Source organism: Centruroides sculpturatus, unplaced genomic scaffold (genome assembly GCF_000671375.1).
Source record: "Centruroides sculpturatus isolate CEXI.00-Female unplaced genomic scaffold, Cexi_2.0 scaffold1767, whole genome shotgun sequence".
Taxonomy (NCBI): domain Eukaryota; kingdom Metazoa; phylum Arthropoda; class Arachnida; order Scorpiones; family Buthidae; genus Centruroides; species Centruroides sculpturatus.
The window spans coordinates 1-69,397 of NW_019385973.1; the positions used below are offsets into that span (position 1 = coordinate 1).

The window sequence follows — 69,397 nt, forward strand, 5'->3', positions numbered from 1 at the left end:
GTACCAGTGTCTGATTCCATATTAAACCTTTTTTTGCAAAACCACAAGTACTTTCATAGTTTTACAGTCCATTAAAGATTGACAGACATCTGGTCCATTGAGGCAAATCAAGAAGAAAAGGGAGAGAACTTTGCAAGCAAATAAGATTGGGTTCAAACTCCATTAAGTCACCTATCCAAGGTAGGAGGAATTTATCTGTCCATTTGTGGTAGACAGTTTAATTTCTCGAGTTGATCCATTTTAAAGAAAAAAACACTTCAATAAGAGCTAGTGGGACTAAATTAATTAGTAGAGTTGATAGAAAGACAGAACTCATCTAGAAATACTGGATCACTTGAGTCGAAGGAAATAGTCATTGAGAACCTTAAATGGGGAAATTGAGAGTTTCATTATTAGCCCAACTGATTATGACGCTGAAATAATCAATAGTGAAGAATACAACTTATAATTACAAAATTATAAGTTGTAAATTTAAGACCCAGTCTTGTATTAGACACATCCATGGTCATGGTGACTCAGGGCCCCGTAGTTCAAAATAACTCCGCCAATATTAAATTGCCAGAGATTTCCGTAACAAAATTCTCTGGAATATATGAAGAATGGAGTAACTTTAAAATGCAATTTGATAATATTTCGTCAAGCGAGCAACTATCGGCAGAATAGAAACTACATTATTTGAAGGCTGCTCTCATAGGGGAAGCTAAGAATTTAGAAACATTAAACGATTCGTTTGCCTCATTGTTTCAAGCGCTGCAAGAAAGGTACGAAAACAAGAAATTAATAGTAGAAACCCATGTTAATGCAATTCTGGACTCATAAGCTAGTTTTACAGAGGTTTGAGGAATTTAATTGATAGCATCAATAGGAATATTAAGTTCTAAGAGTCCTAGGATATGAAAGAAATGAGCTTTCTGATATCTTAATTTTAAACATTGTACTTAGAGTTAAACCAAAAAACTTATTCATGAAATGTATCAATTCTATGTCTCATTGCATTTTATGTAAGCAACTTGGATAAAAGCCTGTTTACAATTGGAAACCTCCCAAAGAAACAATGTTGTGGCTAAAAGCAACCTCTGTTTCTATTGCTTAAGTTATTCAATTGCAACTCCAAGAGCTGCTGTAAGATATGCCAAAAGCAACATAATATATTACTGCACTGAAAGAAACAAGCTATGACTGGTTCAATGTGCCAGTGATTGACAGCAGACAGACTCCAATCAAGTAGGATCTTAATCCCGATGCAATAGAGTTGCGTGAAGGTTAACCTCACTCACTGTCATGCATTGACAAAGGAAATAAGGTAGTAATTCTCTCGACAGCCATGGTTTGGGTTTTAAAGCATACCACCGGAGCTGGCATTCAAGCAGGCACAGTATTGGACTCAGGCAGTATGTCAAATATCGTTACCAGAGATTTTGCAAGTCGTCTGGATACCCCACAAGAAAGAATCAATCTCACAGTTTCCAGTATAAGTGGAAATAAAACCTCGGTCAAGTTTAAGCTGCCTGCTACAAAATAAATGCCAATAGATCTTTTTCTAAGATGCTACAGTTCTTAGTGGTGCCAAGGATCACAGATTTACTCCCTGTTTCCTCTCTACACATTAGCAAAACAGAAATCCCATGTCAGTTGGCTGATCCAAGATATGCTACACCAGGCAAAATTGACATGGTTATTGGAGCTGAAGCATTCTTTGAAATAGTTAAAAATGATGAAATTCCTCCATCCTGCAACAATAACCTAACACTTCGCAACTCAGTTTTTGGATACATTGCAACTGGATCCATAGATTCTAAGAATCAAGATCAATATTGTGGACTAATATCAGAGTTGGACTCAGTCAATAAATGTTTACAAACGTTTTGGCAAACAGAGACTCCAAGTTTGACGAGTAAAGAGGAAGAGTATTGTGAAGATCATTACCAAAGAACTCGCAGACATAATGAGGACGGGAGATTGCCCCTTGATTGAATCAATTGTGGAATAGACTATCAATTAAGAGTTATATCATAAATTCATGAAGGAGTATTTGGACTTGGACCACATGAAAAAGGTGCAGGAGGCTCCTGCATCTTTTCCATGCTGATCAGGCAGCAAACACTATATGTTAATCATGATGTGTTTAGACCAGACAAAACCATTACAAAGTTAAGGCTAGTCTTCAACGCATCTGCTCCCACAAGTTCTGGACTGAGCCTAAATGATTACTTACAGCAGATGTTTCATCAAATTCTAATTGAGACCTCGCAATGAGATCTCTTAAGAATTGTTTGGAAGAATGAAGATGAAATGACAGTCACCTACAGACTGAAAACTGTGACTTACGGGATCACCAGTGCTCCCTTTCTTGCGGTGAGAACTCTTAAGCAGTTGGCTCATGATGAAGCAGCAAGATTTCCTCTGGCCTCTAAAACCATATTACGAGATGTCTACATGGATGACATGTCAAGTCAGCAAGATTTCAATACTGTCCTTGAACTACAATCTCAGTTGTGCAATGACACTACATAAATGGAACTCTAATTCAACAAAATTGATGAACAGTAGTTCACCAGAAAATAAGGATCATTACTTTTCCTCAAGTGCGAAACCAACAGTAAAAACCTTAGGCATTATTTGGAAGCTGGTTGAAGATCAGTTCATATTCAAGGTATTGATTCTAGAAAAACTGCTTTATATGAAATGAGAAGTATTGAGTGTCATCGCCAGACTTTATGACCCCTTGGGTCTTCTGGGACCAGTTATAACTCGAGCAAAGATCTTTCTAAGAAACTGTGGCTCGGAAAGCTCAACTGGGAGGATACCCTACCAGAAAACCTTAACTATGAATGGGTAAACTTTGTATCGTCCTTGAAAGCCCTGGACGATCTTAAGATTACTAGATATATTTTGACAGATCCCCCTTCAAAGGGCTGTCTTGCTAGGATATGCAGATGCCTCGGAGTCAGCCTAAGGAGCAGTAGTTTACATACAAAAAGGGAAACCATTGCATAAGGGAAAATGAATCTGGCAAGACACAACTTAATGCTAGTAAATCTCATGTTGCTCCTCTTAAGATCATTACAATCCCTTGATTAGAGCTATCAGCTTGTCTTGTATTGTCCCAACTGATCAAAAAGGTACGTTCATGTCTGCAAATGGATGTAGCTGAGGTGATCTTACACACAGATTCAACTATTGCTATCACTTGGATCAACACTCCCACATATTTTCTCCACATAAATTTGGGTCATATCAAAGTCAGGAAGATCAACGCACAAATTTCTTCCAATTAACAAGAACAGGCAAAAAACGGACTTTGTTCCAGAGTGTTTGTTGTCCCATCTAAGTTGCCATCTTTTCGTGGTGTGGTTTTTCAATTCAATATGAAGCCAGCAGCTAGGGAGCTCCCCAAAGGCTGCTTCTCTCTGTGACCGAGCAGCCTTCCTTGCAAGGAGGTCGGCCCTCTCATTACCGTTTATGCCCGAGTGGCTCCTTATCCACAAAAAAGGATAATGTAAGGCCTGCCGACTCAAGGCACTGAAGGTAGGTAAGGATACAGTTAATGATTGTGTACTTAGCAGGACTGCTCTCCTCCAAATTCATAAGTTAAATACTATCTCTATAGAGAACAATTGAAGTTTTGAAATTTTTGTGGTGAGCATCCACATACTGAAGTGCCTTTAGGATAGCCAGGTTCTCGGCTTGATTTATTGAGCAGTGGCTCTCCAGTTTCGAGTGCATTTGGTGGACATACCACCCATTTTTACCAATGATCACTGCCGAGCACCCTACGCCTTCAGGGGTTTTTGACCCATCAGTAAAAATTTTTATCCCTGGTTGAATGTCCTGAGAATTGTTGTGGATCCCATTTATGAAAGGCAGGGTGTGGGCTGGATGTGTCTGATGGTATCCTTGCATAAGATTCGTTTTATACTTCACGATGTTCTCTGCAATGCTATTGATTTTAGTTGGCAGATTTTTTTTCCAGAAGATCATCTGGATTTTTGTTGAGATGGAATTTCCAATATACCGCCAAGATCTTGATGTCAAGTGGAACTAAGTTCGCAATGACTTGGAAAGCACAGGTGGGAGCTGTTCTGTAAGCCCTTGCAATAGGCACCAGGCAACCCCATTGAATGGATAGAATGCTTCTTTTTCCATGCTATACAATCTATACTGAAGGCTGTCAATGGAAACAGCCTCCCACTCCAATCTTGCAGATGCAGTTTCTCGGGGTTTAAATCCACAAGATCTACTATCCATGGAATTATGGTGGAGTGGGCTGTATTCTCAACTAGCACCACCCATTGAACATCAGGATGAATATACCATTGACACTTCCTCTGATAAACAATATTTACCTGAGCTTAAAAAACAATTGGATGGTAATTTGATATCAGTGTTAAGCTCTGACTTTGACAATACCTTGTTTGAACTTAATAATTATTATGTCAAATTAATTCATATACTCAGTTATATTTTCCGGTTTCCACATAACATAAGACATGTAACTTGTCGATCCGGCCCTTTATCAAGGGAAGAACTTCAGGAGTTGAAAATTTATTTGTTTGGTAAAGTACAAGGAGAGGCCTTTGCCAAAGAAATGAAAACACTGCAAATGGGAATGGATCTAATGAAGGGTCAGTTAAGCAGATTACATCCCTTTCTAGATAAACAAAACCTAATGAAGTCGGCTGTAGATTGAGCAATTCAAATTTATCATTTGATAAAAAGTTTGCTATTCTGCTAACTAACAATCACAAGTTAACCCACTTCATCTGAAAAAGTTGCATGTTGGTGCACAGACTTGACTTCACCTTGTTAGACAAGAATTCTGGCCTTTAAGTGGAAGAAACCTGGCTAGAAGGGTGTACATGAGTGCATCATTTGCTTTAGAAATAAACCCAAAGGCATGGAGCAAATCACTCCAAGCCCCCTTAAACATATAGGGATTGATTTTTGTGGCTCTTTCTTTAAATATAAGGGACAAAGAAAGGGCACCTATTACAAGTGCTACATTGCAATCTTCGTTTGCTTTGTGACTAGGGCAATTCACCTTGAAGTAGTTACCGACTTAACAACCGAGGCAATGATAGCAAGCTTAAAAAAATTTTTTAGCAGAAGGGATAAAAATGCATCAATTTGGACAGATAATGCCACAAAGTTTGTGGGTGCTAGTACAGAGTTGAAACGCCTACACATCTATGTAAGAGCACCCCTGACACTTTAGCTGATTATCTCACCAGCGAGGAAGTCACCTGGAAGTTCATGCCACCCAGATCACCAAATTTCGGTGGCCTTTGGGAAGCGAGAGTCAAGTCCTTTAAACATCACCTAAAAAGAACCATGGGTAACGCGCATGTAACTATAGAACAGTTCATAATCATCATCACACAAATAGAGGGAGTTTTGAACAGCAGACCATTCACTCCTATGTCCTCCGATCCAGGACACTTTCTCATCGGAAGACCTCTGAATAGCCTACCTGAATCAATCTCACCAGTGAACCAGATAATTATTTGTCTCAATGGCAAATTTTAACTATATTTGTTCAAGTTGTATGGTGTAAATGGAAATTGGACTACTTAATCAACTTACAGGCCTGACATAAGTGACAATTTGAGAAAGACAATATAACACCAAACTCAAAGGATGAAAATCTACCATCTGGTAGTTGGTTGATGGGCCGAGTACAAGAAGTGATCAAGGGATCTGACGGGAAGGAGAGAGTGGTTCTGGTGAAAACTCCTTGAGGTGTTTTTAAGAGAAGAAAACCAAATTGTGCTTGCTACCATCCATCTAGAAAGAAATTGCAGTTCATCTTGGTGACCTACACTTGTCATTTCTGTTGTAATTGTTAAATTTAAATTTATGTTTAACATTGTTTATTGAAGTGTTACTTCAACATGGACTAGGATGTTGGTGCCTCAAGCACCACGAAATTATTTTTTTTACTACAAAGATTCAAAAATTTTGAAGACAAGAGTATCCTAGTAACAGCCATTTTTTTTTTGTACCAGTGCCTCATTCTGCATTAAACCTTTTCTTGCAAAACCGCAAGTAAATTACTTTCATATCTTTACAGTCCATTAAAGATCGATATACACTAGCCATATAAACATAATGGAAATAGAGCATGGCCTGTGGGAATGGAAATTTCATTCAACCCAGTAAATTTTTTCCCCTACAAAATTATGCTTATATATATGTTTTTCTTGCACAAAGAATGTGAATAAGTACAATTGCATGAAAATACAAATATTCAAGAAAATTATTTTCTTTCAGCAAACATAAACACTAAAATAATACATTTCCTTTTGAACTGTATCGGTCCATTTATGCAACCTTAATTATAGTAGAAGTTCTATTGAATTCAAAACTTAATGACCATACAAGATGGGTTAACAGAATTGGGGAAAAAAATCACCTGGGCTACATGCAATTCTGCAACATGCCTAAAAATTAAGAAGAAAAAAAAATGTTTGTGTTTGAGGAATCCTAATGTAAATTTGTGGCGATAACATATGTGAAGACTTATCACACTATTAGGAACATCAAAGCATCATTGTTAATGGTAATAAAACATCATACCAAACATCATAAATGTTGCTTTGTCTGCATTATTAATAAAATGTTTTTTAAATTAATAACACAGACAAAGTTACATTAAATGGTCATCACAGTTGTGCTAAATTGATTGCAAAGAATTTTTTACTCCTTTTCTTCCTACAGAGAGAAAGTGGAATTTGAGACAAAATAGAGAAAAGAGGGTATTCCTGATGCATGATGAACAAGTGGCCAAACAGGACATTCCAATTTTCAATGCTGACTCAGCGCTGATCTCAACGTTCGTTAAAAATCATTCCTTTTTTCAATTTTGAAGTGTCGCCATCTCAACACAATCAGCACTCAACAGACATGTTGACTGCTACTTTCCAATGAATTGTGGGTAATTGGTGCAACATTTGAATGGAATCCTGAGAATGGAATTATGGGAACTAAGCACTTTGTACTCGAGTTGGAACGTCATTGATGACGTCAAACTGTTGACTTCAACATTCAACACTCGTGTTGAAAATCGGAATGTCCCGATAACTAGAAAGTTTGTTCCTATTGTACTTTGGTGTAGAACAGGGCTTCTTAAACTATGGGTCGTGACCCCATTTGGGGTCGCTTAGCGAAATCTTGGGGTCGTGAGATCTTAATGCAAAATATTGAAAATAATTTGTGAGAGTTTGAAAATAACATGCTTTGTGTCATAGGTTTCGTGAGTTGCGCTTTGTGTCACTTCTGGTGCAGCAAGACAACGATTCAGCAACACTGATTGTAGCGTGAACTAGTATAGTGTTGTTGCTTTTCAGTGTATTCAGTTGTCTCTGTTTTATTGTAACACAAGAGTGAACTGTGGTAGTACACCATTATTGTTTTTGCAAATTTGTATATATCTTTATTTTATTGGGGGGGGGTCGCGAAAAAAAATCACAATCATAAATGGGGTCGTGAATAAAAAAAGTTTAAGAAGCCCTGGTGTAGAAAAACCCATACGAAAAGGTCAGGGATAGCACAATTTTTATTTGAAGTAGTGCAAATTAAATTTCTGGAAGAAAAAAAAAAGCATTTTAAATTCAAATTATGGCAGGAATTATGGCTTTCAAAATGATACCAAACTGTAACTTTAATATTGTATGGTTTGAGAATATGGATGAATGAGCACATTACACTTTTTACATATAAAAGTTATTCATTGACCACATTGTTTGCAACTAGAGTTTGATTTGTGATGATCGAGTGGTCAGTTCTGTCAATCTGTCGAACTGATATCATTAGCCGATCTGTTGATCTACAGATTTGAAGATTGCACAATATGGGAAAGGAGAAAACCCAGGGCCGAGTGTGTTTGCTTTTTTCCTCATTCTGCAAGTAATTGCTGGGGCACGCTTCTGAAAGACAAGCAAAGAAATAGGAGTATTATTACCCAGAGTGCAACAAATCTCCAGGTATTTGCCACTGCAGCATTCCATTCCCGTGCAAATAGTGGCCACCACCACTTGGATCTTATGCAAATTCTATAGGTAACTACATATTGATCATATGCACCGATATCATCAATGACACAAATGTATACAGAAATTACATTTAGCTGAAAAGTGAGAAATAGCAATGTATCGCCAAAATAGTTGAAAAAGAGTGACTAATTTAATAGTAGTGAGAAATAGTGATCCATGCCAAGGCCTGAATTAGTAAAACTGAAGACATCATTATTGTACAGTACTGAAAAACATACAAAGTGAAGAAAGAGATGTATTGACAAAAATGGATTATGTTAACCTTTTTCTATCAAAATAGAGGTTTAACCAGAAATTTAATTTGCCAAAAAATAAACATTAATATCAGACTGTTATAAGAAAATTATGGATTTTCTAGACTTAATATTGACAAACTCTTATTTTGTTCGGGATAACACATTCTACAAACAAGTAGTAAGAGTACCGATAGGCTCACCAGTATCTAGTGATATGGCAGAAATATTGGTAACTTGGGTGGAAGAGTCGATAGTTAAAGAATATAACAGTGGTATAAAACTTATTTACAGGTATGTAGATAACATCTTTATAATATGGAATGATAGAAAAAAAGTACAAAACTTTATAGGGGAAATTAATAACAATTCTGTAGGAATACAACTTAATTTGGACAAAATTAGCAAAAGAGGAGTTAACTTCCTTGACCCGTACAAGTTGGGAAATGAATATGCCACAAAAGTATATAAAAAACCTTCTAATTATGACTCGTACATACATTGGAGATCGAATGACACAATGGCCCTTAAACTGGAAGCTTTTAGTGCTTTAATAAAAAGAGCTATAATATACTCTTCTTTAATAATACATAGAAAGCAAGAGTTCAACTGTATTATGCAAATGGCAATTGTACATGGCTTTCATCAAAGCAGCAATAGAAAAGTACAAATTTGGTCCCTATAAAGAAAATAAGAAAGATAATCAAGCCACTAATAAGAAGATATGTGTAATTACAGGAGTAAAGATGGCCTGTTTAATTAATAGTTATGCTAATAGGCATGTTATTTCTTTAGCTATTAGACGTCTCCCTTCTATTATGCAACTACTTCGTACAGATAAGGAAAAGATAGAACAAATGTATAGGGCAGGAATATCTATGGTAAACCTTAAAAAAACAAGTGATAGCTTCTACTATATAGGATGGACATGTAGAATGCTATGGCAATGCCTAACAGCATTATGAATCTGTATTAAATGATTTTAAAAAAAATGTAATACAGCATTAACAAAATGGGCACTTACTAATAATGAGTTTCTTGGAAAAATCCTATTATAAGAAGCTGGGCAGATAACATTGTTCCATAATCCTTAAAGTATGTTTAAGTATGTTTATCTTATAATGTAATCGAGATGGGTCGATGATAATAATAATAAGTGCAGAGCCCAATGATTAGGAGTTGAAATTTGGTACACAGTTTGGGTACATCATGAGAATGTACACTAAGAAGGGATTTTCCAAAATTCCCTTCCATGAGGGAGAGGGTTAATAATCATTGCAATCTTTCGGGTAACCCAAAAACAATAAATCCAAAATAAACGAATTTGAACAAATATTTCAATTCATCCCAAATTCGAAATATAATGTTCCAAACAAGTTTTTTTACATTTTAGAATTTAAAATTAATCATTTAATTCAAGTAAGGTTATCATCAAGTAAGTTAATTCTCCATTATAATGAAAATTTTTTTAATTTTTAAAAATATTTTATAGGTTATTTAAATAAAAAATCTTTTTAAATACTAAAATCATTATTGAATTTTAACTGAATAAATCTTTAATCTTTTTTTTTTTTGAGTTTTTGACTGCACTTTAGTAGGGTATGTCACGAGAATGTACAGTAAGGAGGAATTTTTGGAAGTTACCTGGCGGAGAGAGGGAGAGGGATAAGATACCCTGAAGAACTCAGCTATTGTACTGTACTATTTTAGACGTAATTTTTTGCATTTTTGCAGGAAATCGAACATATTTTTAGACCCATCTAGAAATTCTCTAAGAGATGTGTATCATATGTACCTTGCTGGGGACAGCGATAGCTGGCTGAGTGCCATAGAGGGTATGTGTATTGGCTGTTGACATAAGAGTCGTCTCCAGCCAGTGCCGTATGTAACCGTGGAAGGGTATATCAGAATTTAAATACTTCTGAAAGCAAAGGCTGGCTTGGGGTCTAGGTGGTGCAATTGGTAGCGCACCACATGGCAACAAGTAGAGGCTGCGGGTTCAATCCCCATCCTGGGTCAGTTATTTTCTTCCAGAAGATTCTAAATTATGTATTAAATTATTAAAATTATAATTATTAATTTAGATAAGAGATGGCGCCTAATGCTTACCTCTAGTACCAAATTTATTTGATCATAGCACAAATATTTAGGTGATAGATTATTATTAATTCTCTAATTAAACAGTCTCGGAAGAAGGTGAAGATTATAGCCCATCTTACCCATCTTTACTTTTTGCCTGAGCAATGCTGAGCTCATCTACTAGTACATACATATTTTTTCAGGCAAAAGTAATGTAATTAATGCAAATGACTCCATAATTTTAGATGGTAGATGGATTGATGTTTTAAACTCTCAAAATTACAACTCTATCACTTTTTGCACAAAAAAAAGAGATTTAGCTAAAAAAAAAAAAAGGTAAGTAAGATGACGGGATGTTGTTCAAAGTCAAAAATAGGGGTAGCAGGCAGCTTACATCTTTGTGTTATACCATTATTTTGGATACTATTTTCATTATTCAATCTTTGAATGTACTATTTATGTTATAGAACTTTGAATTAAATAAATTATAGATTTTTTAAACTGTATTCTGTAAATGTATTTGTTTCATTGCAATTTAAAAAAAGTTTCTGCTGAGGATGTTTGTATAAAAAAACAAAAATGTTTCTGATTAAAAACAATTTGTCTGGTTCCTGAAAATAGCATTTATTCTTTAAGTATTTTCCAGAAATTTTATTCTATGAGATTCTATATCAACCTTTTATTTGACAATGAAACAAAAGGACTTCTCAACTTCCAAACCAAGATCATAGTCAAATTAAATTTAAACCCTTTATCCACTAAGGATTTTGTTATTAATGATTGTTCATATAAGTTATTATATATGACAACTAACACTTCTGCTATAGGCAATTACATTATTGAATTTGTCTCATTTTACATTTTATAATTTATATAAAAAGTCAGGACTCTAACAAGGATCAATTATCATTTCAAATCTTTCCTTAAACCTTTTCAATTTACAGAAGACAAGAGGAATTTGTTATATACAGAAATGTTTGAAGAAATGGATTTAATTTTATTTCTGAGTTCAACAAAGAAATAGAACAAAATAAGCCAGATTATAATTGGATCTCAAAAGCTAAGTGGGGCATTACAAAAACAATATCCCACTACCAAGAACTCCTTTACAAACGAAGGAAGAAATTACAATCGACTTAATTAAAAGCTACATCACCTATGTGTCCAATCTTTCTAAAATGTGAAAGATAAATATAATAATATTGAACTTCAATATTAAAATATATGTTTGTGTTTCAATCCATTTCTATTTGCACAATATTAAAAACGATCCCAGTTAGTGCTGTTTTATTTAATGCCATAAGAGTTGAACAAGGTTTTGTTATATGTCAGTCTTTTATAACTGACTAATTTTATAAATACACGCACAAATTAATTCTCAAGTTAAATGATAGTAATTTAATACATCATAATACGTACTTTAATGCCGTTGAAGTTCTCGACTGCCAAAATGGTACTCTTATTATTTTCGTAACACAGAAAGCCATATCCTTTCGATTTTCCAGTCTTCTTGTCTCTGATTAAGTTTATTTCTTTGACTTCACCATACCTTTGTAAGTAAAAAAAAAAAGAGTTCAAGCTAAAGTATAAAAACAAGATTCATAAAGATTTATATTTTATATACAGTATACTTTTAATAATTATCATCTCTTGTATTCATAATGTTTTTCTTGCAGCAAATATAATTAAATATTTCTGTTTTTCTTAAATCTTCACATCTTCAATATAAAAAAATCAAGATTATTTACCAGGCGAGACCATTTACCAGCAATCTCTTGAACTTTCACACGTCTGTTTGGCTTCAAATCCATGTTCAAGAATNGAGTTCAAGCTAAAGTATAAAAACAAGATTCATAAAGATTTATATTTTATATACAGTATACTTTTAATAATTATCATCTCTTGTATTCATAATGTTTTTCTTGCAGCAAATATAATTAAATATTTCTGTTTTTCTTAAATCCTCACATCTTCAATATAAAGAAATCAAGATTATTTACCAGGCGAGACCATTTACCAGCAATCTCTTGAACTTTCGCATGTCTGTTTGGCTTCAAATCCATGTCCAAGAATCAAAGCAATCAGTTGGAAAGAAATTATAAATGTTTCCAACTAAAATTGCAGAATATCTGCAATTGAAAATTAAGGAAATACCAATAAAATTATTAGTTTCCTGCCGTTTTCTTTATCATCCACATAAGGACGAGATTACGGAGAAGTGAAAAGGGAAAATTCCTCTTCACTTCTCCATAATACATAACCCGTGATTGGAGGGATATCACTTGATGGATCTCATTAGTAGCAGAGTTATCCCAAAAACATAATAGCCTAGACAATTCTTATTGTAATTTACAGACATTGAAAGAATGTTACATTATTCAAGAGAACATTTTGAAATCTACTGATTAAAAAACATTGATGTGCATTAACGAAAGAACTGAAATTTAAATTATATTTGTCACATGCAAATAATTACTTGGTCTCAATTAGAGTAAAGCATAAACTTAGAATTATAATAGATTAAAAATAACAATAAATCTTTTAAAAATAGCCATTTAAATTAAAATCTACATTAATTATTTTTAAGAAATAAAAATTGGTTAAATTTTGGTAATGGTAAAGTGGCAACTTTCGAATGGGCACAAAAGTTAGCACAAATTTTGGTATTATTTCAACTTGTAGGATGTTTCCTAGAATAAGTGTGCAAAGAACCAGAGTGATTCCAAAACATTGAACGTACCCTACTCGATAAAGTATGTAAACAGATTTTAGCTTTTCTTAGAATTAAATAAATAAAATTTAAATGTTGCACGGTGTTTTTAAATCTTGCTTACCGACGTCTCCTGCCGCACCGAGAGATCCGCATGGGATATGCTTACATATAACAACTTTTTTCTTTTCCCTCATTAGATATCAAAAGTTTAATTTAAAAATAATTTAAGATATTGAATAAAATTCAGTTCTGAACATCAAACCAAAAAAATGTATTATTGTATTTCAATCTATATATATATGTAATTGAGATGGGTTGATAATGATAATTGCAAAGCCCAAACAGTTAGGAGTTGAAAGTTGAAATTTGGTACACGGTACATCATGAGAATGCACACTAAGGAATTTTCCGAATTTTCCCTCTGCAGATGACAGGGAGAGGGTTAAGGCTTAACCTGAAGAGCTTGACTTCTATTGTACTATTTTAGATGAGATTTTTTTCTGTTTTTAACTGTGTTTTAGTAGGGTACACCACACGAATACACACTAATAAGAAATTTTTGGAATCCCCTGCGGGGAGAGGAAGAGGGTTAAAGATTACCTTGAAGAACTCTGCTTCTACTGTACTATTTTAGATGTGGTTTTTTGTGTTTCTAATTGCATTAAAATGTAGGGTATGTCATGAGAATGCACACTAAGAAGGGATTTTTGGAAATTCCACCCCCTACCCCAGAGGGAAGAGGATGAGAGAGTTAAGGTGGCCACATATGTTAATTAAGGAAATCCTTTGAGGAATAACCGTGCAGGCCTGGCCTCATCTAATCAACTCTAAGTTGTAACCCCTGCTCCGCCAAATGGCACTACAGAGAAACTAGGAGACGATGTCTTAATCATCGGCTGGTCCATCGCCCGGTGGTCACTGAGCGCCCAGACTCAAAAGCTGGCCCGAGAGTAGTGCTTGGGCTCTGGCTCAGGCTCGGGTCAAGATAGTCTGAGGATTATTGACCTTCATCGTGTCTCAAGCTTAGCCCTCTTACAGACATGTGTTTTTGTACAGTATAGCTGTACTTGAGAGAGCTCTACCATAGAGAGGTACTCGGATGAACGGGCAGCGGGGCCTCCCTTCCCTGTAAGGGGAGGCCCTGTCCAGTATTACTGGACTATAGGTCAAAGTGACCTAGAACAATTTCCATCATATTCCTTAAAGTCTCTAAGTCTCCTTTACTTGCTGCAAGTGTTCTAAGTACTTGGTCATTGGGCTGGGTCCAATCGATGTGACTGGCCCCCTTTCGGATATGCCCCGTCAGGGAGCACTCAAGCACGTAGTGCCTCGCATCACCATGTGGGCACCAACAGGAGCAGCAACCGTTACTATGACCGAATATGGCCATGTAACGGGGAAACTTCCCGTGTCCCATAAGGATTTGGGTCAGTCTCCAATTACAACTGATCGGAGTTAGGCCAACTTCAGGCACAAAGGCGTAGGTTGACCTACCTACTGTACTGAGGTTCCAGCACTCTTGCCAGTGTGTCATTGATCGATGCAGTAGAGTACCATTTAAGTAACTTGCTGGAGGTTCTACCTTCTCCGTTACAAATGGGCCCTTGGCCGCCTCCTTGGCCAAGTGATCGGCACATTTGTTGCCCGGGATACTGATGTGTCCGTGTACCCATCTAAGGTCAACTTGTCGCATGTGCCTCGTCCTCAGTACCCTACCTCTGATCTCGTGTACCAAAAGGTCTCGGTGGTACCCGTCACTCAACGCCTGAAGTGACGACTGGCTATCAGAGTATACCGTGACTGCCTCCGGACCCGGATCCACTGGGACGCTCCCAAAAGAGCCACCAGTTCGGCTTGGAACACGATCGCTTCCTCGTTCAGTCTGACAGACGAACTGTACACTAATACTCCGTCAAGGTAAATGCAGTAAGCTGCGCCCACTTGGCTGTTGTCTTTGGATCCATCGGTATATATTTCAATACCGCATAGTGTCGGTTCACAGACATCCCAGTCGATGCCCATCCTAAGGCTTGGGTGGGTACTCCATATGTCTGCCTGACATAAGAGTTTCATCGCCGGGTACATCTGATTGCAGTGCTTTGCCTGTATGCCCTCCACCGCGGTCCTGAAGAAGACCTTGAGGAAATTCAGAATTTCCTATTGCCCACACACGAGGAGGAAAATCTCTGTCAGTCAGTCAGTCGGCCATGCATCTGATGACGACGCACTGGCTGTTCTTGGATGTTTATTGAAAACAAATTGTATTAAAACTTGCGGGAAAAAACACGTGCATAAAAGTCTATGGTATAAATAATAGTAGTAGTGGTATGGGTAGCACTAATCACAAAATTAATTTTTCAAGAGAAATCTTGGGCCATAGATTCTATTAAAAAGCATCAATTATCAGTGAAAGATCAATGGCAAGTCGATTTTACTACCAAAAAAATTCATGGATTAAATTTTATAGATGAAAAACCATTGGATATAACTGGCTGGATCGAAAGTAGTAATTTACAAAACTTATTAAATTATTTCTCAATGATCTCAAACTGTCAGAAATTTCTTGTACAATTTGGAAAAAATCATATTTTCTGTAAATTATGGCAAAACAGATCTATACAAATGTGACCATAGGGTCGGCACCTCTTCGGCGCCCTGTCAGGATGACACCACCGAGTCTCTAAGGGACTCGGAAAACGCGACTTTATGTCACGAGATTCGCGAGCGGTAGCGTGGGAGCGCTTGGATTCGGAGTAGAGGTGAGGAGAGAGACGCGGAAGTAACTTACTCGGACTCCATAGTAACAAATAAACAACAATTTTAATTAAGTCGAACTAAATACTATACAGAGATACTAAATACTATCGGCATATTATTGTTCTTAACGATACTAGGCCGCGGAGAGAGAGAGTTTACAACCGAATCGCGGGTTGATAAATACCTTGTCGATGGACAGTTCCTTGAATCTTGAATGGACAGTTCTTTGAATCTTGTCGTTGAATCTTGAATCTTGTCCGTTCACTGGGGTGGAGGCACGGGAGGAGTGAAGAGGCTTAATCCAGCACGAATGTTGTTTTTCGGGTTTAATCCTGACCGCGGTTTTAATTCGGTGTTTCGGTTTTAATCCTGGGGCACGGTTTTAACGGGTTGGAGGACGACTTGGTTGGGCGGACTTTGAATGACGACTTCTGTAGAGGGACTTCGGATGACGACTGACCTCGGGATCGTTTTCTTTTCTCTTTTTTTTTCCTCTTGGGTTTTTTCCATGAGGTCAGGTGATGGCCTTTAACGGTCGCACGTCCAATATGTCTTCTCCATCAAAAGTTCCTGGTGACACATCCCTGACTAACTTGATCTGATTCAACAAGGAACAAACTCCGTGGGAAATAAGTTTTATGGCTTTTAGCCTAACGTTCGATTTTACTTGATTAAAGTTCCAATAAATAAAATTGAAAATAACACTTTACTGAGGGTTAGTTCGGCCCTCACATCACCCCGGCCTTTCCAAAATCGGGCTTGTTCTGAGTGAGCAAGATCGATTTTAATGAGATGAAGTTTAAATGGAAGGTAGAGGAGGTAGGGTGTTTCTGGGAGGGGTTTGCGAATTTCGCTGAAATTTGATTTTATAAGGATAAGGACCCGTCTTGTGAACACAATATAGTTAAGAGTCTCTCTCTCTCTTTGAGTGAATAATACTAACATGAATTATTTCCGACATTGATATGATTATTTTATGATATGGTTATCATTTTAATCAATTATTTCCGACAATATATTTTTTTCTCGCGATATACAGAGGTTTAATGGATTTATAATCTACCCTCTCTCTCGGTGTGGTTACGCGGTGAATAAATCATAACGACGCAGAATTGTACTGAGTAAATAAAATTATTTATTGATAAAAAGTTTGAAATTGACTACAAAAGTATGAATACAAGGACTTAGTTAGAGCTTACAATAAACAAGGTTATATGATGTTATATAGTTATACAAGGTTATATGATGTTATATAGTTATACAAGGTTATATGATGTTATATAGTTATACAAGGTTATATGATGTTATATGAAGTTATATACTAATTATATAAATTGAATATATATACGAGGATTATCTTAGGTTGTGTCTGGAAAAGGGTGTTTAAGATCGGCGAGGTTGGTTGTGGGGTGGATGGGAGGGTTGTGTTGATTGTGAGTTGGGTTGTGTGAGAAGGGGGGATGTAAATAAGGGCGTTCGTGATGCGTGAGGTTGGACTTCAGCTATCCCTTGTAAGGTTGAATGTTGATTTAATTCTTGGAGTTCTTGTTCAAGCTGAGGGGGACTTCTGTAGTTAATGGGTAATATAAGGGTCATTGGAGTTTGCGGTCTTTGTAGTTGCGATCTTGCTAGTTGGATGAGGGCGTTAGAGCTTCTGAATTCACTTCATTACGAACAGGTTGTGGAGTTGGCGGAGGATTGTCAGGTACAGGGGAGGCTGGATTTCCCCATTCTTCTTCTTGCCATTCTCTATCGTCGGACATCTGGAAGGGGGGAAATATTTAACATGAATTTAAAATTTCGGTGATGCCCAAAAAGTTGAATGAGATTCTGTGGTATTTCGAAGCAGGGAGTGGATGTTAGTGAAGGTTCTCCGTACGTTATTTGGACTGTGGAAATCCACCGAAGGCTGTGGTCGCCTCTCTTGAATTTAATACTGTAACAAAAGGAAGTGTCAAGAAGGGGTTTTTCTAAAAACATAACTTTTATGGAAAAAAAAGGATGAGCGGATCGATGCTTTTTAACTATGATGAGGAAATTTTGGGATTGGTAGTCTAAGATGGCAGCCCAGGTACCTTCTTCAATGTGGGTATCTATTCCTCCGAAATATATACTATTCCGGGTTACGGTAATGACCTGGGGATGGTTAGAGATTATGTGAGTGTAGATTTGAGGTCGAGGTCCTTCCCAGGGACACGCTGCCTCGTGGAAGGGGCAGGGAATGGGTTTAAAGGAACAATTTTCTTCGTGCGCTCTTCGATTACTTTCGAGTAACATTTCGGGACATCCAAAGGTTTGAAAAGTACATGGAATTGGAATGGTTTGGAGAAGTTGTTCTGCCATTAAATTGCGAATATATCCCAATGGTTCTCGACAGGTATGACACTGAGTAATACGGGGGCGGCATTCCGAACAAACCACATGGCCATTGGTACATTGATATACCGGTGGTTTCATAGGCGAATAGCAGATGGGACAATGGAGAAGAGTGGCCAAGGCAGGATCCATATGAGAAGTTGTAAGTGTGTTCTGTAAAGAAGAAGAAAATAATAGGTACTACGGATTGGAAGAAGAGTTACCTACTTATATAGATTTAGTTGTGTGTGGAATCTAGAGAAAAAGTATGATGTAGTTATGGATTTTATTAATTATTAGGATTACATAAGAATGGGGGTTCGAGGTTCTATTGGCGTTGGGGCCCGTCTGGAGTCTCGCGTAGAAATCTCAAGGTCCTGTTCCCGTACTTTTGGAGGGAGAGAGTGGGATCTTAATTGGATGTTCTGATAACACAAATACAGAGTTATAAGGAGATTTACTACTCCCAAAATGGTGATGACAGATGTCCAGATGAGGAGAGAAGGTGTCTGCAGGATATGAGGAGAATAAGTGGGATTATGCTGGGCGGTAAGAAGTTGGTCTAAATCGAATTCCATTTTGTGTAAGGATTGGTCAGCTTGCATGATATCAGCATCCGGATGCACGTGGGGAGTAGAGATGGGAAGTTTGTTCTGGGTGAGGCGAGATTGAATTAATTTCAGCTCGGTTTGATTGATGATATTATTGATAGAGGGAATAATAAAATGTCGTAGATTCTTGACCTTAAGGACGGTCTGTCGTTGGAAATGAGATGTTAAAATAATTCCCGGAAGGTATCCCACACAAGTTTCGGGAAGGGTTATAATACCAGTGGTATTTATCTTGGTGATCGTGACCGATGTTCTTTTTTCTTGGTCGAAGGGACATCTAACTGTGAGGATCATCGATGTGGATATAGAATAGGCCCAGGTTCCTTGATTGTCAATTCGACGGAAAATGGGTGAGTACGATCGTATCAGTCGTCTAGGACATAGAAGATTGATAGTTTTTTCATTTCCAAGGAATAGTGAATATTCACAGCTTTGTCGCACTGATTGCCAGATTGGAACATTTGGGGTACAGATGGCAATAGGTTTTGTTTGACATCTTGTTAAGTCATAGTATGATAATAACATATAGGATTGTCGATCCCTGGATAAGGCGATGATTGGATATGAGTTGTTGTAGTAGACGAAAGAATTGATCATTGGGTAATATATGGGAAGTCGAATGATTTCGTATACGTCAAAGTATCCGGTAGGAGTAATGAGAGGTATCTTGGCAAAAATACGTAACACCTTGGGTAACGCTACGGCGGTGATAGAGGTCCATTGATAAAATTTAAAAATAGAATCTCGGCTGGGGTTTTCCAAGAAAGCATATCCCTCAGGTAATTGGAGTTGGATTTCCCGTAGGGTGTTTAATAACGTTTCTTTGGGTAGGAAGTAAGTGCTAAGTCGACCCTGTTCTAATGTTTCGATGGCGTTCCGTATTTCCAGTAAGGAGGTTCGAAATTCTCTAACAGAGAATTCGGTAGAGCGTACGGCGGTTTCAAGGGTAAGATAATGTTGTTGCTGTATGAGGGTTTCTTCTAGTAGAGCTTGTTTTTTCATTAATGAATAAATTTGTTGGCGATTGGCTTTGGTAATACGGAGGGTGTCATTTAATAAGGTAGCTTGCGATTGAAGAAGATGAATAAATTCATTGGTGGATTCTGATAACTGAGCTATCTTATCATTCAGAATCTCAATATCTTCGGAGGTGGCTGTTCCAAATAAATATTTTAAAAGTTTGCCTCCGGCATTGATTAAACCTCGTTTTCCTCTCATGGAGGGTTTGTTGAGGGTAACTAAGGTTTTTAGTTCCCTATATTCGGCTTCGTATTCATTTAAGGTGGTTTTTATCAAGGTGAGTTCATTGGCTGATAATGTCCATCGCGGGGCCGCGATATTCTCTTGTTCTGGGATTTGCGCTTGTCGTTGCACTAGAGTGTTTAAAGTTGTAAGTGTCGTTTTAAAAGATGTAGTTGTTCCTCATATGGTTCGAATGAGATATCAGTGATAAGAATCCAATAATTGGTTGTCATGAAAAAATTTCCTTGATGCACAAAGATAACCCCCTTTTGTAGATTATAAGCTTCTTCTCTCAATCCAGTTGAAGGCGTACAGAGTATGGAGATAAGGAGGATAGGTTGAAGGAAGAAACTGGAACGAGTTATGGACATAATGGAGCTCGTGGATTGCTTGTTGNATTGGAACATTTGGGGTACAGATGGCAATAGGTTTTGTTTGACATCTTGTTAAGTCATAGTATGATAATAACATATAGGATTGTCGATCCCTGGACAAGGCGATGATTGGATATGAGTTGTTGTAGTAGACGAAAGAATTGATCATTGGGTAGTATACGGGAAGTCGAATGATTTCGAATACGTCAAAGTATCCGGTAGGGGTAATGAGAGGTATCTTGGCAAAAATACGTAACACTTTGGGTAACGCTACGGCGGTGATAGAGGTCCATTGATAAAATTTAAAAATAGAATCTCGGCTGGGGTTTTCCAAGGAAGCATATCCCTCCGGTAATTGGAGTTGGATTTCCCGTAGGGTGTTTAATAACGTTTCTTTGGGTAGGAAGTAAGTGCTAAGTCGACCCTGTTCTAATGTTTCGATGGCATTCCTTATTTCCAATAATGCGGTTCGAAATTCTCTAACGGAGAATTCGGTTGATCGTACGGCGGTTTCAAGGGTAAGATAATGTTGTTGCTGTATGAGGGTTTCTTCTAGTAGAGCTTGTTTTTTCATTAATGAATAAATTTGTTGGCGATTGGTTTTGGTAATACGGAGGGTGTCATTTAATAAGGTAGCTTGCGATTGAAGAAGATGAATAAATTCAGTGGTGGATTCTGATAACTGAGCTATCTTATCATTAAGAATCTCAATATCTTCTGAGGTGGCTGTTCCAAATAAATATTTTAAAAGGTTGCCTCCGGCATTGATTAAACCTCGTTTTCCTCTCATGGAGGGTTTGTTGAGGGTAACTAAAGTTTTTAGTTCCCTATACTCGGCTTCGTATTCATTTAAGGTGGTTTTTATCAAGATGAGTTCATTGGCTGATAATGTCCATCGCGGGGCCGCGATATTCTCTTGTTCTGGGATTTGCACTTGTCGTTGCACTAGAGTGATTAAAAGTTGTAAGTGTCGTTGTAAAAGATGTAGTTGTTCCTCATATGGTTCGAATGAGATATCAGTGATAAGAATCCAATAATTGGTTGTCATGAAAAAATTTCCTTGATGCACAAAGATAACCCCCTTTTGTAGATTATAAGCTTCTTCTCTCAATCCAGTTGAAGGCGTACAGAGTATGGAGATAAGGAGGATAGGTTGAAGGAAGAAACTGGAACGAGTTATGGACATAATGGAGCTCGTGGATTGCTTGTTGAGACTCTGGATAAAAAAAGGAAGGGCGATTAACAATCCTATTGAGCTTATCCAGAATTTAATGTTAGGATTAGTTATTAGTCAAAGGTAAACGGGTTTTTTCTTTTCTTGTTAATTTTGGTTATTGTGTTAATTAACTCTGCCTTGTTAATTTTGGTTGACCGCTATTTCCTTCCTTTGGTGGGCTAGCCTTTCGTTTGGGAATTCGACTTCGTCTAGGTGTCGGGAGAATCCAGGGACGTTCTTCCACCGGTCCCCGGCTGCGTAACGCATACGAATGAGAGGAAGTAGGTTCTCTTGATTCTTCTCTAGGGGTAGATTCTATTATTCTTTCTTCACTTTCGGAATCGCCTTTCTCGGATTCTAAATCTGTTTCTGGTTGTGGTTGAATTTCGGTGAGGATAAATTCGTCCCAGGGGTCTGCACTTAGGGAAGGTTGGCGGGATAATACCTTAGGTTGTGTAGATGTTGGTGTAGGAGATCGGTCTAAACTTTCAGACCTTTTAAATTCTTGTCTAGCGGTGCAATGTTTTAATCTATTAGCATGAACTTGGAGTTGTTTCTTCGTTTGAATATTTTCAATAAGGAACGTGACAGGACTTAATTTGGATATGATACGAAATGGGCCGGACCATCGGGGTGCTAATTTCCTTTTTAACCCTTGAGGTAGGACAACTTCATTAAGGAAGACTCGATCGCCTACCTGATATGTAGGAATTTTATGAGTTCGGCGATGTATTTTTTGACGTTCTCTGGCTGCTGCTTCGGCATATTCTTGTGCTAATTGATGGGCACTGGCCATTCGAAGGTGGAGTTCCGATGCGAAGTTATCTTCTACATCGTATCTAGTTCTGGTCAGACGGGTGATAAGGTCAAAGGGGTAAATTGGATCTCGTCCATACAACAGAAAGAATGGACTATCATTCATAGAAGCGTGGACGGTAGTGTTATATGCAAATAAGGCGTAGGGAATCCATTCATCCCAGTCCTTTTGGTCTTTGGCTACATAGTGTGNATAACAACTTAAATTTGATGAATTTACTTTTTCATTAGAAAAAGCAAAAACTATAGATATAATTTCAATTAAAAATTTTAAAATTTAAACAGATCTTATCGTAAACAATAAGGTATTGGAACTCATCCCAGTCCACGTTCGTTTATCACACACGTTCAATAATAACATATGAATAAATATCGAATATCAAACACAATTCTACGCACTTTATTTTCACCTTGGATTGGTAAGTATCACACGATTTATTATTTCAAGCTAGTAAATCGAGTCAGCCTTTTGAGTATTATTTCGTGATACTAGAATCGAATTATTATCTGTTTATAATATAATTTATATAATTTTTACATTGAGATTTATTTCTATTAATTTCCTTTAATATTACAAACAGATCAATATAATTATTTTAGTGATGTGAGCATAAAACAAGCGGACAATGCGATTTAACACGGTTTATCAGAACGCATATTGGTAATACAGATTCATGTTTGTAGTTTCCTTTGTTTGTTAACGATTTGTGTTTGTAGTTTTTTTAATACGTAGTTTTTTCATTCAGTTCGAATTTCTTAAAATGCGTAGCAAAAAATTACTAAGAAGAAGTAAGGGTTCAATTTCTCGTGAGAGATAAGACAAAACAAAGAGCAAAATGTGTTCAGGATAAACCGAGAAAGATACCTCAACTTAGTGTGTTATATCGTCACGAAATCCTTGTTAGGAATTGTCTGTATTTAGAAAAGCTGGCTGACATTACTGTTTTTTTGTAGGATTTAGAAAATATAACATAAAGTTTAGTTATACTGTAAAGTAGTTCGGTTCACTTTGCTTTTATCGCCTGTTTCCTGTTTAGACTATTTACAACGAGAATTTCGTGACCATCATAATGAGGAACTTTCTGATTACGTGTTTTGCTAAATATACTCGAATACACAAAGCGAAGTTTAGTTACTGTTCATATTTTAAGTCACAGAAGTGTCAACTTTGGTGTAAATCAGGGGTGTCCAAAACGTGGCGCATTGGACGATTACAAGTGGCGCTTTAGTCAGTTCTGAGCAACATTGCCAGATTTGGCTTCTTTGCAATTAAGAATATTACATAGAAAAATTAATTTTCTATAGTCTTAGCAAGTACATTTGTTGCACAATTCGTTGCAATCTACTTTCCAGATAAAATTAATGTTCTCCGCACAGTAAATTACAGTGTATGCATGCATTTTGAGTCTTGCAATCTGTATTTCCGATCAGTTTACAGGCATGTAAATGGCAGAAAACATTTATTGTGATTAAAGTTATCGCCGAAAAATCACGAATGGTTTTTTTAATTTTATCATCAAATCTTGGGTTATTAAAAGATTTTTAGGGGTTGGCTTCTTTTGGGCTACATTTTAAAAAATATTTGGTTACAAACACTAAAAACATCAGGCAACACTAGTTCTGAGTGAGTGAGCCTTGGAGTAAGACAGTATAAAAAGTGTTGGAGTTATGTGGCGCATCTGAACTCGTCTGTCAAAAAATTGATGCATGGTTTGCAAAAGGTTGGCCACCCCTGGTCTAAATAAATACATGTAAATTCAGAAGAGATTGGCCCTATAATAATGTTTAGAATAAAAAAACTGTTTGTAATAAAAATTTTATAATTTTATACGTTATATAAAGAAAATTCTGTGATTGTTGTTATAGTCTTCAGATTTTCATTGATATTTTACCCTCAGCTTATAATTTTTAAATTACAATTTGTTTGCGTAATTAATAATAATTTTTCTTTTTTGGACAGAACACGTCGTTTCAAGATCCAGGTGATATTATCTACTGAGGAACTATTTACCATCAAATAATAATAAATAAGACTTTTGTGCAGCACTTTATTTGGTGAGTATTATAGAAATTAATTTTAACGATTATTTACAGTTAGTTGTAATTAAATTCACTTTAACGTAGATAATTATTATGTCATATTTTGATATTTGTTAAAATTCTGAATACAAAGAAGTGAAATTTCAGAATTTAACTGTATAGTCTAGTAAACAATAGATTTTTAGGGTATTGACGTGAGTAGTGTAAATTTGATACGATGGGGTATAAAAATTAATTAGTATTAATTAGTATATAAATTATATAACAAACTTTGAAAATTTTTTTTTTAATTATATTGAAATAAAGACCGATACAGTATAGATTATATTTATTTTGTATAAGAATTTAATATAAATTAATAATACAAAACGATAACAACTTTTAAAAACTTGATTCCCCTCTGTCATACCCTGAGCCTACTCGTGTGGACCTGCGCTACGCTATTCGTTGAAATGAATAGCAACATGGGCAGTGAGTATTTTTTTTTATCTGCAGATAATATACGATTTGAGTTAAAAAAACGATTTGTTCTTAAAGAAAAATATGATTGGCTGTTAGTTTTTAACGAAGATGTGATTGATATCGCGAATATTACCATATTCGCGATATCAATCACATCTTCGCACAATAAGCAAACTATGGTAATATATATCTTAAATAACGGAATTATTGGACCGCATTTTTTAATCTATTTCGTTAATTTTACTAATCTCTGTAGATAATATACGACTGGTTGCTAGTTTTTAAAGAAAATATGATTGGTTCTTATAATATTTAACTAATTTAAAATTGATATAATTTTCTTCTTCATCGAATTTTATTTCAGTTTTCTTTTATTATATCATGAATGATGTTACTAATATCGTGAATATAGAAAAACAAACTGTGAACATTTTTGGTAATATATTTTTTAACGGAATTATTGGAGAGAAATCTTTCTCTACTACACCTAAAAGCGGTCCTCTGAAGTAAGCTGTGGGACTGCATTCTTTAATTAATCTGTGACCGTAGGGTCGGTGTCTCTTTGACATTACGTCAGGAGACCTGAATCTGACACCACCGAGTCTCTGGGGGACTCGGAAATTGCGACGTTACGTCTGAAGATTCGCGAGCGGTAGCGTGTGAGCGCTTGGATTCGGAGTAGAGGTGAGAAGAGAGACAAGGAAGTGACTTACTCGGACTCCATATTTTCTAACAAATAACAATTTTAATAAAAACTAAAGGAAATACAGATATATTCTATCCCTAATCATGCTATTTTCTTTGAGAGAGAGAGTTTACACACGAATCGCGGGTTGATAAATACCTTGATTCTGGGTCGAAAGATCGGTAGTTACGCCGATGATGATACGCCGATGGAAAGTTCTTTCCACTAGTTTTTGTCCGTTAACTGAAACTCGGAGGTGTGGAAGCACGGAAGTGGGGTGAGATTCTTAAAGAGACACGGTGTTACTTCTGGATTCTGGTGCACGGGTTTTATCCTGATCGAGGATTTTAATCCTGGAAGATGATTTTTATTCGGGAGGACGACTTTTGTTGAGCTGACTGTGTGAAGACGACTGTTGTAGAAGGACTTCGGATGACGACTAGCCTCGGGGTCCTTTTTCCTTTTCCGTTCTTATTCCTCTTGGGTTTTTCCATGAGGTCAGGTGGTTGCCGTTAAGGGTCTCGAGTCCAATATGAATTCTCCATCAAAAGTTCCTGGTGACACATCCCTGACTAACGTGATCCGACTCAACAAGGAACAAACTCCGTGGAAAATAATTTTTATGGCTTTTAGCCTAACTCGATAAAACGCTCGAATTTAACCTATTAAATTTTCCAATAATTATAATTTAAAATAACACTTTATTGTGGGTCTGCTCGTCCCTCACATCACCCCGGCCTTTCCAAAATCGGGCTTGTTCTGAGTGAGCACGATCGATTTTAATGAGCTGAAGTTTCAATGGAAGGTAGAGGATGTAGGATATTTCCTTGAGGTTCTTGATATTTTCGATGAAATTTGACTTGACAATGAGAAGGACCTGTCTTGTAAACACATTATATTTAAGAGTCTCTCTCTCTCTCTTTGAGTGAATAATACTAACATGAATTATTTCCGACATTGATATAATTATTTTTATGATATGGTTATCATTCTAATTAATTATTTTCGACAATATGATTTTTTTTGCGATATACAGAGGTTTAATGGATTTATAATCTACTCTCTCTCTCTCTCTCTTGTTAATTTTGTCTGTTGTCTTAATTAACTCTGTCTTGTTAATTTTGGTTGACCGCTATTTCCTTCCTTTGACGGGCTAGCCTTTCGTTTGGGAATTCGACTTCGTCTAGGTGTCGGGAGAATCCAGGGATGTTCGTCCACTGGTCCCCAGCTGCATAATGCATGCGAATGAGAGGAAGTAGGTTCTCTTGGTTCTTCTCTAGGGATAGATTCTATTATTCTTTCTTCACTTTCGGAATCGTCTTCCTCGGATTCTAAATCCGTTTCTGGTTGTGGTTGAATTTCGGTGAGAATAAATTCGTCCCATGGGTTCGCACTTAGGGAAGGTTGGCTGGATAATACCTTAGGTTGTGTAGATGTTGGTGTAGGAGAGCGGTCTAAACTTTCTGACCTTTCGAATTCTTGTCTAGCGGTGCAATGTTTCAATCTATTAGCATGAACTTGGAGTTGTTTCTTCGTTTGAATATTTTTAATAAGGAACGTGACAGGACTTAATTTGGATATGATACGAAATGGCCGGGGTCCATTAAATGACCATCGGGGTGCTAATTTCCTTTTCACCCTTGAGGAAGGACAACCTCATTAAGGAAGACTCGATCGCCTTCCTGAAATGTAGGAATTTTATGAGTTTGGCGATGTATTTTTTGACGTTCTCTGGCTGCTGCTTCAGCGTATTCTTGTGTCAATAGATGGGCACTGGCCATTCGAAGGTGGAGTTCCGACGCGAAGTTATCTTCTACATCGTATTTAGTTCTGGTCAGACGGGTGATAAGGTCAAATGGGTAAATTGGGTCTCGTCCATACAACAGAAAAAATGTGACTGTCATTCGTAGAAGAGTGGACGGTAGTGTTATATGCAAATAAGGCGTAGGAAATTCATTCATCCCAGTCTTTTTGGTCTTTGGCTACGTAGTGTGAGATAATATCAACAAGAGTTTTATTGAATCTTTCAACTATCACATTACAGGCAGGGTGATAAGCGGTTGTAAGAAGTCGCTTAATATAAAGCAATTCGCATACTTCCTTGAGCATCTTTGAGATTAAATTTAAGGCTCGATCTGTAAGAAGTTGTACAGGAGTTGAATGGCGTAAAACAATGTTGGTAACGAAGGCTTTGGCGATAGTTTTGCTATGAATATCGGGTAAAGGAATCGCTTATGCATATCGGCTGAAATGGTCCACAAAAACTAAAATGCATTTATTTCCGTTGGTTGTAATAGGCAAAGGACCGATAATGTCCATAGCCGTCCGTTCAAATAAATGGGTGAGGGGAGCGAATAACTGTAGTTCAGCTTCTGTTCGTTTGTCTTTTCGCTTATATATAGCACATCGTTGACATTCTTTGCAATGAGTTTTTATATCTTTATTCATGGTCTGCCAATAAAATAAAGTCTGGAGTTTTTGTTGCATTCTTCGTGCTCCCATATGTCCTCTCTGACAGGAGTATCATGATAAGTATGTAGTATATATAAAATCAATACGGATGGAATAACTAATTGTTCTAGGAAGTCTCTTTGATTGCTAGGTTGTAAATCATAAAGAGCTCCTTCCTCATCTAGGAAGAATTGGTTCTTAAGATTTGAATCTTGTGTGGTTCTATCTTCCAGTTGCTGAATTATAGGATTCCATTTTGGATCTCGTCTCTGTAAATCTCGGATTTGGGCTTTGGAGTATATTGAGTCAAGGTTTTCTTCAGCCTCTACGATCTGTCTGATAGGAATGCGACTTAAAGCATCGGCGTTTCTATGACATTCTCCCGCTTTATGCCTTACTTCGAACTTAAATTCTTGCAAAAATATAATCCAACGAGCTATTCGAGAGTTTGTGCTAGAGTCTTTATTGCTCATAAGCCATTTCAAGGGTCTGTGGTCAGTGAGAATAATGAATTTCCTCCCATATAAATAAGGTTTGAAATATTTGGTAGCCCAAACAACCACTAGGCACTCCTTCTCAGTAGTACTATAATTTTTCTCGGATTTCCGCAATATGCGACTGGCATAAGCGATTGGCATTTCTCCTCGTTCATCTTCTTGTGATAATACTGCTCCTATAGCCTCATTAGAAGCATCTGTAGCCAGTATAAAAGGTTTGGTAAAATCAGGAGATTTTAACAGTGGGGCGGATGTAATGATTTCTTTTAATCTCTCGAAACTCCGCTCTTGCTCTTCTCTCCATTGGAATTGAGAGTCATTCTTTAAGAGATCGGTCAGGGGCTTTGCGATATCTGCGTAAGATTTTATGTGGCGCCGGTAATATCCAGTTAAACCTAGAAACGACATTATATCATTAATATGTAAATTGTCGACTATAAATTCGTATCTTCTATTATCAGGACTTATTATACTGGTTTTACAGATAATATTACAAAGATTAACAGAAAACAATTTTTATTTTATTTCGTATACCTGGACACACACAGTTTTGCGTTTCGGACATATTCGTCCCTCCTCAGCAGGTATTTATATATGTTCTATAAAACAATAAAATTTTTATTAAAATTTACATTTTAAAATTTTCCGACAAAAATATTTAATGATAAATAATAAAAATAATAACCTCGCTCAGACCTTCTACCCATTTCGCGCGTTAATCAATAGGTGGACTCATTTTCACGGTGAAATGAGACTGCTTATTTTCGGAAAATAACTTAATGCTGGTGTTGCTTATCAGAGTCACGAAAAAGTTTGACTGCACCATTTTGTTACTTTCTGTAATTCTTCTGTATAAAATCTTCTCTTCAAAATTTCATTATTCAAATCATTCAATATATATGTCAGAAAATGAGACGAAAAACGTTCGTGAATAATAAATATTTCTTCTGTCCAACCAGGTAGGTATACTCGACTAAATGTTTTACGTATTTTCGAAATTCGAACGAGGTCGCCAATATTAAATTTAAACGTATTCCGTCCTTTTATACCGTACAACTTTTCGAAAATAGAGCTATGATGTAAGGGAGTAACTTCCGACGGAGACATACCGATACTTCTATGAAAACTATTATTATAACTTTTCACAATATCCGATAATTTATCGATATATTTATAAGAATTACGATAAGTAAATAATCTATATATTTTATTTCGCAAAGTTTTATTTAATCTTTCAACGACAGCGGCTTTTGTATCGGAATGAGTCGAATAATGATTAATTTTAAATTTTTTAAAAAGATTTTTTACTAATCTATTATAAAATTCTTTTCCTTTATCAGTTTGTAAATTTTTCGGAATGTTTCTTTTTTTAAAAATCGTTTGAAAAGCTTTAAAAACCGATTGGGGTTTTTTATCTTTTATCGGTACAACATAACAATACTTAGTAAATACATCGATTACAGTTAGTAAATACTTTATTCCATTATTAAATCTAGAAAATTGTTTTAATACAACTAAATCAGCCTGCCATAAGTCGTTAGGATAAAAACTTATAGTTTTTCGTCGCGAATATTTAATTCTTACAGGTTTATGAAGCGTATAAGTTACTTGAAAAGACAGCCATTTTTTAACAACTGATCGCGGCAAATTTAATTTTTTAACTAATTTACTCAAACCACTAAAAGATGCTGGAGATTTAAGATTATAGTAAATCGATTTCAAAAGTTTTTCCATTCGAGATTTTCTCTCTCTTCCTCTTAAATTTTTTTACTGATGAAATAATGACAGAGTGAAAATTTCTTTGGGAGTTTCTACGACGTTGGTTGATAGAATATTTATTCCAGTGATGTTGCCCAACTTTTGTTTCCGATCCACTCTTTAGGAATATTTATTTTTTTAAGTCATTCAAAAAGTCTTTAAAACCAATAGAGGTAATGCAGTTCTTGTATTTCTCATTACATATGCAACTAAATCTACTATATGACTTAGGATAACAGGTTTTCCATCGATTGTTAACTCACTTTTAGTACTCCATCCGTAATGACTTAGCAATTAAATGAGGTATATATTTTTGATATAATTGAGGTACCGATAAAATTATTTGTTTCATAAATCCGTCATCATCATCATCAGTTTTTTCTGTTGGTTGAGATTCTGTTTCTTCATTTTGGTTAGAAATACGACTGATACTCTGACAGGTTCTTAAGGTCCGTGAACTGTTCTCTGATATCTAGAAGTCAACTGATTTAATAACTTGGATTTATTGTCATCAGGTAAATTTGTACTATCGAGTAATTCTTTGATATTCGAACCAATTCTTATTTCAGGCTTTTGATAACTCTTCAGTAATTTTAGAGGAACTAAGTTCATCTGTTTCGCTATTAGATTCTTTTTCGTATTAATTTACCGATTAACTATCATGCCATAAACAATAACAGCACTAGTAGAAGAGGAAGGAATCCATCAGATTGATTAACCAAATTTTTTTTTCTGGTATTTAAAGAAATGCGTTTTTCGTTTAATTACCAAATAATTTTTTTATATTTTCTTAATTTACAAAAATCGGCAGGTATATTTCGTTTCTGCAAATTATCACATATTAGGAAGGAGTAATCTTCACGAAAAGCGCTAGCATATGACAATTTTTCTTTACGTTTATCATTTTATTGGTAAGTAAATCCAAAATATACCTAGTTCATTTAAAAAACAAGAATCTTTCACAGAAAATTTCTTATCTGTTTTAAGATAAAAATCTAATAACAAATAACCAAATTTATTTTCTGTCGCTCTTTTATATGCATCCATGAAAAAATGAAATAAATTTTTTCATGAAAAATTAAATTTTTTCATTAATACTTTGATCAAAGAAAGTAGCGCGGGGTCCCACGAGTTACTTCAGGGTACGAACTTGTATACAGGGGTCGCAAATTTTTAAAAGTTGTGTTATCGTTTTAATTCGATTTATATTAAACTAGCAGACCTCGCCACGCGTTGTTGTGGCTCAAAATGTATCTATTATAAATGTATAGCACTTCCCCCTTGTGGGGGGGGGAATTTTTCGAAAAATTTGTTTTTAGTGTACATTCTTTCGGCGTACCTTATTAAAACGCAATCAAAAACGCAAAAAACTGCATTTAAAATAGTAGAAATAGAAGCAGAGTTCTTTACGGTAAGCCTTAATCCTGTTCATCCTGCCAGTGGATGGAATTTCGACATGTATATTATATAAAAACTCGTGCATATTCGAATTGTGTGAAAAGTTCAAAGGAATTTATAGGAACAAACGAACATTACATTTTTATTTCTACAGATAGATAGAAGATGATCTGATTTAGTTCATCCTTACAGAAAAGCAAACTTAGGGCATCATACTCGTAGCGCTATCTGTTGGACATAAAAGTCTTAACCATAGATGATATCTTTTAATTAATATGAATGTTTAACAAAAAATCTGCAGGTTTGATTAGTGGTAAACATTCCGGGGGGGTCATAAAGATGCTACAGTTAAAATTTGGTAACAATTGGTTCAGTACTTTTCACAGTTAGTGGTCACAAACAAAAAATACGTTGTCTTTTTATATAGTAGTATAGATTCTTATACAAATTAAATATAATCTATACTGGATCGGTTTTATTTCGATATAATTCAAAACAATTTTTTTTTTTTAAAAAAGTTGTTATATAATTTATATACTAATTAATACTAATTAATTTTTATACCCCAGAATGTATCAAATCCATACTACTACCATTCAAACGCCAAGTTTTTCTATTTTTAAAACCAAATCCCAGTTTTTGTATTAAGTTGATGTCTCCTATAACGCCATTTTCCTCAATGCGGTATTTTCAAGGAACGTATCTACCGCCTTGTAGGAGGTTTACCTGTATTCTAATTTAATCCAGAGAAAAAATGATATTAAATCTTACAACAGATTCAACATCTATAGCAAGTAAATAGATAGTAAAAATTCCATTTTATTTGTGTTTATACCACAGATTAGTTGATAAAAGATGAGCTAGGTAGAAGTGTCTATAACAATATCTGTACACTCCATCTCTATTCCTGTCTCCTATCTTCAAAAGCGTTAAGCTACATTAATACAACAGCCTTTAATACAAAACTTCTGTTAATTAATGTAATATTTTAAAATTATCAACTGCATTGAGATGTAAATTTTCCAATTTTTATTTAAAAGTTTACATTTTTATTACGTTGTATTGATTTCCAGAATATAATTCTTTGTTAAGTCGTGAAATTATATGAGCCGATTATTTTGAAAATGGGGCAAGTCCAATTTTTGTTATTGCGAGATATTTAAAGGTTTGCATTTCAATATATTTAAAAATATTGGTAAGTATTATTAGATATATTTTTAATATTTTGAGGTACCAGATAATGTAAGTTTATAATTCAATAGTGTTTACAGTGCTGACTAAAAAAAGTAAGAGTTTCATTATAAGTAAATGGATTTGCCTCACTTTCAAAATTAATGAATTATTGTAATCGTTCATTTAATTGAGAATTTTTTCAGTTGCATCAGCCTATTTTTAATAATAAAAACAAAATACTATTCAAATTTTTATAAATATTTATTCATTTGATAAAGAGTGAAACAAAACAAAGAATATTCTAGTAGAAAATATAACAAAAAAAATTTAGTTTTATTAAGAATTTCGATCAAATTATACATTTTCAGTTTATACGTAGGTATAACTAAATGAATTTTATTCAGGATTTAACATTTTACAATATTCATGATGAACGGGAAATATATATGATGATAAATCCATCGTGTCCTTGTATTTTTCAGATGTAATAGATCTCCTTTTTTCATACAGAAAAGATAACTTTATATTTCTGAAATTACTTGGTCTTCCTCGTTGTGGTGACAAATCAATAATTTTAAATTCAGCATCTCGGTCTATCGAAGTTTTGTAGAATATTTTGTATGGTGCAGCCCTTGTAAATCTGATCCAGCATATATTTAACCAATTCACGGTTTCTCCATCGGTATTTTTGTTTTTTTTTTAACTGCTTTCCCCCAGAGGTTGGGTTGAAAAAAATTTCGCGTTGCATTTCATGTACTAAAAATTTATTATGTTTTTCGACAATTTCGTATTAGTTTATAGTAATCCTGGGGAATATACAAGGAACTGGTTTTCCGGATTGTCATTTCTACCACTCCAAAATCACGATCGTTCGGTAAAAATGTATGTTCTGGAAATAAAAATTTGTGATCAATGATATTTATTTCATTGTCACTGGCCTGAACAATTTTCATCAACATTAAGGCCAACTTTATGTTCCCATTTTGGCCAGTGCACATGTAAGCTGTAATGTGTTTTTGGGTTGTCACAGTCTGTAAGTGCTTCAAACAGCAAGAAGCCACTTCTTGTGCTCTTCAGGATAGCAAGATGCTACTTCTTGCGTTTTTATAGTTTCATCCCAAACATACATTCTAACTTCATCATTATGAAAATTGTGGAAGCCTTGATTCAATACATACATATTCCGCTTATATTTCTCGGTGTTGGAAGTAAACATATTATCATCGAAACACAAAATTAAGATATACTTTTCGTTATTTATGAAATATTGTACAACCACCGACTTTCAATATCAAAGATAGATAGATAGAAACACCCTAGATTTCAGACATGATGTCAAACGGCCACATTGCTTCACCATACAGCAACTGGAGCTAAATTTTGCCGTAATATATTCAGTCAGAAATAACTTCAATCTAAGATGGACTTGCACCACTTTCAAAATAAACATATTTTTAATACTGTTAAGAGCTAAAACTTCCATTTCCCAAATATTAAAATCTGAATTTTTTTTTACTATAAATTGTTTACACATAAAAAGATCATAACAAGTTTTATCTATAACTACCATTATCTCAATTTTTTTCAAAAATGGACTTGCCCCACTTTCAAAATAAACGGCTCATATATCCAATCTATTATGTGATAATATATAATAAACCAAACTACTATATTTACAAAACTGTACTCTCCTGAACATAAATTACTACAATTTTAATAACTTGTTTTAAATAGTGTTGGTTGTAAACCTGATGATAAAAGATCAGCAACTTTGAAACACATTAATATTGTGTAAAATGTGTACAGGTCAAAAATAAAGAATGTTTTTTTTTTTATTATTTTTATTAATGTTGCAGAACCAGTTAACAACTATAATAAGTTCTATTCATAAAATAAGTCGTAGTAGACATTTTAAGTACTGGACTATTCGAAAAAAACAAAAAAAACATATGATTTAAAACTTTTAAGAAATTCTCTGAAATCATGACAATAACAATATATTATACTTCACAGAATATGTTTTAAATAAACTTTTAATTTTCACATAATGAAAATTTACTGTTAATTTATATACACTGTAAATATAATTCCTTGACAGTTGTAAAAGTCTACATACACATAATATATATATGCATCTATTTGGAATATGTAAACGTTAAAAACAAAAGTTTTACCTAATACTTTTAAACGTTCAATTATTGCAAAAAACTTATATAAATCAATTAAATATTTTCATACCTAACGTTTTATAATAAATCCTATATAACTTTTATAATCTACGTAAGTATTTATTAACAAAATTTAGCCCAATTACAAATTAATTTTTTTTCAACTGCTTGACTTATTTTTAGCATTACGACGGTTTCAAGAATGAAAAATTACAACAGAACGATTCCAATCGAACCACTGTTTTTCGAAACAGTTTTTACTTCTGATGTTATGAGAAATTTCTTTCGCACTTACTGGCATTATTCCATTTACATATCTATCCTCTATGTACTGGCCATCAAGATCCTTCAGCGTTACATGAAAGATCGACCTCCTTATAACTTCAATCGTGCATTCACAATATGGAACGGGATTTTGGCTGTTTACAGTATTTGCAGCTCAATTAGATTAATTCCAATTTTCTTCGAACAATTTAAACACTTTACTTTTTACGAAATAGTTTGTGATAGAAGTATTGTACAAAATACACCGCCGCTTCTGTTTTGGGTAATGCTGTTTGCGTTTTCGAAAGTTTGGGAATTGGGAGATACAATTATGATAATACTTCATAAAAGAAAATTGATGTTTCTTCACTGTTATCATCATGCTACTATGTTGATTATGTCATGGTATGCTTCTTACAAAGAATCGAGCTATCTAGTGATGATTGCCTACGTTAATCTCTATGTACATTCATTCATGTATACCTATTTTACTGTAAAATGCATGGGGATTAAAATTTCTTCAATAATTGCAATGTTTATTACGGGAATTCAAGTTGCTCAAATGTTGTTTGCCTTAGTGCTTACATGTTGGATTTATTGGTTGCTCTTCAATGAACATTCATGTGACACTCCTTTTGAAGTTTTAAAATTTTTCTTTGTTGCAGCTCTGTCATATTTGTATTTGTTTATCCAATTGTTTTATAAATCTTATATTTGCAGAGCTAGGGTAAATGAAGAAAAAGAGAAAACACAATAGTACGTTGTTTTCTTTTATTGCTACAAAATTGAATTATTTAAAAAATTTTTAATATAATACATAAATAATAACGTTATTATATACGAAAAGTGATAATCATACTTGTAATTTATCCTTTCTAATATTATAAATATTGAAAATTTACTTCACGAATATTTTATAATTCTTAATGTTTGATATTGATGATTTATTGTTATCTAATCAAATTTTTTAAATGTTTGTTACTAGCTTTTTTACATTTTTATTATCGTATACTTTATTTTTATGTATTTAAGTTATACTGTTCAATGGGAGTGGAAATCTTGTGTCATACATTCACAATTGTAAAAATTAAATGAATAAATATGATTGATTGTGTCGTTTTCTTATCTATAAATTAGTTTTGTTTAGAGATGATTAAATTTTAATGAATTTTTTATTCTAACTCTTTTTGGTAACTTTCTGCAGCAAATTGAATTACTCTAAATTTTTTAATCAATAATTTTAAATCGTTTGAAAAGTTATTGTGTAACAGAAACGTTACAAATATTATGACTTTCATTGAATAATAAACTACATGAATTATTAGCAATATATTTTCATTTACTATTTGATATTTCAAAATATAACACTAAGAAAAGTAATTTTTAAAATTATAAATTAAATAAATACTAAAATATTGTGGCTTGATAAAGCCACAATTTTTACTACTTAATTTGCAACTAGCAACTTCTGCCTGCCAGTTGCACCACCACCAGCAGCGGGTTTCAGTCCCGTCCCGGGTCAGTTCATTTATTCCAGAAAGTTCTAAATTTATTTAAATTATAATTATTAATTTAGTTAAGTGCTAGAGCCTAACGTCTACCACTTGTGACAAATTACTTTATGTCAATGATTTAATTAGCCAGATTTTAGCCCGATATTTAAGGCGATCATTGGTTAGTTTTGTATATTCATCAAGCTTTGAGTTCTTTATTATTGAAATGAACATTGTTCACAAACAATGTTCATTCCAATAAAAAAACATTACATTGTTGTTACAAACATGTCATGGTAGACATTGTTTACAAACAATGTCTACCATGACATGATCACTTGCACCACTAACAAAAAAAAAATATCGTCATGAAAATCCATCTAGTATTAACAACTGACAACGCAAATAGAGCTTTCACTGCTATCAAAAGTCACAATTTGTGATTAATTAACTAAATATCTAAACAGTACGTGTAAAATCACCAAGCATGTAACGAACAAGCAACCAAATACTAGGCAAAACAAAAATGAAATAGATCTTAATACGTATCATTATCATGCATGTAATATTGCATTACTTAAATCATTTCCTTTGTATTTTATATTTTCATTTAAATGGAGAAATAAGCATATACAGTAGTTTGACTGTAACTTACGATTATAAAGAATGACACGAACCTTAAAATATATCTGCTATTGTGAACAGTTTAATTAATGGATGAAGAATCAGAGACAGACTTTACAACACAGTGTTTTTCTTGTTCGATAACACCAGTTATTTCTAGTGTTGAAAATAATGAATATAACGTCTCCATTACCTAAAATGAATAAAACTCAGCCGTATTAATTAATGTATTTTAACCACAAATAGAATTGCGGTTTAAAAATACGGAAATGCCTTAAAAATATTGGTATAATGTACTCATTTTAATGAAGAATGACAGAAAAATACCACATTTTTTTGAGTAAGGTAAACAGTAACAAAGATGGTATAAAACTAAAAAATTTGAGCAATAATGTAAGAGTCAAATTGTCCCTGTGTTTAATTATCAATTTAATTAAATGGTTAAATTCTTGTCAAAAATATTCTATGATTTAGGTAAGAAAATTATATATTCTAAAAAAAGGAAACTAAAAAAATTCACTTCCTTCAACAGAAGTTAAAACATCCTTTTGTTTCCCTTATCTGCTTAAAATCTTAGTCACCCTGGGAATTGTCAACCCCTCGATAAACCCTATTTCTTCTGTTCACGTGGAAAAATACCAAATGCTGAATGGAGAAAATTCATGAGAAAAAGAAAGAATTTTACATGATTCAGGAAGTACGCCACAAAATTCGAGAGAAGGAAGATGTATTCCATATCATGTTTTGAAGGCCAACGCCTAAACTCAAATCCAGAAGTTTTTATAAAATGAGTTTAAGTCAGTAAACAGGGAAGAAAATATTTACATATGTTCCACTAAAGAACTGAGAAGAAAGAATAGTCATATTTATCTAAAAAACAGAATAAGACAAAGATACATAGAGGTAGTATGATTTATAATAAAAATTGTGAGATCTTTCTCGAACAGCTTTATTCAAAGATCTTGAAATCGTTTTATTTGCATATTTAATTTTGTATTCTTTTGTTCATTAAATTTTTGGTTTTACGTGTTAAAGAAATGTCTCTTCGATATCTGAATGAAACACATTTCATCATCTCCTCGAATCAATACGGGTGTTAATCCGCGTAATATAAAAGTGATTAACTGATGTCGAGAATCCTGATTAAAGGAAGAGGGTGTTTACACGATAGTTTCATTCCAATAAAGATAACGCTCCGCTAGAAAATGTTTAGAGATCGAATCTTGCGATTTTGTGCTAATTAAGTGGTACACCTTCTACAGATACCCCGGCTTTTTTCACAATAGAAGTGCATTTTCTTAACATTGACATTTCAATAAATAACGGTTCCTTATGCATCAAGGTATACATTCTCAATACCATCGACCCATTATTCATTCCTTTCTACTCCAATGATTCACATACTCATAAGCTTTTAGCATTTAAACTTTTATTAGAAGGGCATTCTGTTATTGCTGCAACTTGTACGACAGGTTGCAAGAATTTGATTAAATCAGAACCGTTGCTAGATTGTTGGGATTTGGAGGAAATGTAATTGAAGAATTAACCTTTCAACATTGTAGTAGTCAGACGTGGCGCTACCACTTAGTTGTGGAGAAGAAACGTGGGAAAATTTTTAAGCAATTTTTCACGCGTTTTTCTCGTTCTCCTTGCTGAAAAATTTTTTCAAATAGTTACATCAAGTAAAAAACAATTCTTCTTTATTGTCACATAACTCTTTTTTTATGTGAATTTTTTTTCGTAGTAATTTTTTTCTAAAATTTTAAAGTGAAATTTATATTAAATTGTCTTATAATTTTCTATCCATTACGATTTTTTCAGAAGTTTTCAATTCATTTTCAATTTTATATAATTTTTTAAAGTTTCATGCATTAAGTCATGACGATTTTTTCTAACCTGCGAATCAAATTAAAGAAAATGTAATTCACAGTTAACGAATTTCATCAACGATTGTATGACGTAACTGTTGTTATGTTTACAACTACGATGCCCGGCGGTTTTACCTCAGCCGGACTGTAAAGTGGGTGAAGGTCGTTTCGTGTTTTACTTTCTGTAGAAGTGACATAATCATTGTAAATAAAAGAAAATTTTAGTATATCTTTTATTTAATTTTAAATTTTGTTGTTCAAATTTACACTCAAATATTAAAGCGGTTTAAGATATTAGCATTCGGTAAATATACAGTAGACACCCTATAACGCGGGTTCATATAATGTGGTTTCCTATATCGCCTCGAAAAAATTGCGACCGTATTCTTATAAAGACACTAACTGACACTCGTAAAATGCGGTAGAACATCATCGCCGACTCATGTCGCGAAAGGATTGTTCGAATCTTGACCATTAGTAGACGAGCAGCCAAACTATTTACACACTACAGAGAGTTTAGGCACGTAAGTTGAGTTTACTGTCGTCTGTACAGTATATATACCTAAATTAGGTACTGTATGTCTAATACAGTACAGTAATACCCCGAACTTACGCGAGAGATGGGACCGAGCGATAACTGCGTAAGTCGAATTCGCGTAAGTCGGGGTATAATTTCGCAATTTGTGTAAAATCCAAGTCGGATGTATGTAAGCTAATGAATGTTCTCGTTAATCTTATCTCGTCTTTTGATTCGTTTACGGTTACAAAAAATCACCACATAGTCCCCGTAGATATAACAAACACAGAAATAAATAACACAATAAATTGTGGCTTTGTGTCGATTCCGCGCGATATGTCCGAACATGTAAGCTGAATAATAGTGTGGGGGGAATGAGTATTCAAGAGTTGCGTGGAGCTCAAACAAAAGACGAATCGACGAGATTTGAAAATCGCGTAACCCCGGGTTCGCGTAAGTTGGGGTAACGTAAATCGAAGTATTACTGCACTGTAAATTTATAAATTTCTTCTGAAAATAAACATTTCTTATTCAATGGCCATAAAAATTATTTCTATTAATGATGTCTTCAAAGTTCATCGAATTTTTCGCAGGAAAATAACTTATCAGAAAATGCGCCTGGCGTTTGGTGTGCAATGCTATGCGACAAAAACAAGTTTAAGCAATGGCGTGCTTGAACGGTACACACTCGGTAAGTAATTCTTTAATTTTTTGTATACAGCGTAGTTTATACGGATTATTTCCAAAAAATTATATGTGTTTTGGAAATGTTGAGTGAAATTAGTCCAGAAATAATTAATTTTATGGAAGAAAACCTTTCAAACAGCCGTAGTCATAAACTGCACACGTGCCAGGCTGTGATTGACTCATGTATATAAGGATTCCTACAACGCAAAATTTTTATAAAGTGGAACGTATCTACTGTGGTTTAGCAGGGTTGACTGTAAGTAATTTACGTATAACAAATATAAAATTTTTAGAAAGAACAAAAAAATGAAATATGTAGAAATATTTTTATATATTCACCTTCAGATTTATTACATACGTTAAATAATTTCACCGTTATTTAATTTTAAAACAATATTCATCATTGGCATGCATCAGACAAGGAACTATAACTTTTGTAAAAGACACTTCTCTGAGAGGGTCCGATTAATTGAAAAAGTCGACAGTCTACCTCACCAATCTAATGCGTGATCTACTTTCTCTAACAGTAAAACTAAGTAAGTTACAGTACAACGATACACATAAACACTAACCACAATGATCAAAACAAATTTCTGACGTTCTTCTAAAATCCTCTATTCGGTCTTTGATATAGTTCTACGTAATAGCACTAAATCGGTAGACATGTCTAAATAACAGGATTATAAACACTAAAAAACATAAATGTTTCGAAATTAGAACTAAATAACTATATGCACATTTAAATTAGTAAGACTATAATACATACTCTCACTTATATCTAAGCACTATATTCAAAGATCAGTTCTCGCTAATTGTCGAAAATAAATTATTTTTCAACTTTTCTTTCTGTAGCGTATTCTGAAACAAGTTCTAAATTCACTGCAAAATTTGCAACTTATATCCATTAAAAACAGCGCAAAATGTATCCATTCACGAAATAAAAATTTATCGCACTAAGCTTCGAAAAAACTGAGAAACACCAAGGAAAGACTAATCCGTACTTTACGAACTCTGTCGCTAACTTATGCATATGGGATAGACTGAAAATAGTCCTCACGTGACCGTGGCATAATTAAAGAAACAATTTTTTGTACTTAATCTTTATATAATATTTTAATGCAACAATTAAACTATATATAAATTAAAGTAATAATTAATCACATTTCAAATAATTCAGAAATCTGCTAAAATAAATTAAAACCGTATTGAATTATATTGCCTTTTACTATTATGTTATTAAGAAAACAACACAAAGTAACGATAAAGGGGTAAATGTACTGTAGTTGCGTCAGGTGACATTTAAAAACCGTATTTTTTTGTCATTTTTACTATAATAAATACAGTCTACTTAAGGTTTAAGATATTCTAAACAAATACTTATCTCGTATTATACATCAAGTGGACAGTTACCTACAATGCTTAAACTCAGAAATATAGTAAAATATATCAATAATCTAAAACATTTAACAGCTTTAAGTAAGCTCTATAGTTTGTTATACGTGCTTTTATATTGTAAGCATTATGCAATTATCATTTGAGGATGTACCAAATCTCTGAATGTTACGAAATGCCAAGTATAGAGTTTTTAAACAGCATTATTTTACGCGAATATTCGATTTTTTATTTATACTGGACAAATTACTGCAATACGGTGCGATATGTAAAAGCTGTGTTCCTTCCGGGAGGTCTTCTTATAAACTGGTCCCTATTCAGGTTTTAGACACGTGAAGAAAACCCGGGAAACTTCATGCAGCCAGCACATTAAGGACTCATTATATTGTTTAGCGGTTTGGTCCACCCAGATATTTATGAAATCTTATTAAGAACAAGTGGCAGTTATGTTCAATTATATTTTAAAAAAACATAAAAACATAATGCCGAGAGATGTCCCGAGGAAATTTTTTTTTGTTTAACATATAAAGCATGTAAAATATTTTTAAAAAAATTGGTTGACAATAATTTTTAAATCATATTACATTTGCACTATACGTTAAAGTTTTAATATCTGAATTTATGCAGAAAATTGACATATTAATTATTGTTATATATCAGGTCAGTCCATAAGATCGTGCTTATTTTATGATCTTTAGAAAAATCTTGTTTTGCTGTTAAAAATGCCAGTGTAATGTGATACTTTTTACACTGAAGTGTTAAATTGGATCTGATTCATATAATAATGTTCAGAATTGGGAACATTTCAGTTTTTATTTTCGTTAAAATGGAAGTAACAGATGAATATAAGAGACATGTTTTATTCTTTTTATTTTTAAGTGATGAGAATGCTACAAATGCAGCCAAAAAATTAAATACTGTTCATAATCAAACTGTAATATGTGTAAAGACTGCGCAAAAGTGGTTTGAAAGAATTAGAAATAATGATTTTAGTGTGAAGGATAAGGCTCGTACTGGAAAACCCGTTGACTTTAATGATAATGCTCTCTCTGCACTAGTTGAAGCAGAACCATCTTTAACAGTTGATGAAATTGCGGAAAGTTTAAATTCATCCCATGGAACTGTTCATAAACATCTACAACACATCGGAAAAGTTTCAAAGCTAGGAAAATGGATACCACATGAACTATCAATAGCTAACTGACAACAACGTCAACTGCTCAACTCCAAAGCTTCAAATGGGAAATTTTACCTCATCCACCATATTTACCAGATATTGTTCCCAGTGATTATCATTTTTTTCAGAGTTTGCAGAATTTTTTAAAAGGAAAAACTTTTGAGGATGAGAACAATGTAAAAAAGGCTATTTCTGAATATTTTGATTCAAAACCGCAATCATTTTACAAAGACGGGATTAAAAAGCTACCATCAAGATGGCAAGAAATTGTACAAAATAATAATGAATACATTATAGATTGAAATAAGATTTAATTAAATTTTTTTGTATTTTTTTGTAGATAAAAATGCGCACAAACTTATGGACTGACCTGATATTTTTGTGCGTGTTCGTCGTAAGTGTACGAAAAATTTATATTTTTCGTGCGGACTTACAGAGATCTTGTAATATTCACATATTGTCAAATACTTTTTAGATTGAAAGTATATAGGCTATATTGTGCATACACACACGTAATATATATAGAAGATACAATTATAATTTTTGAAATAAAATTCAATATCTATTGATCTATAATATAAAACATAATATATAGTTTTCTGCTACGCCAAAATGAAAGTTACAATAAAAAACATTTATAGTCTTACATGTTCACATAAATTCGATACAACTAATACTAAAGAAGTTTTTTTACATTTAATAGAATGAAAATATATAAATACATTCTACTTTAAAAATAATACGTTTAATCTAATTTTTTTTATTATCTTTAATGCAAATGTATTTATGTAACTAAGTTTTCATTTATTATAATAGATTTTACACAGACATAAATTTTACACAGACATTACAATAAATTTTACACAATGTCTGTGTGAAATCTATTGTACTAAAATATTGTACTAAAATCTAATGTACTAAAATATATATTTTAATTTCTACCTAAATGTTCTGAATTTCATGCAAGGTTAGTGGTATCTAGAGACAACATAACATCGTTTACAAAAAATTTCTACTATGATATGATCACTTAAAAACATCGTAATGAAACGCCAACTAGTATTTTATAACAAAAACTAACAATAGAGATTTTAATGTTATCAGAAGTCCTAATTTATCATTAATTACATATATAAACAATATGTATAAAATCCCTAAGCATGTAACGAACAAACTGCCAAATACTTGGCCAAAATAAAACTGAACAGAACTTTATACGCACCATTAATTAACTTGCATGGACTAAAATAATGCAGCACATAAATCAATGCGTCAGTGTTTATATTTTCAGTCAAGTGCAGCAAAAAAACATAAAGTTTTACTTTAACTTATCATTATAACGAATCGCACGAACTTTTAAAACTTAATTAGTTAATCAATGGATGAGGAATTAAAGATTGACTTTACAACACAGCGTTTTTTCTCTTCCATCACACCAGTTATTTCTACCAGTGTTGAAAACATTGAATATAACGTTTCTATTACCTGAAATGAATAAAACCAGCCGTATTTATAATTTCTTAAACACAATTATACAATGACATTTACCTTTATAACAAAGTTTTCTTTAACGTAAAAAAACCCTCCGATTGATAATCCCAATAGAAACTTCGTAAATCTCTTCACAAACGAATTCAACTACAAAAGATTACAGTTTAATTATTACATAAATTTATGAATATTATATTAATTTAACTTAACAATTACATAATAANCAATTGTATTTTTGTAACTAAAATTTTATTTACTATAATAGATTTTACACAAACATGGTGTTTTCTAATGTACTAAAATATATATTTTAATTTCTATCAAAATGTTCTGAATTTCATGCAAGGTTAGTCGTGTCTATAGGCAAAATAACATCGTTCACAAACAATGTCTACCATGATGTGATCACTTGCAACCACTAACAACAAAAAACATCTTAATGAAACTTTATCTAGTATTTTATAACCCAAACTCACAATGCAATTAGAGGTTTTGCTGTTATCAAAAGTCCTAATTTATCAGTAATTACATATATAAACAATACGTATAAAATCACTAAATATCTAACGAACAAACTGCAAAATACTTGGCCAAAATAAAACTGAACAGAACTTAATATGCATCATTAATTAACTTGCATGTACTAAAATATTGTAAACTAGCACTTAAATCAATGCAACAGTGTTTATATTTTCAATCAAGTGCAGCAAGTTAAACATAAAGTTTGACTATAACTTACGATTATAACGAATGACACGAACTTTAAAACACATTTGCTATTGTGTACGGTTTAATTAATCAACGGATGAGGAATTAAAGACAGACTTTACAACACAGCGTTTTTTCTGTTCCATCACACCAGTTATTTCTATCAGTGTTGAAAATATTGAATATAACGTTTCTATTACCTGAAATGAATAAAATCAGCCGTATTAATAGTTGCTTAAAGGTAATTATAAAATTACATTTACCTTTATGACAAAGTTCTCTTTAATGTAGAAAAACCCTCCGATTGATAATCCCAATGGAAACTTGGTAAATCTCTTCACAAACGAATTCAACTGCAAACGATTACAGTTTAATTTTGATATGAATTTACGAATATTATATTTTAGTTTAACTTAACAATTACATAATAACAGCGAGTGTGTTGTTCAGTAAAAAATAGACATATTAGAAAATTGATATAATTTTATAATCATTTTTCTCTGCAAAATTGATCAATATAATTGTGAACTATGCATTTCAAACAGTGTTTAAAGTGTTGAAAAATATTTTCAATATGAATTGTGATTCTCGTTTAGAAAATTATACACATTAATATTCACGTTACAGTAAAAATGATGCGTTATCGTAAATTCGTTGTAGATAGTTTAAAATTTGGAAAAGCTCCACATAACGATTCCAATAAATTTATTTCCTATTACTTGAATAGAAACCGGTTCATTAACGTTTGTAACAGCTTAAAATATAAATCGGACTCAACACATAAGGAAATCAACTGTAATACACAGACAACGCTTGCCGAGAGAATTGTTCGGCTGTTTATAGTTCATAACGATTTACATTTTAAACTAAAAGCCTGAAGAAGACTTTTAAAAATAAATGTAAAACGTCTGAAAATTAGACGAATAAACAATTTTCTTTGAAAGCATTAGGTGTTCCCCAGTTGTATGAACAGTTTGTTCATTAATAGAAATAATTTGCNATGAATTTTAATTTTACTTTGATAAAATAAAATTAAGAGTTTAGTGCAACATATATGTATTGTCATAAATTTCACTTAGTATCTTATATGCATTACAGAAATTTAGGTATTATATATATAATGGCAACAAATTTTTAAAATAATTGTTTATACATTGCTAATTAGTTATCTAAAATTTGTGACAACTAATTTTATAAATGCTATATATGTTTTAAACTACATCTATTAAAATTTTTAAACTAAATCTTATACATTACATATAACATTATTCACTTACTGATGCAGCAAGGACCGAAAGCTCCCAACAGCTTCGAACAAACTTAGCTGTAAACACCCAAGAGAGAACTACCGTAATTATTTTCATTACTAATTGCATTTTAACAAATAGTGCTTCATACAAAAAGAAGCAGCACAAATACAGGTAAGTAATAAAATTGAGACAAAATCACTCGCTCATATCTTCATTGAATGTGTCAATAAATTGCCAAACTTCAACGTGTTTTCGGATGATACTGTCCAATTTCTATTGCAAGAATCGTTGTTTCATATTCAGCTCGGCTATTTCTCCAGACATTTTAATTAATCTTTAGNTCATTAATTAATAGTACAAATTTGCAAGCTCAATATCATAATTAATATTACCGAATATGCAGTAAGATTATGATTTTTTCATTTAGCAGACAAAAGGAAATTAAAAATCCAAAGAAATACCTTAAGCTTGTAAGTCAATGGGAGATCTGCAGATGAAACTTTCTCGATTGTCACAAAGTTGTCGTAGATCTGAAATTGAAAAGTAAATTATTCGAAACAAAAATATATAAAAAGTTTGGTATTAGGTTTTTTATTAGGTTATTTTTAGCACATTTTCATCAATTGCAATATAGTGTATTTAGTAATTTGANACACCATAAAAGACTCCTATAAGATGACCAATAGTGTACAGATAATGCAAAGCATGTAGAACAGCGACTAGGAACGCTTCGGTATCTGTTCCGTTTTGTTTTTTTATTTCTGTGTATAATATTATTTCTGCTATTACGGTTGTTATAATGGCTGCGATAAACGCCAATTTCAACTCTTTAACGAAATATTTTTCAATTTTTTCAAACTCTTTTTCTTTTCCTTTGTAAGTACTTAACACAGAATGGACATACATTTGTTTCCTCTTGAGAATGCTGTATTGGATCGAGAGATAACTCGATACTAATGCATTTACTATTGAATTTCTAACATGTTTAACTATTCTATATTTTAATAATCGAGTCATTTTACATAATTTTGAGAATTGCTCATAATACTTCTTGACATATAAAAAACAAGAAACAAAGTTCATTTATTGCTTTCTACACATTAAGAAGCATCATGAGCAATTCTCCAAATTGCAATAAGTAAAAAGTTGAATCATGATGAGCCTATATTGGAGGAAGATACTTCTCAATTGAAAAAAAACCTAGTGTTTTCAATCAAACATTAGATGTTAATCTGAATGATGAGTTGAGAAATGCAAAGATATCTCCTAATATTGAAGGTATGAACAACGTTCTTATAAAGATAAAGGATAGCAAAGAATTAGGAACATAGAGAGACAGTATGTGAAGGAACAGTGAAAAGAATGAAGATTGCAAGAGGCAAAAGTACAAGAGCATCTGTAATAAAAATATAAAGGAAGAAGCAGGAGGAAATGATCTAAAAAGTTTGAATCCATCAAAATTGTTTTAAAAAAAAAAATAATGTTATTTAAAATATCAACCACACATGCTAAATTATTAAAAATTCATAAAATATAACTGAAAAGTAATAGATGATTCAAAATATATAAATTTAATAAAATGTATAAATACCTTCAATTCTGTAAAGTATTTATTTAATTCAGATGGTGTGCATGGTACTGTTGTTCCTAAAATTAATTCAATTGCTTGCAGTTTTTGTTGCAATTCTTCCAATTCTCTCTGAAATTTTCTGCGTACCAAAAGTGTTTCACCAGCATTCACATATTCTTTTATCTTAAAAATTTATAGTTTACATATTTAATAAAATAATAAATGAAGAAGTAAAATAAATAACTGACTAAAAGACATGATTATAACTTATTTATGATTTAAATTATCTTTAATTTAATAATAAATTTTTTAAAAAAATCAATAAAACTTAATTAAATTAATTTTTAATTTTTATAAAATTACAAAAATCCATTTTTTTTTTAAATAGAATTTCAAAATTTTTAATCATTCAACAACCCTAATTTTTTATACATAATCAAATAGAAAAATAAACATCTTATTTATACAAATAAGATACATTTAACATGTTTTTAATAATCAACAGAGTAATATAAATAAATATTGAGTTCCATTAAAAATTATTCACATTCAGAGAATAATAGGATATTAAATTCTGTCAAGATCAGTTGTGCATCAAAAATGGTAAATTCTGTGTATTATCATCGTAATACCAAACATTATGCTGAAAACTTTTTTAGTTAGACTAATTAAATTAAAGGTTCTTAAATCATATTACATACAGACATGTCACTTATTACCTATAGTCCAAAATTGTTGTAGATTATTATTTAATTTAAATAAAATTCTAACACATTANGAAATTAAAAATCCAAAGAAATACCTTAAGCTTGTAAGTCAATGGGAGATCTGCAGATGAAACTTTTTCGATTGACACAAAGTTGTCATAGATCTGAAATTGAAAGAGTGAATTATTTGAAACAAAAATATATAAAAAGTTTGGTATTAGATTTTTTATTAGGTTATTTTTAACACATTTTCATCAATTGCAATATAGTGTATTTAGTAATTTGAGTTATTTCAGCAATTGTTTTTTAAATGATTTTTTGTACAAAGTATTACACTTAAAATCACTAAGTATGGTATTGGTAGTTTGCACATAGCAAATTTAGCATGTGACATGTCATTAACGATGGCAAATATAGTATTTTTTAAAAATATTGTTGATAATAACTTTTTAATAAACTTAGGTATTTAGTCAAGTCTATTAAAAATACAACTTTCAATGGATAGTTTAGTACCCGTTACTTTATATCAGAATAAACATAAACGTAAAAATATTATTATATCATTATTTATTATTATAACACTTTATTTTGCTGAGTACACTTTTCTGATAAAGTTTAACAAAATTTGTAGAAAATATTAGGGTAGACAACCATTAAAATATAAAGGTATTTTATGCTTTCATTGTGCGAACAATATTTTTAGTGCTGCATTATAAGTCTAACTTGCTATGAGATTATTACTCCTTTAACAAATTATCTACAAAAAGTTACTTTTTACTTTTATTCATTCGACAGTTATAAAAATAATAACGTATTAAATTCTGACACACAAGTTTTCGAATTAATCAATGTTAGGGTGCTTTATGTAAACAAAAATATATAAAAGTGTCCTTACAATATTTTCTGTTAGTGTTGAAATTTCTGTATGTTTTCAGGCCAGCGCATATACAAATTTGCCTAACATTTCATGAATAGATTAAACACAACGTTAAATACTGGGCATGGTTGTGTGTGTTTTGTGTTCATTAATGCAGAGAAATTTTTAAATACAAAACACAAGAAAAAATACAAACAAAGGAATATCTCAAGTAGAAATCATTCATGAGATGCAAATCACTTTAAAATTTATATTTTAAAATAAGCTATGAGTAGTAGTAATTCGATACTCTTTGAAGTACATTTTATATTTATTGTGAAGATTTGATACACTTTGGTATGTACTTTCAAAAACATAAATCGTTTTATTTTTTCTACTTCGAATTTATTTAGGAAATGTAGAAAATTTATAGAATTTCAATCCTGGACTTATCTCCTTGAATATTAATAAGGAATTTTTGTTTTTTTTTTGTATATAAATTTTATCGTGTCTTTTTCACATTGTTCAAGCGAACTGTATAAACCGTTATTTACGAAGTACATCGCTAATTCTCCCATTTCCTTCAAAAAATTATAAAATTATATTTTTCTTCTCCTTTCAAAATTTCTTTAACTATAAAATAATGCGATATAACGGAAATATTGTGGAAAATATTAAATAAAACATCATTAACTGAATTAATACAAGCATCCAGAAATTTCTACAAATGAGAAGAAACAGAATAATTTTTACAGTAAGTGTAAGTAATCATAAAACCATACATATCTATAATTGCAGCTTTAATATAAAAACTAATTTTTTCAAATAGCTTTTTATATAAAATACCATTCCATCATTAAAATGTAGAATACAAAGCTTACTGGAAAATATTATCTTCTTCGTGATATATATAACATTTTTGCTAATATGATAAAAAAATTAAATAAATTCCAAAGAAAAAAAATTTAAAAGATTTATATTTATTAAAAATATACCCAAAGTGTATCGAGTCATTCTACTCTGATAGATAAAGTAAGTGTTTCACTTCTCCAAAAATGAGTTATACTGTACTTCAGATGTTTCAAATTTGTAAAAAGCCAAATTAAAAATAATTTGGTGTTAATCTTTTATCCCTAATAATTTTTTGTGGTGTAATATAAATTGCATATATTTTAAGAACAAAAACAAAAATGTTGTAAAAGTGTCAGTTTAAAGTATTTCTAGACAATTCAAATTGTTAAAACTACAGTACAGTACACTTACATTTATATTTAAAAATACAATTAAATGAATTTTAATTTTACATTAATAAAATAAAATTAAGAGTTTAGTTCAACATACATGTATTGCCATAAATTTGACTTAGTGTTTTATATGCATTAGTTATAGTTATATATAACTGTTAAATAGTTTTATATAAAACTATATATAAAACTATAACTATATAGTTTTATATAACTGCAACAAATTTTTAAAAATAATTGGTTAAATATTGCTAATCAGTTATCTATAATTTGTTACAACTAAGCTTTTAAATGCTATATACGTTTTAAACTACATGTATTAAAATTTTTAAACTAAATCCTTTATATTACATACAACATTATTAACTTACTGATCCAGCAAGGACAGAAAGACTCCAACAGCTTCGAATAAACGTAGCAGTAAACACCCAAGAGAGAATTACCGTATTCATTTTCATTACAAATTCCATTTCAACAAACAATGCTTCATACGAAAAGAAGCAGCACAGATACAGGTAAGTAATGTAATTCAGACAAAACCACTCGCTCATATCTTCATTGAATGTGTCAATAAATTGCCAAACTTCAACGTGTTTTCGGATGATACTGTCCAATTTCTATTGCAAGAATCGTTGTTTCATATTCAGCTCGGCTATTTCTCCAGACATTTTAATTAATCTTTAGTGTACAATATACAGTGTTAATTGAACACCATAAAAGACTCCTATAAGATGACCAATAGTGTACAGATAATGCAAAGCATGTAGAACAGCGACTAGGAACGCTTCGGTATCTGTTCCGTTTTGTTTTTTTATTTCTGTGTATAATATTATTTCTGCTATTACGGTTGTTATAATGGCTGCGATAAACGCCAATTTCAACTCTTTAACGAAATATTTTTCAATTTTTTCAAACTCTTTTTCTTTTCCTTTGTAAGTACTTAACACAGAATGGACATACATTTGTTTCCTCTTGAGAATGCTGTATTGGATCGAGAGATAACTCGATACTAATGCATTTACTATTGAATTTCTAACATGTTTAACTATTCTATATTTTAATAATCGAGTCATTTTACATAATTTTGGAAAATAAATAAATTTTAATATTATTTTATAATTAGTTATTAAAAAATAACATTAACATTTTAGCTTCGTAACCAGGCACACGAAAATAAACATCTGGTGACGTTTTATGTAAGTCGGTTTGAAACTCGCATGTTCTCATTAGAACTTGCACACACCGTTCCAAAAGTGACAAAAACGTCAAGAAACACTTCGAACCCCCACACGTGAAACCAAAAAACACAAATGTCTGTTTTAAAAATTGATTTCGTCAAAGCATCGTTAATGTTAAATGTCTGACCTAAAGGTCAAAGATAATTTGTCATAAGCATTAATATAATTAGAAAATCCAATACAATTTCCAATTGGAGTAAAAATTTACGTTGTAAATCTTAACCTAAAGAAATCTCAGATCATAAATAACATTTTTAATTTCCGTTTTGTGTCGACATCGGCTTTGCCTGTTTTACAGTCTGGCAAATTAATCGTAAAATAATAAAATTAAGTTTATCGTAAAACCAAAACACGTAATGTAATTAAAAATTAAAACTAGTAATAATCTGTAATTAATATTAATTATGAATTGTATAATAAAGAGAAATGCTTTTTACATAAGTTGTAATTTTGCATATTTAGTAAAGTCTCATATATAATGTAGCTGATTATATTCATTTATTAAATAAGCAGTAAATAAAAGAATTGAAAGCATCAATAAACTTTATATTCATATAATAATAATGTTATAAAAGTGAATTTATTACAACTTTGTGTTTATACTGATAAACGTATTGTTATTGGAATACATTTCCTGAAATCTTCGAATAATTGCAATTTACGTAACACGCATCATTCAAGCAATATTAATATGATCAACTTTATTGTGAACAGTGTATTTATAGAATGAAACAAAATGCAAATTTTAATTATAATTTATAATTTACGACTTAAGAGAGAAGTATTTCTTGCAGAGTAAAAAAGTAAAACTTTTACAAAAGTTTTAACCTTTTTTATTCTGCAGTAATAGATAATAGAAGCAGATAAAACGATGTGAGGTTAAAAATATTTCAAAATAAAAAATTTTAGCAGTTACGGATAAGTGAATTTATGTTTTAGNTAATAGATAATAGAAGCAGATAAAACGATGTGAGGTTAAAAATATTTCAAAATAAAAAATTTTAGCAGTTACGGATAAGTGAATTTATGTTTTAGTTTCAATTGAATTTTTTTGTAACTGTTGCAAAATAAGAAAAATATAGTAGCATTTTAAAAACGGTTATAATTCTGGTGAATTTTTGGAGACATTTCCAGAATCCAACAAGTATAAGGGTTAATATATCTCAGGTCAAAATTTGCCGTTGGAGCTTATATTTAATGGTGTGATTCCTGGTTGTGAGTTTAATTAAAGCAAAAGAACGAGAGTGTTTGCAAGTAAAGTGTGTTATAAATGGTATAGCCAATGTTATATAATGACAATGGAAACGAAGAAAGAGCACTTTCGGTACATATTCCCGTGAAAAGAAGCGTGTTTCAATGTCACTGCTGCAGGTACTGTACATATAGCTTCATAATAAACATTTAATTAGTCGTTTTTGCCATAATTAATTTAACTGTTTCACCATTTTCTGTAATTTCGCCCCGTAAACATTTTTTCCTTTGTATTTGTTTTCAATGAATATTACAAAACGTTACAAGTAAAATTGATTATTAGTCAAATATGATAACGTAAAATAACAGTTTTACCAAACAATAAAAAAGTAAAAAAAATAAATGAATTTGTAACAACATTGTAAATGATGTAAGTTATTAATTGCAATTTTTCCTATTCCAGTAATATTTAAATTAACATAGGAAATAATGCACACAATAGTATAAATGTAAGCACAAAAGTAGATTAAGACATTAATTATACAAGATTGTTTCGAAATACCATAAATTAAAAATTTTATGGGAAGGGCAGAAGATTTCTACTGGATTATGTAAAGAGTAGTTTATCAGTAATTGAATGTTACGTACATCATAATTCAGTGCAACTCTCGTAAAATTATTATTACGAGAACATTTGTATAAATTGAAGTCTAAAACAGTCATAAATTTATATTTAATGAGTTTGTTATCATTTAAAGTAGAGATCAACTCTCATAAATGCATTCCTATTACAAGAGATCAATAAAGACATTCTCATAAAATGCTTTTAATCAAGTATTCGGAAATTGCATCTTACATAAGTAATCCATACAGAGCTTCTAATCAATATTAATTAGAAAGTTATGCAAGTGCCAGTATCTCTGCGTCGTTGTTAATATACAAAATTTTCGTTAATTTAATAAACTATAAACGTGTTTAAGCAAAAGTTATAAAATGTATCTTATTACTTTATAAATGAGGATGTTTGTTTGTTTCTTTCTTCGCTAGACACTTCTAGGAAGTTGCATTATTTGCGACGAAACTCGACAGTCACGTTCACATTCTTATAATTTAAATCATGTCACACATCACATCCCAAAATATAGATTAATTTTAGTCTACACTTAATTGTTGTCTTTACATAAAATGCCATCTCTTCGAAAAAATTAAAAAACTAATTAAATAAATATATTGCTTAAAAAAGAAGATATAATTTTAAAAATATACATTATACANAATGTACAGTGTAAATTGCACTCCATAAGAGACTCCTATAAGATGACCAATAGTGTACAGATAATGCAAGGCATGTAGAACAGCGACTAGGAACGCTTCGGTATCTGTTCCGTTCTGTTCTTTTATTTCTGTGTATAATATTATTTCTGCTATTACGGTTGTTATTATGGCTGCGATAAACGCCGTTTTCAACAATTTAACGAAATATTTTTCAATTTTTTCAAACTCTTTTTCTTCTCCTTTGTAAGAACTTAACACAGAATGAACATACATTTGTTTCCTCTTGAGAATGCTGTATTGGATCGACAGATAACTCGATATTAATGCATTTACTATTGACTCTTTCAAAGCATCTTCCTTGTACATGTTGTTAACTCGTAAACCATAAAGGTTGCCATCAATCAACCTAATCAAGAACAGAATATTGATAAACCAGAGAAAGAACTCTACGAAATGCGTGTACATTCGGAAAAAGAGAGAAGATGCAAGGTGTCCCTTCTCATTAGTGTAATTCGATATACATGAACACGGTTTCATCATGCACAATCCAAATGCAGCAAGAGAGTTCATATACGGAGCCAACAAATAAGATATACACACCATTTCGTTAGAAGGCAGTGAATTATATACTAGTAAAGAGTTAAAATTATTGTTTGTATCTTAAAATACAGCTCATTGTGCATTTACAATTATATTTTCACGAGTCTTAATAGTCGTTAAACCTCTTCCAATAAAGTAGTTGAATGTTATTGCACAGATGTTTCCATAGTTATGGCAATGAGTTATTAGTGCATACAATAACCAATAAAAGTAGAGAATTCTTATTTCAAAGCTCTACGTCAATTGCTAATCAACATAAAGTCGTAAAATATAAATTTCGTCCATTCAGAATTTAGATATTTTAATTACAGAGATTTCATGTATATTTACCATTGAAATATATTAATGCACGCACTCCAGTAGATAAGTTATTGAATTTCTAACATGTTTAACTATCAAATATTTTAGTAATCGAGTCATTTTACATAATTTTGAGAAATGAATAAATTTTAGTATTATTTTATAACTAATTATTAAGAAATAACATTAACATCTAAGCTTCATGAGCAGGTACACGAAAACAAAACATCTGGTGACACACTTTTGACGTTTTTTGTAACTCAGTTTGAAACTCGCATGTTCCCTTCCCACTAGAACTTGCACATTCCGTTTCAAAAGTGACAAAAATGACAGGAAACACTTCGAACTTCCACACGTGAGGCCAGAAAACACAAATGTCTGTTTTGAAAAATTGATTTTGTCAAAGCAATGTTAATGTTAAATGTCGGACCTAAAAACCAAAGATAATTTGTCATAAGTATTAATATAATTAAAAACCGTAAACTCCATTAATAAGTAATGCGCAATTTTTTTTTACAATTTTTAATTGGACCAAAAATTTACGTTTTAAATTTTAACCTAAAAAAATCTCAGTTCGTAGATAACATTTTTAATTTCCGGNACAAACTCGGCCACCCTTCGGTCCACATTAGGTCGAGTTTTCAAGACTTTAATTAATGTACTAGCAGATAAGACCAGCCCTCGCTATTGTTACTTTTCGCCCGAGCGTTACTCGGGCAAAAAGTAACAATAGCGAGGATTAATATTATTACGTTATGGTTAATCTTATGCATTTTCAAAGAATGCAAGATTTAGGTTCTCCTGTTTCCATGCTGATTAGTGAATTTTTAAATGGGTTAAAAAATGTTCGATTTCCTGCAAAAAACGAAAAACCTGCATTTAGGACGGTAAATCCTTTCGCGTCGCTTTCTCTTAACACTTCCATTGTTGACACTTCCATCGTTGATACTACCATTGTCACTTAACACTTCCATTGTTAACACCGTCATTGTTACTTAACACTTCCATTGTCAAATCCTTAATCTTGTCTTTCTCCTTCCTTCTGAAAATCCCTTCTTAGTTTGCGTTCTCGTAACGTACTCTAACTGTGTGCCAAATTTCAACTTTCAACTCCTAATTGTTTGGGCTATGCGCTTATTGTTATTATTATTATCAACCTATCCCGATTATATATATAGTTTCACTGAATTACTGTGACAATAATATAAGGCGAGATAGATGTGTTGCTAAAATGTAAACAATTTATTATTACATAAAAACATTATTAAAACATTTTAAAAGTCGTTTTTATATAAACAAATTTTATAAGATGTAATTCGTACGTTAAAATTAGGAACTTTTATCACATGCAAATCATCACAACCTGTCTTACACAGATCAATTTTCAAATATTTATAGTAGATCAGTATTAATTCGTACTCATTGACTTTCCTCACTTCCCAGAAGAGGTCAACTTCTACCTTTGTTCGAATTACTTCATCCCATTCTGCAATAGCATCTTCTTTCTATCGGATCAGAGGTTGGGTGGCATTTGTATAGGAAAATTACCTAACGAGGTACAGACTACCACAAAATACGTTTGTAGTTGTTTTTGAGGGTGCTGAGTTTAAATATTTGGTCCGTTTTTTACGAAATTTGACTGGTTATCAGATTACTGTTTGATATTCGGCTGTAAATGTACAGTGTCTTACAGTTGATACTAGAATATATTACGCTATATGAATAATTTAAGATAAATTTTAAATTTCTATCTACTTGACTAGTGAACTCGTGTCATTTCTTACTGTCCGATAAACGTAAAAATCGAAGGGTGAAATAAACAAACTGTTTATATGATGTGTACTTTGGTAGATATCTGTTAAAGGGATTAACGGAATGCTTTGGTAAATTTATTTTGATATCTGTAGCGTCGATGCTATTAAATTTTAGAAATATATATGTGAATGGTTGCGAAGGTACTAGGTGTAGCAGTTCATATCTCGATTGGGGTCAGACTTCATAAAACATACTTCTATTGGTATATACAACTTAATATTATCTGTATTATTTCATGACACACATACCTTATATCGCTAACAACAAACACTTATAGCTTTAACAAACGTCGTCAACCTGTTTAGCAGGCCATCTTCAGGTATTTTCAATTTTCTGGAATGTTACAGAATGGGTTAATATTTGAACGTTTTTGATGTTTGAATTTGAATTTGAATGTTTGAATGTTTCAGAATGTTTCAGAAATTTGAATATTTGAATGTTTTAGAATGTGTTTATATTTGAACGTTTTTTTTTATATTTGAATAAATGAAACAGCGGAAGAAAGCCAAAACATTTTGGCTTTCTTGCACTGTCTGTGTTTTCTAAACTTTGGGAATTGGGAGATACAATTATGATAATACTTTATAAAAGAAAATTGATGTTTCTTCACTGTTATCATCATCCTACAATGTTGATTATGTCATAGTATACTGCTTACAAAGAATCGAGCTATCTAATAATAATTGTCTACGTTAATCTCTATGTACATTCATTGATGTATATCTATTTTACTGTAAATGAATGGGGATTAAACTTTCTTTAACAATTGCCATGTTTATTACTGCAAATAAAGTTGCTCAAATGTGGTTTGCGTTATTGCTTACATGTTTAATGTATTGGTTCTTTTTAAATGAGCAACCATGCGACACTCCTTTTGATATTTTAAAATTCTGCTTTGTTGCTCTGTCATATTTTTTATTTTTTTACTGAATTGTTTTATAAACCTTATATTTGCACACTTAAGGTGAATGATAAAAAAGAAAAAACACAACAGAAAATTGTNATGAATTGTATAATATAGAAAAATGATTTTTACATAAGTTGTAATTTTGCATATTTAGTAAAGTCTCATATATAATGTAGCTGATTATATTCATTGATTAAATAAGCAGTAAATACAAGAATTGAAAGCATCTATAAATTCTGTATTCGTATGATAAAGATGTTGTAAAACTGAATTTATTACAACTTCGTGTTTATACTGATAAATGTATTGTGATTAGAATACATTTCCTGAAATCTTCGAATAATTGCAATTTACGTAACACTCGCATCTTTCAAGCAATATTAATGTGATCAACTTTATTGTGAAGTGTGTATTGATAGAATAGAAGTGAATGCAAATGTTAATTATAATTCATGATTTACGACTTAAGAGAGAAGTATTTATTTCAGAATAAAAAAGTGAAACTTTTACAAAAGTTTTAACCTTTATGTTATCCATAGATAATAAGAACAGATAAAACGATGTGCAGTTAGAAATATTTCAAAATAAAAAATTCTAGCAGTTACGGATAAGTGAATTTATGTTTTAGTTTAACTTGAATTTTCTTGTAACTGTTGCAAAATAACAAAAATATAGTAGCATTTTAAAAACGGTTATAATTTTAGTAAACATTTGGAGACATTTCTAGAATCCAACGAGTATATGGGTAAATATATTATAGGTCAAAACTTGCCGTTTGGGCTTATATTTTATAGTCCGATTCCTGGTTTTTAGTTTAATTAAAGCGACGATACCAAAGTGTTACAAATCCTATAGCCAATGTTATATAATTACATTGAAAACGGAATAAAGAGCACTTTCGGTACATATTCCCATGAAAAAAAGCGTGTTTCAATGGCACCGCTGCAGGTACTGTACATAGAGCTTCATAATTAACATTTAATTAACCGTTTTTGCCATAATTAATTCAACTGTTTCACCATTTTCTGTAATTTCCCCCTAACATCTCTTCCTTTGTGTTTGTTTCTAATGAATATTACAAAACATTACAAGAAAAACTGATTATTGGTCAAACATGATAACGTAAAATAACAGTTTTACCAAACAGTAAAAAAGTAAAAAAAGTAAATAAATTTGTAACAACATTGTAAAAGATGTAAGTTATTAATTGCAATCTTTGCTATTACAGTAATATTTTAATTAATATAGGAAATGACGCACACAACAGTATAAATGAAAGGACAGAAGTAAATTAAGACTTAATTATACAAGATAGTTTCGAAATACGATAAATTAAAGATTTTATGGAAAGGCCAGAAGATTTCTACTGGATTATATAAAGAGTAGTTTATCAGTAATTGAATATTACGTAAATCAAAATTCAGTGCAACTCTCGTAAAATTATTATTACCAGAACATTTGTATAAATTGAAGTCTAGAACAGTCATAAATTTATATTTAATGCGTTTGTTATTATTTAAAGTAGAGACCAACTGTCATAAATGCATTCCTATTACAAGAGATCAATAAAGATATTCTCATAAAATGCGTTTATCCAAGTATTCGAAAATTACATCTTACATAAGTCATCCATACAGAATTTGTAATCAATATTAATTAGAAAGTGGTGCACGTGCCAGTATTTCTGTGTCGTTGTTAATACACAAAATTTTTTTTAAAGTGAATTTAAAAATGTAGAAAACGTGTTTGAGCAAAAGTTAGAAAATGTATCTTATTACTTTAGAAATTAGGATGTTTGTTTGTTTCTTTGTTCACTAAACACTCCTAGGAAGTTGCATTATTTGCGACGAAACTCGACAGTCACGTTGACATTTTTCTAATTTAGATCATGTCACACATCACGTCCCAAAATATAGATTAATTTCGGTCAACAGTTAATTGTTGTCTTTACATAAAATATCATCTCTTCGAAAAAATTAATAAACTAATTAAATAAAATTATCGCTTACAAAAAAAATATGATTTTAATTTTTTCACGTCGTTTCTCGTAACACTTCCATTGTTGATACTACCATTGTCAATTAACACTTCCATCGTCAAAACCTTAATCTTGTCCCTCTCCTTGGGGGTAAAGTTTCTAAAAATCCCTTCTTATTGTGCGTTTTCGTGAAGTACTCTAACTGTGTACCAAATTTTAACTTTCAACTCTTAACCGTTTCGGCTCTGCGCTTATTATTATTATTATTATTATTATTATCAACTCTTCCCGATTATATATATAGATTCACTGAATTACTGTGACAATGATATAAGGCGAGATAGATATGTTGCTAAAATGTAAACAGTTTATTATCACATGAAGAAATTATTAAAACATTTTAAAAGTCGTTTTTGTATAAACATGTTTTATATGAAGTATTTCGTACGTTAAAATTAGCATCTTTTATCACATGCAAATCATCACAACCTGTTTTACACGAATTAATTTTCAAATATTTATATTAGATCAGTATTAATTCGTAGTTATTGACTTTCTTCACTTCCCAGAAGAGGTCAACTACTACCTTTGTTCGAATTACTTCATCCAATACTGCAAATAGCCCCTTCTTTCTGTCGGATCAGAGGTTGGGTGGCATTTGTATAGAAAAATTACGTAACGAGGTACAGGCAATCACAAAATACGTTTGTAGTTGTTTTTGAGGGTGCTGAGTTTAAATATTTGGTCCGTTTTTTTACGAAATTTCACTGGTTGTCTGATTACTGTTTGATATTCGGCTGTGAATGTACAGTGTCTTAGAGATGATATTAGAATATATTACGGTATATGAATAATTTAAGATATATTTTAAATTTCTATCTACTTGACTATTGAACTCGTGTCATTTCTTCCGTCCGATAAACGTAAAAATCGAAAGGTGAAATAAACAAACTGTTTATATGATGTGTACTTTGAAAGATATCTGTGAAGAGGATTAACTGAATGCTTTGGTAGATTTACTTTGATATCTGCAGCGTCGATGCTATTAAATTTTGAAATATATATGTGAATGGTTGCGAAGGTACTAGGTGTAGCAGTTCATATCTCGATTGGGGTCAGACTTTATAAAACATACTTCTATTGGTATATACAACTTCTTATTATCTGTATTATCTCATGACACACATACCTTATATCGCTAAGAACAAACATTTATAGCTTTAAGAAACGTTGTCAACCTGTTCAGCAGGCCATCTTCAAGTATTTTCAATTTTCTAGAATGTTTCAGAATGTTTTTATATTTGAATTTATGAAACAGTGCAAGAAAGCCAAAACATATCTGTTTTGGCTTTCTTGTACTGTTTGTGTTTTCTAAACTTTGGAAATTGGAAGATACAATTATGATAATACTTCATAAAAAAAATTGATGTTTCTTCACTGTTGTCATCATCCCACAATGTTGCTTATGTCATAGTATGCCGCTTACAAAGAATCCAGCTATGTAATGATGATTGTCTACGTTAATCTCTACGTACATTCATTGATGTATACCTATTTTACTGTAAAATGCATAGGGATTAAAATTTCTTTAACAATCGCCATGTTTATTACTGCAAATCAAGTTGCTTAAATGTGATTTGCGTTATTGCTTACATGTTAAATGTATTGGTTCTTTTTAAATGAGCAACCATGCGACACTCCTTTTGATATTTTAAAATTTTGCTTTGTTGTAGCTCTGTCATATTTACTATTTTTTTACTGAATTGTTTTATAAACCTTATAATTGCACATCTAAGGTAAATGATAAAAAAGAAAAAACACAATAGAAAGTTGTTTGCTGCTATAGATACAAAATTGAATTATTCAAGAAATTATTAATATAATACATAACAAATAATAAATGATATTATATCAAATAAATGACAACCATACTTCTCTCTCATCCTTTTCTAATATCATTAATATTAAAAATTTACTACACAAATATTTTATAATTTTTAATATTTGATATTTATATTTTTTGTTATCTTATCATATTTTTTAAACGTTTGTTACTATCTTTTTTACACTTTTACTTTTAAATACTTTAATGTGCTTATATACTTAAGTTTGTAAACTGTTTCTATAGTTCACAAACTATTTATAGTTTTTTCTTAGTTAAGCTTTAAGTTAAAATTTATATTAGTTAATAGTAGGGAATAAATATAAAAGTTATTAAAAAACTTTAAAATAGGCTATTTAGCCTGTTTTGTACCTCATTTATAAAAATAGAAACGTAGAAATATAAGACGGTCAACGTTTATGCTTGTGCATTTAAATATATTGATAATATTTTTTATTTCTTTTTACGAAATTAATTTTTATACAATGTGCATTTATTTTTCTTTTGAACATTTCTAATTTTAAATTACTAATTTGTTTTTATTTTTGCTTTTTCATTGTGCAGTGTTATTATATTTCAAGATATTCTTTGTACATTTTACTTATAATTTCAATGTAGTTTATTTCACTTATTTACAAATCATTCAAAAAGAAAAAATGGTATATCGATGCCTTATGTGTAATATGATTTTTATAATAGACATTTATACATTTTTCATCAGTTATATCTATTACTAAAAAAACCTCAGTGCCAATCTGTTAAAAAAGTTTTATAACTGAGAAAGCTTTACTACAACACATAAATGACATCCACCCAGACTCCACATCTTACATTTGTAAACAATGCTTTAAGGCTTTGAAAACTACAAGAAACTTGCTTCTTCATCTGAAAATGATTTCAAGAAAACCGTACAAATGTACAATTTGTCCTGCAGATTGTAGAACTGAAGAAGAACTATTGCAGCACATTGGGTCACAAAAATTTAGCATTCTCCGCTCAATTCATTCGGGAACTATTAATGCAAGCGGGTCGGTCCTTCAACAAGTAACGTGCAACAAACATAAATAAAACACAAACCTTCAAATAAAAATATGCAAACACCATGAATGAAAGCGAATTCTTAAACTATAAACATGCAGGAACCATGGATGGGAGCGGGTCCTTCAAACCGAAACATGCAGGAACAATGGATGAAAGCAAGTCTTTCAACTCAAAACATGCAGGAACCATGGAGAGAAGTGGGTCCTTCAACTTGAAATGTGTGGAAGCAAATCCTTCAACTCGAAACATGCAGGATCTTTTGATGGAAGCGGGTCCTTCAACTCGTGACGTGCAAGAACCATTGGTAAAAGTGGGTCCTTCAACTCAAAACATGCAAAAACCGAAGATGAAAACAAGTTTTTCAATTCGATACATAGAGGAACCATAAATTAAAGCAAATATTTCAACTTGATACATGCAGGAACCATGAATGTAAGCCAGTTTTTTCAACTCGTAACACGCAAGAACCATAAATGGAAGCAAATCCTTCAACTCGAAACATGCAGGAACCATATATTGAAGCATGTCCTTCAGCTCAAAACATGCTGTAACCATGAATGGAAGCAAGTCCTTCAACCCAAATCGGAAAGCTGCAAAAAAAGAGAAGATTTGTTTTTCATCTCAGACAGCGGACGTACTTTTTTTTTATCGTTTAAAATGATTACTAACGCAGTTTACTACAGTGTTCTACTTTTGCTGTTCTTAATAGTAAGTGTCGTGAATATCAGTGTTTTTTGGCAACCTTCTCGTTCACCAGTTCACCCAACTGCAATGTCGTAAATCGTAAATAGAACTGATAAAAAGAGGGATTTCTTTCCTTTAGAAGAGGGTTTTATGGAAATAAGAAAGAGACGTTTAAATCGAAGCAAAGAAACTGCTATTAAAATTGGAAAATTACTTACAACAGAATAGTGAAATGTTTGAAAATACTATTTTACTCACTTTTAGGAAGAATTTAGAAATAAAAATTCGGGGATGTTACCTTCTAAAATTGTAAAGACTAAAAATAACGAAAGGAGTTCGAGACTGTCAACGAACCTTTTGCAGTTAGTACAACCAGTTGAGAAATTCGATGCTTACTTCTGTGATATTGAAATTTCGGGTATAGGATCGGGATTCGTGGAAAGCTCAGGCACTTCAGAATTCGGTCAAGATTATTCAGGAAGCGCTTCGTCCAGTTTAGAGTTTCTGGTGTTGGATCAACTAGCGAACAGGAAGAAAGTGGGTCGGGTTGTCTCCCATTCGATACCTCTCCCTCTTATAAAACTGTAAATAGTTACAACCTTCAGTGCACTGAAACTATAGGGGAGGATCACGTGCTTAGTACAAACGTTTTGGAAGCTGATGCCACTACTAACGAAGCGATTCGCTCAAAGATTCAGGTAACCAGCAGCAAAGAATGTACACTTATATGTACTTTTATTGGTGTTATAAAAGGATTCAGTATAGAAAGTGGTAGCACAGAAAATCTCCCGTATTCTAGCGAGTTGGAAGCATAGTTTTCTGAAACGACAGAATCGCCTGATTCTGATGATTTACAGACACCCAAACTGCAGGACACAGGGAACACGTATGAAACTTCGAAAGTAACTGAAAAGATTCCATTTTCGACTGCATCTGTAACTGATTCGGACCCGAAAACATCAACTTCTAGTGAAGAAATTGTTACTGCAGAGACTATCAGTTCAATTGCTTTTAATGTAATTGAAAATTTCACGTCGTCCATGTTGGACGAAATGAAAGACCGACATTGTTCTTCAACCGTTCAATGCGATGTTCAACTTAATGAAAGGTACGTCAACGAAGAAGAAATGGGTGCTTGTCAATGTGGAAAGTCATTCATTAGGAACGTTGAAACAAAAATGTGCGAAGCTAAAATAGCCTTTGTGGGAATGCTTCGATGTCTCCAGCAGCCATACTTTTCAGTGCTCGATAATACTACTTCGAATACATTCCAAAACATGATGAAAGCGGCCGAAATTACCTTGAAACTGATCATGGATAACTCCGAAAAATTATCCGTGGAAGAAATGCAAATTCGAGTGGTGAAATTTCATCGGGGTAGCTTAATCATTAAATGGCAATTAACAATTCTCGAATCTGAACGAAATGGAAGCTTAGAAATGATGGCCGTCGGTTTCGAAGACGATTTCAGTCACGCTCTACAGCTTGTTGATGATTCGCCCATTAACATAAACAATGCGACTTTTCTATATATATCTTCAGACGTGGATCCTTGTTAGAATGCAGAATTAAACCATTGCAGTAAAAATGCTGTTTGTGTGCTCAATAACAAATCCAGCAAATACGAATGCATTTGTAAAAATAATTACATCGATGTTTTACCTTCACCCATAAGTTATTTAGGAAAAATATGTGAAGCCATATGTCCAGAAGGATATTGTGAAAATAATTGAAAGTGCCACATCGTTCAAAATAAACCAGTTTGCAAGTGCCAAAGTTTGTATATGGGAATCTACTGTCAAATTTCTGGATTGGTTTTACAGTCGTCTTGTATTGGTATCATCGCCGAAGCATTTGTAATTTTAATCATCAATGGGAAATTTCATTAGAGGAGAAAGTTAATTCATTATAAAGGCTACGAATTAAAAAATAATCTTAAAAGTAATTGCGGCACAAAAAAGACCATATAGTTAAAACGTCATCAATTTCATGAAGAAAAATTGCAATTTGTCAGTAGCACCGTTTGAAGTAAGGACTAATCCCTGATCTCAAAAGAAAGAAGCAAGTCTGTTGCTCCTGTGTGTTGTTCCTGAAAAAATACTTTTGTTAAACTTGAAATTCGTGTTTATTAATTGTTTTTTTAATCACATTTACTTTTGTAAATGTTCTTTTTGTAAATAATCTTAATAATTTTTTTTTGCGAGTTGAAAAACCCCATTCCATAAATATAAGCGAGTCCTTCAACTCGAAAGATGCAGAAACAATGGATGAAAGCGAATCCTTGAACTCAAAACATGCAGAAACCATGGATGGAAGCGGGTCCTTTAACTTAAAACATGCAAGAACCATGGATGAAAGCAGGTCCTTCAACTCGAAACATGCAGGAAGTATGGATAAAAGCAAGTCCTTCAACTCAAAACATGCAGGAACCATGGATGGAAGCGAGCCCTTCAACTCAAAACATGCAAAAACCGTAGATGGAAGCGGGTCCTTCAACTCGAAACATACATAAACCATAGTTGGAACTGGGTACTTTAATCCGAAACATGCAGGAAGTATAAATAAAAGCGGGTCCTTAAACTTAGAACATTCAGGAATTATAAATGGAAGCAAACCCTTCAACTTGGAACATGCATGAACTATGGATAGAAGCAAGTCCTTCAACTCGTAACATGCAAGAACTATGGATGAAAGCGGGTCCTTAAACTCAAAATGCAGGAACCATAGATGACAGCAGGTCCTTCAACTCGAAACATGCAGGAAGTATGGATGAAAGCGGGTCCTTCAACTCAAAACATGCAGGAACCATAGATGGAAGCGAGTCCTTCAACTCAAATCATGCAGAAACCATAGATGGAAGCAAGCCTTTTAACTCAAAACATGCAGGTACCATAAATGGAAGTAAGTCCTTCAACTCAAAACATGCAGGAACCATGGATGGAAGCAACTCCTTCAACTCAAAATGCAGGAACCATAGATAACAGCAGGTCCTTCAACTCGAAACATGCAGGAGCTATAAATAGAAGCGGGTCCTTGAACGCAAAACATGCAGCTACCATAAATGAAAGCAGGTCCTTCTTCTCGAAACATGCAGGAACTAAAATAGAAGCGGGTCCTTCAACTCGAAAAATGCATGAACCATGAACGGAAGCGAGTCTTTCAACTAGAAACATGCAAATCCTTACAGGGAAGCAAGTCTTTCAACTCTAAACATGCAGGAACCATAGATGAAAGCAGGATCTTCAACTTATAACATGCAGGAACCATGGATGGAAGCGATTCCTTCAACTCAAAACATGAAGGAAACATGAATGGAAGCGAGTTTTTCAACTGTAAACATGCAGGAACCATAGATGAAAGCAGCTCCATCAACTCGAAACATGCAGGAACCATATATGGAAGCGGATTCTTGAACTCCAAACGTGCAATAACTATAGATGGAAACGGGCCCTTTAACTCGAAACATGCAGGAACCATTGATGGAAGCGGGTCCTTCAACTCGAAACGTGCAATAACCATAGATGGAAACGGGTCCTTCGACTCGAAACGTGCAGGAACCATTGATGGAATCGAGTCCTTTAACTCGAAACATGCAGAAACCATTGATGAATGCCGGTCCTTCAACTCGAAACGTGCAAAAACCATCGATGCAAGCAGGACTTTATCAATCGTAGGCTTTGTTGTTGTTTATCTTTTATTGTTGCGCCGAGATGTAAATCGCTTTGAATAGAAAAAAAGTAAAAACAAATGTTAGAATAATCGGTATTTCTGCTTTAGTCATTGAATGTAGCAACTAATTTTTTATAAATTTTAATGTAGGTCGGAAATTTCTTTCTATAATTTTGATCTTACTGTTAAGTTTTGCTGATAAATTTCTGTAAAATGCTGTTAAACCTGAAATAAATGTTTTTATGAAGTTTTAAAAATATACTCTAGAGAATTTCCTTTGATCAAATCAATATACATTAAAACTGCTTCTCGGTTGCAAACGTCAAATACTATTAAGATTAATTTGTATAGTATTTACAATGGTTTTCTTATTTTTCTTCAATTATTATTTTTAAATTTTCGATGCTTTCCTTTGTCAGTGTCCCGTAATTTCTAGTAGATCGTCGCTTCACTTGTTTCTCTACTTTCCCTACAATCTGTATTTCATTGTAATGACAAAACAATGCATTGCAGTTTGCTTTGAACATTATACATGACTCATTTTTTAAAAATGTTAGAAAATGTACAAAAATCAAATATACAAATTGATGTATTAATTAAATGCAAACGAAGCAGAAACCAAACTATGAACAGTCCTTACTTAAAATGTTAAGACTTGACTTAAGCACATCTTTTCTTCAACTCAACATTACGCACTAATATCAAAAACATGTTTCTTGAGAAATGGTGAAAATCTCTGACCACAAAATTTAAAGTAAAAATGTTTTGATTGTGATATAATGGTTAGATTTCTGCTTTTTGCTTTGGCCTTATTGCAGTTTCGTAACTTAGCTAGTTTTACATCTATGCTGTGTGATATTTTTCTCAGTAAATAGAGATAACAGGAAGAAAGTGTTTCAAATTTCTAAAAATTTTACATCTGTTAAAATTTTACGAATTTCTATAGTATACCTAATATAAACCGCAAATAGTATATATATAGTATACAAATGTATAGATATTTTAACCTTTTTATCTCGGCATTTATATCGCACTGTATTAAAGTTGCTTCCCCAGGCAATTCCTCCACTGACGATTGTATGTAATGTTGAAAACTAAATCGGTCTTTGACATCAGGACTGCGGACTTATCTGATAAATATGTCGACTAAGTATTTTTTGACTCTTGGCATAGTGGTGATGCCATATGAAATATAAATATCAATTAGCTTCAAAACATAGAATGATTTGATATTTTCTATTGAAAAACATTACAAAATTTTGTTGTCACTCGTTGCTGTTATTTAAAAAATAGCATAATACTACAATCTTTCCGTGGGGTTCGGGGGCCGTAAAGATTTATTACGTACTATTTTGGGTAGAGTCCTGCCACCAGGTGTGTTTTATCGGACACATTGCCGTTTGAGATAAAATGGATGATTTAAGCGCGAGAATAAGAGTCGCTTCGAAGTCCAGGAATGAGTTTCTCAGGAAGAAGAATGCAGAGCAGTGTTGCCACAATGAAATTTCAAAACGTACTGAAGCGCCTGCAAAAAATGTACTATTTTCCTTTAAAATGTACTAGTTCTATGAATACTTTGTTTATGTGTCTATATATACAGTGGTACCTCAGGTTACGAACGCCAGAGCATACGAAATTTTCAGGATACGACATGAAATTCGAACATATTTTTGCTCCACGATACGAACAAAATCTCACCATACGACGTTACATTAGTTCGCATTTTTCATTTGTTTTTCTTACTACAGTTATTTTTTTAAATGTATTACTTGGCTTTAATTTGAGTATGTTTTTCGCGTTGGAACGAATTATTTGGTTTTACATGTAATCGTATGGGAAAAGATGATCCACCTTACGACATTTTCATGATACGATCTCAGTTTCGGAACG

General features: G+C 32.5%; 1 pseudogene; it reads left to right on the forward strand.

Annotated features, from left to right (window-relative positions):
* The first annotated feature begins 3,568 nt into the window (after window positions 1-3,568).
* LOC111612885 lies at window positions 3,569-6,464 on the forward strand (annotated as a pseudogene).
* The last annotated feature ends 62,933 nt before the right edge of the window (window positions 6,465-69,397 follow it).